General features: G+C 34.9%; 1 protein-coding gene across 1 annotated transcript; it reads right to left on the reverse strand.

The window, feature by feature from the left end:
* Positions 1 to 6,842: 6,842 nt before the first annotated feature.
* LOC136035513 (T-complex protein 1 subunit gamma-like) lies at positions 6,843 to 54,263 on the reverse strand. The gene is made up of 10 exons (XM_065717348.1): positions 54,132 to 54,263; positions 40,451 to 40,512; positions 34,936 to 35,112; positions 27,021 to 27,175; positions 24,182 to 24,368; positions 21,401 to 21,550; positions 16,253 to 16,555; positions 12,296 to 12,493; positions 10,279 to 10,548; positions 6,843 to 7,044 (listed from the first exon to the last, which is right to left on the reverse strand). The coding sequence occupies exons 1-10, from the start codon at positions 54,166 to 54,168 to the stop codon at positions 6,919 to 6,921; spliced, it is 1,665 nt and encodes a 554-aa protein (XP_065573420.1). The 5' UTR covers positions 54,169 to 54,263; the 3' UTR covers positions 6,843 to 6,918.
* Between the last annotated feature and the right edge of the window lie 6,685 nt (positions 54,264 to 60,948).

Consider the following 60,948-nt stretch of genomic DNA (forward strand, 5'->3'; position numbering starts at 1 on the left):
GTTGTATTCTTTTGTTTCCAATACATGAACAAAGTCATGCTGTTGTTCACTTAGCGGTTCATTTACAGAATGGTCAACGTGTTTATTTTTCGGAATCCAACGTGCAACAAAGAACCCTGAATCCACCGGATACAACGTTAACTGCTTTCTTCGCGTTATGTCAAAATGATTCTTTTGCGAAAAAACTGCTGTATTCTGAAATGCCTACGTATTACACGTGGCAGGCTAATAAAAATGGTTTGAATGTCGAAAACGGGGTGAGTCAGTCGACGGGCATTGTTTCGATAGCCAAGTTGAGAAAATCTTCTTCTTGGATGCGCCAGGAGGTACTGGTAAAACTTTTCTAATTAAATTGCTTCGGGCATCAATTCGATCTAAAAATGACATAGCGTTGGCCCTTGCGTCGTCCGGAATAGCCGCAACGTTGCTACCTGGTGGGAGCACTGCTCATTCTGCTTTGAAAATGTCTCTGAATATGCAATCTGCAGAAACTCCCACATGTGATATTTCCAAATCATCTGGGATGGGTAAAGTATTGCAGCAATGCAAACTTATTATTTGGGGCGAGTGCACAATGGCACACAAAAAATCGCTCGAGACTCGAGCGATCATTGTAAGATTTGCGAGGAAATTCTAAACCCTTTGGCAGCACATTAATATTGCTTGTGGGAGATTTCAGGCAAACATTACCTATTATTCCTAGATCGACACCTGCGGATGAAATAATGCTTGCCTGAAAAATTCTTAGTTATGGGCATTCGTAAATACATTAAAATTAACTTTAAATATGCGCGTCCGATTGCAAAACGAATACTCTGGTGGAAAATTTCCAGATGAAATGCTAACAGTTGGGAACGGAATGTTCCCAGTTGACTCAATTTCAGGACATATACAACTGACTCCTGAATTCTGTAATTTGGTGACGTCAAAAAATGATTTGGTTGAAAAAGTATTTCCAAATATTCTAACCAATTATAAAAATCATAAATGGCTAAGTGAACGAGCGATTCCGGCAGACGTCCACGAAATCAACAATATCATTCTGACCAAGATTTGAGACCAGGCAGCTTTTTACAAGTCAGTCGACACAGTTCTTGAATCAAATAAAGCGGTTAACGATCCGTCAGAATTTTTAAATTCCCTGGATCTCCCAGGGTTTCCACCACACGTGCTACAACTTGAAATAGGCGTACCAATAATACTGTTACGAAATATTAATCCACCAAAGCTTTGCAATGGCACGTGACTTGCCGTAAAAAAGTCACTCTGCTCTTATTCTTCGTATTCCCATGATTCCAAGAGATCTGCCTTTTCAATTTAAAAGATTACAATTCCCAATTCGATTAGCATTTGCAATCACCATCAACAAAGCTCAAGGGCTATCATTAGAAAAATGAGGTAAAGATCCTAATAGGGATTGTTTTTCCCATGGACAATTATATGTTTCATGTTCAAGAGTCGGTAAACCGGTATGTCCACAAGTTTTAAGTAATTAAAATTAGAACCTTGCGAACGTGTTGCTTTAGGGGGGGGGGGATTATGCTTGCAGCTCAGAGAGAAATTACCTAAAGAAAGTGTGTCGATGTATTATAAAAGCAACGCGAAACCTGGTTTGCAGCTGAACGAGAAAGTAAAAATAGAATGTGTGTCGAGGAATTACCAGAGGGTATCAGAGGAATTACCAGTTGTATATCCACAAGTTTTACAGCTACTCCTACTACTACTAATAACTCAGTGCAGCACCAAGCCGTTTGAGGCTGACACAGCTACGCACCTTCCTCCTCCAACTTAAGCCATTCAAGGCCTCCCTCTTTACACCCTCCCAGGAAGCTATGGGTGCTCCGAAAAGCAGATGAAAATTTACTTGATGTTTTCCAGAGAAATTGCCTACGGATTGTTCTGGGTACCCATCTGACTGACCGTATTTCAAACAGTAGGTTGTACGAAAAACCTGGTTCAATCCTGCTTTCTAGGGCTATAATGAAAGAAAGGTTGAGATGGCTAGGCCACGTTCTGCGGATTAAGGATGACAGATTGCCGAAGATTGTCCTCTTTGGCCAACTATCTGGGGCTACACAAAAACAGGTTGTCATTGTCTGGGTTGGGAGAATGTCATAAATAAAGATTACAAGGAAATGGGAATATGATGGTGTGATTTTTGTTAAAATTCTATGACTTTTAGGGGGTGTTTTTACCTATTTTCTAAAATAAGGCAAATTTTCTCAGGCTCGTAACTTTTGATGGGTAAGACTAACTTGATGAAACTTATATATTTAAAATCAGCGCTAAAGTTTGATTCTTTTGATGTAGCTATTGGCATCAAAATTCCGTTTAGAGTTTTGTTACTATTGAGCCGGGTTGCTCCTTACTACAGTTTGTTACCACGAACTGTTTGATTATTATGGACTGACCATGTCAGACATAAAGGTAACTCTGCAAAATAATATTCTGTTTGTATTCTAACGGTTGCCAAGAGTACTTGGAACCTGAATCCACATGCATTGTGGATGCTATATAAAGTTTTTTAGAGTTTTGTTACTATTGAGCCTGGTCGCTCCTTACTACAGTTTGTTACCACGAACTGTTTGATTATTATGGACTGACCATGTTAGACATAAGGGTAACTCTGCAAAATAATATTCTGTTTGTCTTCTAACGGTTGCCAAGAGTACTTGGAACCTGAATCCACATGCATTGTGGATGCTATATAAATTAGTAATCGAAACCCATATTTTATACACTTGGCCTATTTGGATCTCTGCACTGAGAAAAAAACATTTAGCGAATCCTACGATCGGCGCAAAGATCTTCTATGATTATAATTTCTAAATATTTTAACAAAGCTCAAACACATGTGGCAACCACTCTCGCAGGAGTGCTTACAATGAATTTCAGAGCATTGGAATTAAGTACATTAAGATACGGAAAAAATGGTCAACCTCAAAATTCACCGAGGATTTTGAGTCCTACCTTGAATGTAATTAGCTATTCAGCACATCATAGCCATTATACCAACCAAATTATTGCGAATTTTTTGGTCCTTCCTTTAATGACTAGTGCATCTCAGCCCTTTCATATAGACCGTAAATCTTTAAATGAGTTTTCGTACGCAAAAATAGAATTGGGAAAGCTGACTCTCCATTGTGCTTGTGCGTTCTAATCAAAACATGTAGTTATCTTCTATTTGATTGGCCTGTTTATTGTAGAACATAGTGATGGCATTCGAATTAAGTGAATTTAAAATAAGCGTGCCGTTTCCTTTATCGTTGATAATTAGAAATGATGGAGTTTGGACTATTGTAGTAGATGGGAACTTCATGAGATCTGGTGACAGTTGAAGTTCTAACCTGAGAGGTGTGAAAATAAAGTGTGCAAATCTGTTTTGGTCTGGGGTGGCTTAGTTGTTGTTATTGGTGATGGTATTTAGCCCTGTAACGTAATTACAACCTGTATAAATTATTTTATCTTTCACTGGTCACTAGTTCTTTCCTTTTCAGGGGGAGGGATTCTGATATTTTGTGGCATAATCTTCAATTTCTCTTCTTTCTGAATCATTTTGTGTTGATTCATAATTATCTCTTTTTTAAGTCTACAAATGTATAGTTAGATGGATTGTTTTCGTTTTTTTTGTGAACTCAACGATAATAAGTATATGCAGATTGAAAAAATAATAGACCATGGGTGATAGTTGACTTTTGTTCTTGGCCAACGACCTTGTAGGAAGAAACCCTATACAGTCATTGCCTTGCTGACCTCAGTCACCAAACCATGGGAGTTTTAATCATCAACAGCTATCAGATGAAGGATTGCCCCCCGGTTGGACTCCTCAAGTTGCAAGTAGTGGCATAATAACTGGGATTGATCCTCGAACAGGTGGTGCATTGTCCATTACCGAATTCTACAGAACAAAATAAAACCATTATAGATAATCTCAGACCTTTGCCACCTGGGTGGGAAGAGAGAGTTCATACTGATGGCAGAACCTTCTTTATTCATCATAGTAGGTGTTGCGTTTCCTGTTCTTCAGTTTCAATATAACCCTAGATACATCAAGTTTGAATAGATTACTATAGGCCTTAGCTTATTAGCTTGGGATTGGAAATGATTTCAGACTGGTATCTATTGTCCTAATTGTTAATAGCAATTTGGTGTCAGTTAGCACGCGGAAACAGTTGTCACCTAAGAAAAACTTGTGACTAATAATTCATGGAAGAATAATAACTTGGCCAAAACTTTAAAAATAGGACCTTCAAATCCATCCTAAGCTCACAAGCCTTGGTGAAAGAAAAAGTCGGTAACAAGAACACTTCTGATATCTAATTACTGCCGAAACTTGGTCATTTAAAAATATTACTTTTTACAAGCAACTATGTCTTAAGACCCTTTCGGAATGAGACCTAGCTAATATTGGAATTTAGCTACCGCTAATTTTAGTTAAATTTTTTAATTGACTGAAAAATTTTGATTAGTTCAAACTAGCACCAAATGTCGGTATTCTAAAGCTCATTACGAATAGCCCTTTCATAAAAGTAAAATCAAAAAGGATTAACTAGGGTGCCAGAACATTTTTTCTGGCACCCTCGCACCTGGGCGAGATTGGATCAGCTGCATTATTTCTAATAAGCAATTCATTGCAAAAAGACGACAATTGGTATTTCTATTCAGTCACTCTCCAACCCAAATAAGTTAGTGCAAATAATACAAAAAATGAGTCTTAATCTATAAATAATTCCTAGTTCAAAAGCTGGCGCAAAATTCGTCAGCTGTTTTTAGCTTCTTCTTTTTATCTTGATGTGCAAACTAAATGCGAATTGATTTTGATATTTTTGGTTTTACTTCATGCCATTTGGACTTGTATGATGTAATCGACATTGAGCCTTTTCAACCCACTACAGCAATGGGTATGATTACGTAATCTGTTTGGGCTGTTTTCAAAAATTTTAATTCAAAGATACTGCTGATATTTGGAAAATACTCTGAGTGGATAAAAAACAGAAAATAAAATAACAAACTTAAATTAAAAATACCGCAAAAACAAAGTCAAAAACGCGATGCATGTAAATTCTAGATTTAAAAAAAGTAATTTTGTCATGTTAAAAAATTTCAGCTTCTTTTGTTTTTACTAGGAGATCAAAATCATCCATTACTACCCCGGGTCTTTGATTCATCAATATTTTTCAAGGATGTATTACCAGTGCCTAGAGGGGAACCAAGCGGTGCTTCGACTATTCGATTTTTCTTATTTTTATTCCAATTTTCCATAAATTTTTTAAGGTCTAATTTCTCAGTATTTACCTCCTTAGAAATAAAAGTATATTTTTTTTCCCTGACTTCCACAGTATGTACCTGAAAAGCAAAGCGAAACGACATCTTACTTCAGATAATGATATCATATAAGATCTTTTCACTAGCGAAAATAAATATAAAAAACAGATAAGTTTTATCTCCAGAAACATCTTTTGGAAAAAGCATTTAATGATATAGGATATTTCTTTTCTTCCTAACTTACTTCTGTCTCAGTTTTTAAGTAACCTCCACTGGTAAGCCTAATAGGCTTTGTGCATTACCTTATTTAAGAAGAAATTTTCCAATAATCAATTATTTACTATATCAGTTTGATTGAATAATAAGAAAATAGTGTCCCATTTATCACTTCAAGCAAGGTTGTTGAGTGTGGAGGCGCTGGATGCATACAACCAGAGGTTCACACTATAGGTTTACCCCTTCTGTTAATTTGGTCTTGCATATTAGCAAGATTAACACAGGTCATTCTTACTTTTTGACTACTTCATTCGAAAAAAGCACATTTTCCCTGTATGTCCCTAAAAACCTTTAGTTTAACCTAGATTCCCCTAAATCCCTAGATAAAAATAAGTGCTCTTAAAAGAAGCAATTTCTCCTAAAAGAGGGAGAAAGCCCAGGAACCAAGTAAAAATTTGAAAACTTGTTTTTCCAGCGGTTTTCTACTAGAAAGCTAACCAAAGGGCATCAACAGATAAAATCTAGCCAATACTTCTTTTCTCATATAGCTACGCAGATAGCCTCTAAATTGAGGTGTAACTCTGTCAGTGGACGAATACAAAACCCAAAATAAGTCATTGAGTAGGAAGCTTGGGAAAAACACAAGCATTATCAAAATTAAAAGGAAGGGAAATATAGTAATAAATAATTTGAGGGAAATAGAAAAATGGAAAAAGATTCTTAGGATGTAATATTATGCCAGCTATCGAATCTATGGTATGTCAAGGGGCCAGATTCGCAAAAGCAACACCGCAAAAAATTTTAAACTGACTTTTATTGCTAATTGGCATTTTAATATAGTTTCCATTAGTCTGGCGGGTGCAGTTGCATAATTTCGTTGGTATTTGCTTCCATGCTTGATTATAAAGAAAATTCTTGAGCATATTTGAAACGCATGAATCAAAATACATAATCTAGAGCATGCTTAGATCAAGAAAGAATGGTTGATGCAAAAATACTCGCTTTCATGTAAAAATAATGATTAATTTTTTAAATAGTAAACATGGATAAAAATAAATATGAAGATAAAAAATCTTTTAAAGATAAAACAAAAATATATCGATGCTATGTATTTTGCATTAACTAATAATTATGATTCACTTACTTGAATATTTTCTAAACCCTGCTAATGTACATGAAACCGAGCAGATGTGTGCACTCTCCGTGTAAGCTCAAAAAATGGATAGAAACCTAACGACGTCTGCGAAAAAAAAAAATGCTGGATAAAGACTTATAACAACAAGCAGCTTATGAATATATATTGCAAACCCAACCTAACAAAATTAGTAGGTAATAAACCTACATTTTAAGAAAAGAGATACTTCTTCATAGGAAAGCAAGATGTTTTAATTAGTGTGTGTTGACATAGAGCCAGCAATGTGTACAAAATGTTCAAAATTACTCTCTCATAGATTCTTCAGTAGGTTCAGCAGGGGCAGTCTGGGTTTGGTTCGGTCCGTCAAGGTCAGATATCTTCTTTGTTCCTGAGACTATATCATCAATCCTTAGAAGAAGAATTGCAGTCTGAAATAATTACAAAAAAATTATTTACGCCTATACATACATAAAGGTGGTGGGGGATCACTTCAACCTAAAGGTCAGACTTTAAGCACCTATACTATTATTAATTTATCATCATTTTTCATAATGAATCTGGACAGTGGGAATGAACTTTCTTGTTTAAAATACAGTCACTTGAGCAAGTATATTCCAAACCAACTATTAAACACGTCCACTGGGTGAACGTGGTTAATAGTAAAACTCAATAGTTTAAATAATAGTTTAATAGTTAAATAGTTTAAAGCTTAGTAATCTTCCCCTGGATACGAACTGTGTCATCAATATACTTTATTTACTATCAATACTTTTCACCGAGGCTTTGATTTGGTATTTACATATGAGTATATAAAAACAAGATAAAGCCTTCAATTTTCCTTTTCTGGAGCCCAGCCAAGGGGGTACTATACTTTTAGAGCTATCATTCCCTATTAGTATTCTTTCTGCATTATTGTGAACATTGGTTTCGCTGCCAAAGATGTAGTTTTTGTGAAAAATTGCAACCTAATTTAATCCAAGTTTTTACGATCTGGTCGAGGACAGTTTTTATAAATGTAGCCCCTGAGCATAATTTCGATGAAAAGACAGAAAGCATTTGAAGAAAGCTTCAATAATTTTTTTTTACGTAGTAGATTAACACTTAGGTAGCATGTGGTTCCTTAAAATGCTTTTGAAATGCTCAGAAAAACTTAAAAAAGGCTGTATCTAGGATCTTTTTACAAGAGAGGAAAAGAAAAAGAAAGAGAAAAAGAAAGAGAGAAAGAGAGAGAGAGACAGAAAGAAAGAGAGAAAGAGAGAGAGAGAGAGAGAGAGAGAGAGAGAGAGAGAGAGAGAGAGAGAGAGAGAGAGAGAGAGAGAGAGAGAGAGAGAGAGAGAGAGAGAGAGAGAGAGAAATGTTTTTCCTTTATTTTTACGACCAATTTACAAGTTGGAGAAATATTCTGAGAATAGGAGTGGGTTCAAAACAAATAGTTCCACCCTCACCTATGGCCCTCCTTTTTAACACCGTGCGTGTACTCAATTATCATTATACCGGTTAATAAGTTTTTTTTTAATTAATCAAAACACAATCAGTTTTTCCTTGTCTTCCCCTTTGGACCAAGAACAAACATCGGTAAGAAATACAAATATTTCATGCAACACGTAATCTTTTTGTTTTAATATGATCTTTCAATTTTCCCTGAATTTACCTGAATTTTCTTTAATTAATTTCACAGAATTATTGCATTTTACATTTGTAATGTTGTATTTTTGTTCATGGACTTGTATGCACTTTGTTTTCTTGGCAAAGAGAATATAAATAAATAAAAAAAAAAGGTGTTCCAATGTAAATAGATTAATCTCGCATTAGTGAATAGTACCAGTGAACCGGGCTTCGCTCGGTGAATTGAATCAGTTGTTGCATTAGATTAACGACTCTTCTTGACTCCTAAGGCACGTCAGCCCAGTTATGTGTTGCAGCATCTGGGTTCAAACTCTGGGTCTCGTATTACCAAGCTGTGATCAAACCCACTGCGGCACCACAGGACATCTTCTTCGTTGACTTTGGACGTTTCAGAATTTCAAAATAATTTGCCAACAATACGCTACCTATCCTGTGGAAAAGCCAGCTTATCATTCTTACACATCCGTTCAAAAACGATAGAAACAATTTTTGGTTGGTCTAGGTCTTCAGTGTAAAAGCCCAGCTTTAAAACGGCTTACCTTCGGGTTAAAACTGGTTCAGCTGGGTTCAAATTCAGGGTCACACATTACCAAGCTGAGATCTAACCCACACCGCTTTTGAAATGAATAACATGACAAAGATAAGTTTGTCGGAGACCAATAATTTTTATAAGATGGGATTCAAACATTTTGCCATATACATTGGACTATACAACTAATTTTTTTTATAGGGAAATATTTTATTTCTACGTTCACTGTCCCGCCAAAGGATAATTTCTGATATATATCGTTGATCTCAAACTTAAACATTAAACCTAACATTTGCACACATAAAAGTGGGCAGTATAATACATTTGAATTTAACTAAATAAAAGTCAACAACAAAGAATAAAAAAAAAATACGGTCTGGTAAAGAAAAAAAAACAGCAAAGAAGTAAAAAAAAATTCCGTCTAGCAGAGAAAAAACAACAAAAAAGAAGTAAAAAACCGGTCTGGTAGAGAAAAAACAACAACACAAACAAAGGTGTAAAACCACGTCTCTAGCTGAGGTGAAATTCGACTTTCAAGAATTTTTCGCGACTTGTTTATAGTATGAAATTTGAAGATACTGTTTTTTTTTCTTTGGCAAGTGCTCAAAGGCAGAGTTTACAAACAATGATTCAAACAAAGATAACTCCTTGAAATAGTTCTAAAAGGGGAGAAAATTTCCTTATTACCTTAAAAAAGTTACCAAGAGGGTTAAGGTTTGAAAACGGTGTTTTTTTGTTTTTTTTTTTTTTTTTTTTGAAAAAATAATTTTCTCCAGATTTTACAAATTGATTTAAAGCGTTTCATTTTTCTTAAGTAGTAAATGAAAGTTATATAATTTCGAATATACAACAATTTAGCTGTTAATTATAGACGATTAGCTGTCTGCAATGACACTCCAATTCAATTTCGGCCGCGATAAAAGAATTAAGAAATGGGATATGTTTTTCCCTAATTTTTGGAAAAACTAGAGAAAAATACAACCAAAACCTTGATTACAAACCTACTATTTGATTATAAATCCATTTTGTTAAAATTTATATAATACACAATATTGATTATTCACGATCCAGAGGGATAAAAAAATTAGATTATGTTTACCATGGTTAATTTACACCGCTTTCGTAATAGAATATAAAAAGGCCTAACATGGCGAAATCGATTTCATTTTTTTCTTATCCAAACAGATCTTTAAAAATCAATTCCTTTGGATTACACAACTCTAACAAAACATAATTGTAATCAAATGGTAAGTTTATAACCAATATAATCCTTTTGTATAGTTATAAATAAATATAGAAAATACATATAATTTTACAAAGGTCTATAAAGGGCTTGAATTGAAATCCCGAGTAAAGCGATTATTATATTCGGAAAGAGCATAAAAAAAGTATTAAGTTCACCTAATTTGTAGGTCAGTAATGGAAAGATTTTCCCCTTTATCAGCCCAATTCAAAGGCCTTGCGCTGAAGTTAATTCTTTTTTCGTAAAAGGGATAACAAAACTTACTTCAACAGCTGTTTTGAAAACTTGAAGCTTGACAGCAAGAGGATCCCAAATTTTCAACTCATTCATATTAACGATTTCCCCCGTTTCGCCGTTGATACCCATCGATGTTTCGCCGTTGGCATGACGAGCTCTCAAAGCTGTGAGCACCCGAATTACCTGAGCCCCACAATTTTGAGCCAATGTGCAGGGAATGATCTCCAAGGCCTGAGCTACGGCACGATAAGGCCATTGCATAACACCTGCTACACTCTTAGACTTTTCTGTCAAAGCCTAAAATAAAACAACGAAAATAATAAAAGTCACACACATAAATCAAAATATTTTTCTTTTCGCTTCCTGGGCATACTTTACGTCATTTTACACCTGAAAACGGTGACTTTCCAGAACTTTTATTTTGATTGTTTCAAAACTAAGAAGTTTTTAAGACAGTGTCACATTTCTATCAGTGTTGTCACATTAAGTAGTGAACATATTTTAAATTGTTTTATTCATTCCAAGTAAAGTTTATATTCAAATTGAGTAAACTATCTCTCATTTACATTGAATCAAATAAAAGTATATTCGACGCCATATTTCTCGCCTTCAAATCAAACTCAGAAAGCAATTCACAAAAACAATACCGATTTCCAATTGGCTAATTAGGCCAATCACATTGGTATACTCAAGGTGTTAGATTTCAAATTTGACCTATATTGGTGGATTAGTTTTAACTGATCAGTCATTGGCCGTTGCTGTCTTACGTCAAATAAATTGCGTTACAGAATAAATAGCATTAATATAAGTAATAACAATATAATAATAATAATTATTATCGTTCAAGTGGATCATACCCAAGCTTCACTATGGCCACAAATAGCAATGGAAAAGCCAAGATCCTTAGATGTTCTTCGGTTACATCGATGCTCATTTCCATTAAGCATCATCTTGACTGAAATCATTCACCTTGCCAGCAGCATTTTTTGTAGATGGATCATTTTTGGATGGCCGTTACGATTGGACAGCCTTCAAAAATTTCGAAGGCTATGACTGGCTGCTCAGTCAAAGTCGGCTCTGCTACTGGCAGGGAGGATGATGTCAATTAAAGCGAAGCTTTACAGAAATGAAAAATTGAAATAAATATTTATTCACGAACACTTTCTAAATATTTATTTACAAAGAAATAGTGTTTTCTTTGTATTAGTTATCACACCAGCAGTTAAAATTGAATAAGACACATTGCATCAAGGTTTTCATCAAATTTTCCACTGCCACTGCAATGTTCATACTGCTACTCCGAAGGGTCGTATCATATTTCCAGTAATTATTTGCAAAGCAGCTCTCATAGGATTAATCAGGAGGATAAGGTAGATCCCAGGAACCACAGTATTATTAAACTTGCCTTACCCTTCTGATCCGCCCTTACAATACAGCTGAGCAAATGAGTTTCGGGAATTATTTTAGGAGCTTAAAAATGCCAAATACGAAATTTAGGCGCAACAATACGAATACGTGAAAAAGTAAAAAAAAAAACTCTAGCTCGCAGCCTATCATACATTACTTAAAAAAAAAGAAAAAAAAAACACATTGAAAACGTATTCTCCAGCTTTATACTATGATTGTGCAGGTTATGTCGTTTTTTTTAATCCTTTAAGACCAAATTCTTGCAAAAACTTCAATAAAACCAGATTTTCGATCTTCGGTAAAATAGTGAAAATACAAGAAACGCCCTTTCATTTTAACATGATACTATCACCCTTGCTTCGGACTCCATTGATGCACACAATTTGAAAAATTAATGACGGAGGTCACATGATTTCTTTTTAAACAGGAGACGTTCTAGTACTCCATGAGGCACTTGCACACAATTTTTCTTCTTTTTTTTCTTTGGGAGGAGGGGTAGGAGAGCGAAAGTTAAATAACCAAATATTTCCTGCATTGTTACGACTTAAACTATGGAAATTTTATTGGAAAATTTTTTAAAGCCAGCTCAGATGCCGATCTTTATATTTAAAGGTATTACAACATGGACATAACTCACCTGTGACAACGCCATCTCTGTTGCTCCCCCTCCAGGGCAAAGTCTTGGTTCCAGTAGAACATTTCTGGCTGAATTCATAGCATCTTGTAGATTCCTTTCAACTTCATTGATCAGATCTTTAGTAGGGCCTCGGAGCAGCACAGTACATGCTTTAGGATCCCTGCATTCAGTTATGTAAGCCCAATACTCATCACCAATCTGCAAGCAGAAGAAAAGAAGCATTAATGTTACATACATCCTTCTAAAGTAAAAGAAAAGACAACAAGGGCGCTAACAAAGAGAATGCAGGAAACAACATATCGTCGGTGTTAAGCTTAATAATGACACCTGACATTTCCACACCTCAGAGATAATTGCCAAAATTGTTTTGCTTTGTTTCTTCGAAAGAAATATTAACAGTTTAATCCAAATCAGGAGGATGATGACGACCAAGATCCTCCTAAACGACCAAGAAATCCAAGAGTGGCCAGCCCAAAATAAGCAATCCATTTCATTAAAGTATTACTTCCAAGTCAAAGAGTCGGGAGAAGGTCTACTTCAAACTTGGGTTGAATAAAGAATTTAAAGAATTTGTTGTTGACCAGGGAAATAGTTCGGATTTAGGAGAGAAAATATTATTTTTTTGAGAAAGTTTAAGAATTCGGACCGCCACAACTTTTGCTCGATGTGTGCAAGTATGAATGATAATCTTGTGCTGATGTGCGAGTATCGGTTAATTGCGCGGATGTCAGAGAGGAACGCGTGCGTTACTAAACAGTTGCGTAAGTTAAAGGCAACATGCTGAAAAAGGCTATTGTTTCTTCGTACATGGGTTAAACATAGGGAATTATGTTTGAGGAGAGAGTTTGCTAACGTTTCTTTAGAAGTCGAATTTTATGATGCTTGTATTTAAAAAATTTTAACTTTTTTTTTGGTTTGTAGTATACAGCCCATGTGCTTCTGCAATTAAATTTTGTCTTATTATACATTGCTCTACTGATCCTACCAGTGAAAACAGCATAACAAACCATTTTGTTTCAGAATTACAGAAAATGTCATTTACGAGCTTTAGGTATGGCAGTGCCGATATGATATGATGAAAAATACCCCAGTTCAGCATCTCTTGTTGTTTCTGGGTCCAACAAATGAACAAAAAGAGAAGTTGTATCCCGAATATACACAGTATATATAGAAAACAAACACGCTGAAAATAGGCATACACTCAGAAATTAATTTTTTTCTGGGAGGTTTGAATATTTTTTCAAGATAAACTGAAGTGCCCAGAGATTCGGAAAATTTTGTATTTTGAAATGGGCGACCTCCTTTCCGTATGCTCTTCATTAAAGACACTTATGTACCAACTGAACTATCAACTGAAATAGAAGAGAAGTAGAATTTATCTATTAACTATAATGGCTTTAAGCAAAAATTAACAATTCAAAAAAATAAATTAAATAATACAGAGCTATAAAAAAAAAAAAAAATCAAATGCAGCAGCTACTATTTCCAGGTCAAAACAATAAAATATTTCCTTAATTATCACAATAAACAAACACCATTGAGCTTTACAGAGACTTTGGTACTTTTATGACAGTACCGCCAGTGAAATAAAACAGCCAACAAAAGTAAAAAAAGACAATTTTTGTTGTAATAAGAATTAATTTTCGTAATATCTATTACCAGTGTTTTTTCAAGGCCAAATTTACTATTGCCAATTTATCATAGCATTCTTAAACCTTTCCTGAAAACTCAAGGGTGGGAAAACTGAATTAACTTTGTGAAGCTAAGTACGACTGTATTTATTCCAAACGACAGTATTTTTAGGCCAGAATTTGACCGGGAATGTTTCTAGATCAGCACTTATTTCGAGTATGTCACATTGACATATTTCACCTTGAGAGTTCGACTTAGTAACACCGAATCCTTTTTATACTGCAATAATTGAAAAACTGGCCTTAAAGTTTGAAGAGGTCCTCAGGACTTCCCCAAGATACTGGGATCTAAGTCCTGAGCATAAAATGTTCAGAGTAGTACATACCCTTAAAACTATGTTAAGAAGATAAATCATTATTTGTATACTTACTCTTGATGTGACCTACTAAATTTTCTGCTTCGAGTACCACTTCCAGATTTTTCTTTTTAGAATTTCCTTAACTTTTTATTAGATAAATTTGATTTTATTAGGTTCATTAGGTAAATTTAATATTATTATACCCAAATAACTCTACCTTTTCGTTTGGCATAGCCATCATGTCCTTCAAGCACCTACACTTTTGAATCGCAGGAACATAACGAAGACTGAGATGGCTGGGCCATCCCTTCAGAAAAATTTTTATTTTTCAAGTATTTGGTGTATACATCATTGACACTTCCGAGAAAGTTTTTTTTTTTTCACACAAATAGTAAGTTAGGTTGGTTTTGCTAAGTTTATAACTAATAAAAAAGTAAGTTGATTTTGTGACGTCAAAAGGCAATTTATGTTTGGGAAATCGTGAAAATCATAATTGTCTCCAAAAAAGACTAAAGACAATAAGTTCTCTCAAGCAAGACGATCAAGCCAAATTGCCGTCAATTCCGGGCCACATGCTTGATTGGAAGCAAAATTCTCTAAAGTATCCCAAGAAAATTCGTAATAAAAACTTTTAATTTCTGTCTAAAAACAAAGCCAAAATTGTTCATATTTTTTTTCTGTCAAATTTGATCCAAAACAGAAGCGAACCAAATATTCACCCATATGACCACCCTTTCAATGTGAAGTACGCCGGGGAAAATATACATAGAAGCCCTATCACTCACATGATTCTAGCAAATTTCTAACATAAGTAACATTCGTTAATGTTTGCAAAAGGATGTTTTCGTCGTCTAATGTCATCAACAATTTGGAGGGAATAGAGGATGTTTGAGTGAAAAAAAATAAGAAGAGGTTCTTATGGGAAGAGGAGATAAAAAAAAAACAAATATTTATTCAATTAATTTCATTAATTAATCTTTATTTAACTAATTTGTCAATTATTTAATAGTCTTTTTATTAAATAATTCTATGTAATTTATTTTATTGGTTGGTTTTGCTAAGTTTATAACTAATAAAAAAATCAGTTGATTTTGTGAAGTTGAAAGCAAATTTATGTTTGGGAAAGGGGACCAAATCGTAAAAATCATAGTTGTCTCCAAGAAAGACTAAAGACAATAAGTTCTCTCAAGCAAGACGATCAAGCCAAATTGCCGTCAATTCCGGGGCACATGCTTGATTGGAAGCAACATTCTCTAAAGTCTTCCTAGAAAATTCGTAATAAAAACTTTTAATTTCTATCTAAAAACAAAGCCAAAATTCTTTATGCTTTTTTTTCAAATCTGATCCAAAACAGAAGCGAACCAAATATTCACCCATATGAGCACCATTTTTTCGTCAAACGACGAGTCTTTTTGTCCAACTGTCAGGCGACAAAAATCCGATTCCTGTTAGAGCTACAACTTTATTTCAAGACACAGACGCATACAGAAAGAAAGATTAATTAAATGAATATCCCTTAGATACATTTTGATAAAAATTAATTACATAGATAAAATTATTTAATAAAAAGACTTAAATAATTAACAAATTCTTTAAATAAAGATAAATTAATTACATAAATGCATAATTTTTTTATCTCCTCTTTCCATAAGAATCTCTTCTTATTTTTTTTTCACTCAAACATCCTCCATTCCCTCCAAAATTGTTTATGACATTAGACGACGAAAACATCATTTTGCAAACATTAACGAATGTTACTTCTGTAACATTTCACCACTTTAAGAGTTGAAAGTGATTGGAATAAAGAAAAATGAAGTTTTCCACACACAAAAACAAACTATATTTTGGTGTCAGTTACCCAATATATATGATGTAATTACGTGTATATGAAGTAATTACATTCTGCTAATTCCTAGTAGAAATAGTAATTTGCTCTTTGATACATTGCAGCTACATAAAGAAAGTACCTTTTTAACTTCAAAGAGGCCGCAACCACTTCCAATATCTGATTCCTTTATTTCATCCGGTCTATTAACAATAGTTGCACCACAAGCCCTAGCTAGACGGTTATTATCCGACTTTTTGACACGTCGCATAGCAGTGATACCAGCCTTAAGGAGGTAATGAGAGGCCAAATCTGATATACCCTTTTCTGTGATGATAAGATCGGGCTTCATCCTAATTATATCGTCACATATTTTCTTGATATATTCTTCTTCAAGTTCAAGAATACGGGTAAAATCCATATCTTGACTAATTTCAATGTTTGTCTGAAAAAAAAAAAACAATAGTTATCAAAACTGAGCACAAAAATAGCCACATATGATTCTTCCTAACAATGTTGTAAGTTCTTTCCTTATTAGTATTCTCTAAGTGACTGTAGGTAATCTAAAGGTACATAGCATGAAAACATAGCAAACATTATAATTTTTCCCATATTTGTTTTTCCTATAACCCTATACAACTGGCTTTGGAATCACTAGGTCTCACAGGCTAGAAAAATTTTGTTTCTTTTTAATTGTTTTTGTTTCTTCTTATTGTGATAGAACTTGAAATCTAAAACCTTAAGACAATATAGATAAAACGTAACAAATTGTATCAGATTATGGAGGGTTTCTCCACGACCAAATTGATAGCAACAATCAATTGAATTTTGTTTTTCCTATAAGCCTATACAACTGGCTTTGGATTCACTAGGTCTCACAGGCAAGAAATTTTTTTTTTCTTTTTAATTGTTTTTGTTTCTTCTTATTGTGAAAGAACTTGAAATCTAAAACCTTAAGACAATATAGATAAAACGTAACAAATTGTATCAGATTATGGAGGGTTTCTCCACGACCAAATTGATAGCAACAATCAATTGAATTTTGCAATCCCTAGAGGAGGCAGGACTCAACCCAAATCAACATATATAATAGTGTATTCATTGTGGTTCCATCGTAGATCCCTGTAAATTCTATGCATTTACCAATCACAACATTTTTTCACTGTCATACTTAAACGTTGTTTCTAACATTTGTTATAGTTTTTATACTATTTGATAAGATGTTTTCAAAGGCAGAGTAAGTAGGACAATTCGCATTCACTCACAAGTTCATACTCCTGATCTACTCATACCCCACCTTAGCAGTAGTAAGAAAGAAAAACGATTCGTAGCTTCTCCTTGATGCTCTGGGTACTTCTAGAGAGCCTAACTGTTACAACTAACAGCAAAAAGGAGCACCACACTACCTGAGACCAACACACCTCCAAAGACTCATCTTAGATCTCATTCTATTCAAAGCGTCCTCCTTAACCCCCCCCCCCTCAAGAAGGTCCGATTTTCTTTACCCAAAACAATCCATTAATAATTCCTCGGGAAAGTATGGAATCAGTCCCCTTTGTCGTCCAAAATACCCACATTTCGGAGCCATACCTGACTACTGTTATTTCTGTAGCTTCCAATATTCTAATCTTGGTTCGCAAACTTGTCACTCACGTCACCCTGTCAATTTTTTTCAACTGTGAAAAACATCTTGAGACTCATCTATTCCACTTTTTACATCTTCACTTCATCCACCATCTTTACCTATAATACTGCCAAGGTAAGTGAAGCTGTCCACTTGATCAATCTTTTCGTTGCCCGACAACACCTTTTCACCTTCATTTGTTCCCAGTCTAAGCAACTGGATTTTGTTGCTTCTAATTTTAATTCAATGGGGATTTTTTTTTAATTAAAATGAATAGTTGTGGGCATCAAGTCATTGCTAATTGTAGAAAAAGTCAAGACAGATAGACAGATAAGTTCCCAGTCTAAACAACTTGGTCTTCTTAACACTAATTTTTAAATGATTTTTTTTTTTACCCTTAACTCTTCAAACCTACAAAAAATCTTTCACTGCTAACGTTGGTATCTAGGTTGGTCAAATTATCATTACAAAACATGTATAAGTCAGGCACGTACGCAGGATTTTTTTTCGGGGGGGGGGCCAAAACCTTCAAAACAGCAGATATAAAGAAGCACTTTTTTTTATTTAGTAATGCGAAAAGAACGTATATCGGAAAATACAGACTAACTTTAATATGTAGTATTGTAGCGGATGGGGGGGGGGAATAAGACTGAAGCCTCAAAAGTACGTTTTAGGCTCGGGTTATGTTCATAGCGATTTAGAAAAAGTGATTAATCTATTATATCCCACCGAAAGGGAAATTTTAGGGTTAACAGTGCAATATGGATGCTGTGGGGGCTAGTTCTTTTATTGCAAAAACGCAGATTTTAATTAAAAATGACAGTTTCCAAAATTGATCCATTAAAAGCTGTACTTTATCCTGAAGGGGGGGGGGGGGTAAAAGCACTAACATCAAGGATAATTCTATTTTGCTGTGGAAAGCAAACTCTCTTTACAAAAAAAAAATAACAGCACAATTGCTAATTACTTCAAAGAGGGTAAAAAGTTAGACAGAAAATGGGTTAATAATTGGACAGTGACTTGACCGGATAATGGCATGCTGTAAAATCCCCCAAAAAAGGCTTCACACATGTATCTAGATTCTTAATAAATGTCCTACTTTTGCCAGAAATCCCAAGAAACCATGGGGAAATTTAACATTTCAAAAAGTTTCGGGGGGGGGGGGCGGGCCCGAAGGCCCCCCCCCCCCTGCGTACGTGCCAGGTATAAGGTGATATAAGTAGAAGGTGAGTTTACAACCCCATTTGCTTTCAGGCTCTTCCGTAGGTTTTGCAGTGTTCCTTAAGACAAAATCCATCAGAGCGACCCATATAAATGGAAATAGAACACAACCCTATTTAATTTCGGGTTCAATACAAAACCAGCTACTCGAGGGACTAATGAGCCTCTGAAAACTAAGTTAGCTATAAATCATGATGATACGTAACAATACAAGTTCTCAATGACTTTATAATTAACAAATTCTGCCACAATTACTTACTTTCGCTTAAAACAATTATTATTTTCATTAAAGTAGAGCAACATAAGTGTACTTGACCTTGAATATTGCTTCATTGCGCTCAAATCCTTATATAAAAGCTTTGATCTAACAATTTATAATATGACCTTGGATTAAAGCATTTTATAGGCCAAAGAACATAAACATATACGATGTCATGACGTCATTTGCAAAAACCAAAATTAAGGCTCTTAACAAATTTTCTCATACTTCTAACCTATCCAGATCGTTTTATTATGAGAGAATGTTCCAAGATACAAATTTTCCCGAAAAAATATGGAGCCGTTTTCGATAGTATATATTCTCGGAACTTCCCTCGAATTCCCTGATCGTAAATTAGATTCTCCGAAATCTCAACGAAAATTAAAATTTGCTACTATTAAAGTACTAAACCTCGTCACTTCTCTTTTTTCGGGATTTTTACTTTATATTTTATTTCTATAATATTTTATTTTTTTGTCATATTCCATTATTTCTTATATGTTATTTTTTATATTTACATTTTTACATTGCTTTTTATACGGTCAATTTTATTTTATTATATTTTATATTATATTTAATTTTTTTGTTCTTTTTTAAGATTAAATTTTATATTATTGGTTAGTGAAATAGAGGAATCTCTATAAACCTTTCTAGTCAAATTTTACACAGATGAGTACCGTTTTCAGGTTAGAGAGAGGCCGAGATATTTTTCTCCGCCTAATTAGGCTACCAATAAGTGTGATTTTTTAACTTAATATAATATTTTTTAGCAATACAGATTTACTTTTATATGCTGGGTAGAATAAAGAGTGTTTTAGCAGCGAAAATAATAAAGGACGCAAGTGCAATTCCTGCAAAAAATTGATTTTCCTTGTCGTTCAAGCCAGGGGACTGTAAGTTTCCTGAGAACGGTTTTCGGCCATGGTGATTTCAATGGTGTACTTTTTGTTTCTATCCGAGAAAACTTTTTTAAGGATACTAGGATATTTTTCGAAATTCCCGTTAATTTGTTTCAAATAACATACGGGCAAAATATATTAAATCAGGAATGACCCATAGCAAGAGCTTTATGTAAAGGGGAGGGGGGTGTGGGTTTAAAGCATTTAATATGTTATTCATGTGTGCGATATTTTGTGTAATTTTGGGAATTAATTTTATGGTATCAAGTACTTTATTATGTTTTTTTATCTACCAATTGTTATGTTTTTTCATCGTTAATTGTAATGTACCATGTTTTGTGTATTATTGTCATGTGCTGTTATTTTGCGTCAATTTGAATTGTTTTTGTTTTTTTGCCCTGGCCTACAGCGACTTTTAGTTGCAATGAATCTATATCTGAAATACATCTATCTATGGACCAAGGGTCGTTCCAACACTGGGTTGTGGCTACCACTGCAACTGTAACTTACATAGTGTCGAAGGTTTGAGTTTGAATCTATGTCTACTTTCTACTTCTTAGACTGCTACGAAAAAAAACTCAAACAATCCAGATCATAGAAAAAACAATCCGCATTAATTATTTCTTGTGGTTCTAAACAACATAAGAAATTTCCAATTACTGCGAGCTAAGTCATTTAAATTATTACAGAAAGAGGAGGCATAAAAGTCCCTAAATCCCTTCATCTCGAGACCAGTACGCAGACAAAGAGCTCAAAAAAGTACTGTACTCGTTCACTGTTTTGGCCAAAGGAGTAAATACCATATTACTGGAAGCCAGGGTTCTTCAAATCAAGCCATTGATGGAGAGGGTAGGGAAGAAGAATTTAGCCTCTACTCTCCCGTCATTTGAATAATATATTTGGACTAAACATGCAATACGGGTGCTGACGGGGGTGATAACTAGCTCCATTCTGCAAAAATACTTTAACATACAAGATGACATTTATGAATTTGTTTGCAAAGTGATGGGATATGTGGGAGGTATTCTTTAAGAACAAGCTTTGTCCAAGAGCTATCCTGCCAATCAAAGGTCTATAAAGAAAATAGAAAATTAGGATCCGAAAACAGATTTTGTCACTGCCTATAAACCTAGGATGAGTTAAAAACAAACAGATCTTGGTAGCATCCCTGAGTTAAATGTGGTCTATAATACATTTTAATGTAAAATTGAATTATAAAACACCTATAACTGAACTGAAGCCTATGTAATTCTTAAGTTAAAATCGTAGCTTATGATGAAAAATTACCTGGCTTTCTCCTTTTTTATATTCAAGGTTGCAGTCAAGGAGAAGTATTCTAGGATTTTCAATTCTTCGTTTCATCTTATGATGGAGGACATCTTTGTTCAGCATAACTCCGCGTAAAACACGGCTCTCTTCAATTGCTCCACCTGGGACCTGAAAATAAAAACAAATATATAAACAAAGAAAAAAAGAAAATAAAAGCTAAATTTATGTTTTACCAGTGGGATGAACTAGCTGAAGAGCCGCCGAAGAACAGGCATCAAAAAGAAAAGAAAAAGGTATACTCTTTTGGAGGGACCTCTTGTGAAAGTAATTTGCCCCTCCCCCGAAAAAAATACAAGTCCCCCCCCACACGGAAAAAACTTCATCAATTCAGCTGCATTTACAAGCCATGAGATAAAACAGGGTACGCTTATCAGATTACTAATAAAATTCGTCCCATTTTAATGAGAAGCACTGACTGTTCAGTGCTTCAGGCATACAGAAAAGAAACAAAAAAAGAACGTAGTCAGACGGATTATTTGAAAAAAAAAGGTTTTGATGGCAAAAGCGCTCGAGAAATTTGGGCTTCAGGTATCTTGGGCTTGGGCTTCATATTATCATGCAATTCGATAAACAGATAGACAAGGTACCATGGAGGCGCAGTGGATTTGATCTCTGCTTAGCACTACAGAACCCAGAAATCGATCTCGGCTGAGTGATTTACCGTAAGACCCGAAATTTGACCCCAGAGATGAAATTATAAGAAAGTCTCCATAGCAACCCAAAGAAGAAGAGAAAGATATATAGATGGACATTGAACAACATATTTTAAAAATAAAAGCAAATACCTGATCGCAGGCTATGAGTTACGGATTCTTATAAATTAAATGAAGTAGGATGACATTTTATTTAATGTTATATAGCTTGTGAAAGCACACATGATATAGCGGTGCCTGAGAATTCTATGGAATAAGGTTAATACCCGGCTGTCAAAAGGCTTTCTTCCTCGAGATGACCTTACATGTTTGCAACATTAACTTAACGTAACCATTACTTAACAACGAGTAGTCTTAATACAAAGGTGCAAAAGGAGAAATCATTGTTAGAATACATCGGGTTAAAGAGAAATATTAGCAGGAATAAAAGTAACTCAGCAAAAAAAAGTAACTCATGTAACAAAAAAAGCATTGGTATTTGAGTAATATTTCATTTACAATTAGAATAATAGAAGATAAATTCATTAACTATAAACTTAACAAAACTTTGATTTTTTTAATTAGAAGAAAAGAAGATTGTATCATCTTTATTAGAAAATTTCCGCAATATTAAAGATATCAAGACAGTTAATGAACCTTCTAAGTCAACGGACCGGAGACTTGCTGTGAACCGGATGTTATTATTTTGTTCAGCATAAATAGTTTGTTTTAGTTTTAATACTTTAGTTTCTCCACTGATGATGATGATTGACTGCGTCACCGAAATACCTAGAGCTTTTGTATCTAATTGTTTCACTGTCTAATTTGGAACTCTTATTTGTTTCGTCAGAAAAGAAGCAGAAAAGAATTAGTACTAAGAAGAAAAAAAAAACGCCACAAAATTTATGTTGCGACGGGAAATTTTAGAAGGCTTTGGATATTTTAATTGATCGTCTGCGCACAAAAAGTTTTATGTATGTCAAATTATTTTTGTCTTTTAAGAAGATCAATCAGCCTATGCCTCATTTTTTTTCTCCAGCAATTGAGCAATGTATGTATTAGTTAAATGGGAATCAATTCAAAACATATCTAAGACACAATCAGTTCATCCAATATTATTCAAAGAGACTTTCAGTACTTTTTATTTGTATTTTCATCGGAACAATCGAATCCCCCTCACATATTGAAATACTCTTTCTTGTTTAATCATTTTCTTTTCTATTTAAAAATTCTTTATTAAAATGGGTTTGCTGGATCCTTGACCAGTAAAACCCCTCTGTCTCTATGATTTCAATGGTATTCTTGGATAGAATAATACTTTAAAATGCTGATAATAATGGAAGAATACATGATAATGTGATTAAATTTGTGATTAAGATTCAATTTCGAAGAGTAGCAAGAGAGAGCACAGATCATTGATTCGTAGTTTGTGGAACATATATATCTACAAAGCTTACTCATTTTATTTGTTCTTTTTTTATTCTTTCTTTCCTTTATTTATATACCCTATTTTAGGATTCTGAAAAAACAGTGTTTCTACTTAAAAGTGCGATTTCTTGACCTAGGTAGAAATTTTAAATTGTCTAATAGAGCTTTTCAATACTCTTAAGGGTCTTCTAAATCAAACTAGCCTATATAGTTAATGACTTTCTTACTCCTAGGAGAGAATTTTGTGTTTTGGGTGGTTTTGATGTTTTCAACAAGTTTTATTTTTTTTTAGAAATAGGAAAATATTTTCTCAAATAAACTACTTTTTCTATTGCTCTACTCAAGAAATAACACAAAACTATGATTTTTGGAATCATTTCGAACTTTACGGTGGCATCATCAAGATGAATTTATAAAAAAAAAAGAAGCAAGTATAAATGTACATTTTTTTTATACATGCTCTTAAAAAGCACTGCAATTTTCTAGCCTCTCGAGAAGACAACAAATTTGTCTAGCAAAAGTGACCAACTAATGTGACTGGGTCATCGATTTAAGACAAGTCTGAGTAAAAGAGATAGTTTCGGAAGTCACTAGGAAATTTGCTTATTCAAAAGGCAGGGATTTCATTTTGAATTCTGTATCAAAAGCGACCACTCTAGAGGCTAATATAATTAATTACCTTTTCAATACGAGCATAGCGCTTGAAATCTATCACTTTTTTTCCACCTTCTTCAGTAATAACAGTTCGTACAGCCTCCAACGCAATCTGTGGCAACAAATCTCCGTATTTTTTTGTCATTTTAGTTGCCAAACAGGATCGGAGGATGCTCAACAGCTCATTCTCATTGCTCATGTCAACAGGAATACTGAAACGAATAGCAATGATTAGCTGATGGAATTCCAATGTGCCATGGAAAAGGGGCGAAGAGGATGATTTCCCCCTCTACGGACTGTTTGGGGTCACTCTGGAGGATTTTTTCAAAAAGATCATCAAGGATTATTGAATTAAAGCAATTTATTTCGTGTCAGTCCCCAAAAAAACTTGGTTCCTTCCCTTGAATCTGGGCTGATTGTATCTTTGCCTAACTGTCCATGATAATTAAACCCCATACTTCAAAAGTAATTGGAAAAATTTAACCCTTCATCTAACAGATGAATTTACGAAACCATACACAAAAAAAAGAGATTCTCCTGAATCAGAAAAATTTTAATTTAATTGAAGCTTAGACCTCTTTACTGTAAAAAAGAGGATGTCTTTTTTTGTTTTTTTTTTCCATGCATGCTATATATTTAAACTCAAAGTTGCTGTCTGTTAAACAAAATTTACTCTTAAACGCCTAGGAGGGAGGGGGGGGGGATTGTATTTTTCCGATGTTTTTTCTTCAACGATAATACGAAAGAAATGGCATTTTCACTGAAAAAAAAAATAAAAATGGCACATGTCTCAAAACCTAAAAGGGAGAGGCAAACAAATACATGGGGAAAATAGCAGGGAGGTTATACATTCGGCAAAGCCCCAGAAAATTCAGGGACAGCGGAAAGCAATGCTTATAATATTCCTTCGTTTTGTTTTCCTTTGCTTTCATGGATTAAAAGCTTTACGGTCAAAGCAGAAAGTGGGCAGAGACATAAACATAAATTCTACAGCAGCGTGGAAAAAGTGTTTTATAGATCCTTGGTTGTAATTAACCTCATAGTGAGGTAATAAAGGTTGAGGTCCCTTTTCTCAAGTTTTCAACGATAAAAGTCAAACTAATTGGGAAAACTGAATAAAAATCAAGCGTTAAAAAACAAACTTCACAAAATAATGGTTTTATTCCTTGTTGAACTTGACAAAGGAGCAAAGAAAGAACAAGAGAAAATATGTAAAAGTCAAATTTACTTACTTAATTCATTAACTGACTGTTCGTTTTGATTGCCTGAGTTTCAAGTTTTTCACCATTCTTTATTGCAACATGAAATTTCCTTTTTCAGCATCAAAGTTTCATCTAAATGATGTTTTTTTTCACATTAAAGTTTCAAAGTTCAGCCTCCCCCTCCACATTCCCTAAAAATAGTCACAAATATATGTAGTAGCATTTGCAAGCAGCCGCAGTCAGAGTTGCAAGTTTCCCAACTTTGGAAGTGGTCACAACTAGTTTCATTTACAGCAGCAATAGTATCAGTAGTAGTAGTGGCCCTGAAAGTCTGAACTTATAAACCTTGCCTGTTCCTAAGATATTGCATATATGCCTTTTAGATAATATGCATACATACATTTTTTTTATTTCTTTTTTAGAGAGCATTTAAAAGGGAAAGAGGGGGGGGCTGTCTTTCCCTTTTTCAACATCATTCTCAATAGGCCTAATTTCTACTATATGCACTTAACCGTTGCTTAGATATTGCTATTTGCTTAGATTTGAAAAACCTCCTGCACATTGTCTGCCTTGATTTTGGTTGACATCTTACTCAACGTTTTCATAAATTTTACCTTAATATTCTTAGCGTTTTTGAAGATTCAGAAAAAAACATACCCCCTTTTCCAAATAACCAACTATTCCCAAATTGCGTAACTTACAGTAATTACCCTGGGGGCAGTGGGGGAAAGGAGCATTGCATACCCAGAGGTATAATTACAAGACATTTAAAAAAAACTATTTTTCGAAATTTTGATCTATGATGAGGGAAGGGAGCCTCTAAAAAGGGCAAGGGGGTGTTGAATGCCTCCAATAGCTCTTCAGAATCCCCTAAAATTTTCAAATTAAAGCCCTCAGCTGTCTTTTAGATATTGGCGATACGTCCTTCTGACAATCAGCCCGAGCACAGTGAGTTTTATTGTATTGTGGGGTTATGTCATCCCCAAAAGCTCAGTTATATGGGCTTTCGGCTATTTTGAACAAGATATCTATTCTAATTTTATTCCCTTTTGATTTAGCACAAAATACCCCTTGACATTTTTCGAACTTTCACTTTAATGCCTTTGGCCTTTTTGTATTCACCCAGAACCAAATACTTTCCCGTTCCTAATGATGAATCGTGCATGTAAACAATGAGAAAACTGTGTAATTTACAATCCTTGCCATGGGGATATGGGGAAATGGAATTCCCAGAAGCACAGCTATTAGGAATTTTGACTAGTGCTAACAAAATGACAATTCCAAATTTCAGTCAGTGTTGAGCAGAGGGAGCAACTAAAGAGGAAGGTGGGTTGATCGTCCTTAAATCTCTCTTCGACATCTCCTCAACATACCCTAAGATTTTCAACTTAATACCCTCAGCAGTTCTGTAGATATAGCTGTCATTCTTTTTTTAACTACAAACATCCTAAAAGTGTATTACTTTTTATTAAACAATCAGTGGTAATCAACGCACAAATATTTACTAGCTTTGTTAGCTTCACTAGGTTAATTTCCTCTATAATAGTACACATTTAACAATTGTACCCAGTTACTGTTGATGAGTGTCGCTAGATAACATCTTATTTTTCCTTTTTTCATTTCATTTACTTCCTTACTATATATAATCTTTACTAATAGTACCTGATTTTCTCTTTCAGAATTTCAACTGCATCTTCAAGAGCTTGGCGGTATGCATTAATGATAACAGTTGGATGAATTTTGTCGTCAATAAAACGTTGTGAGCCAAGAAGTATTTCTCCCGCTAAAATAATTACAGATGTAGTGCCATCTCCAACCTAAAAGAACAAGCAATGGATAAATATGCCTTAAAAGTATGGTAAATCTACAAGATCGGAGACAGGTGATAATGTCGAAATGAAACATCACAAATTTATTTGACAAAAACTGGGGCATATTTGTCTTTTCAGGTAAATTAAAATGCAACAGGGGAGGGGAGGTCAAGAAAGCAGAAATGTGTCCTTACTAGAACTACCATACAAAAGTTAGCCAGCTCACTTTCTGCAGTCTTAAGATTGACTTAAAGTAATTAGCGGAGATAGAAAATGTTGAATTACTACCACTTAAGAAGAAATTCCGGCCATAATCCTACATTTTAGATTAATCATGTCATTACCCAATTTTCTAGTTTTAAAATGAAGTCACCCAACTCTAGTCCATAAATGGGACTAGTAATTTTTACCTTTTATCGTCCCATACTAAATCCCTGCAGAACCAACTCTTATAGGCTTTGTATTCTCTTAATGCGTCCCATAGCTCACAAGCAGGGATGCTGTGTTGGTGTCCTAAATAAAACAAAATAAATTGATATATTTCTACATTGAAAAGTCAGCTTCGATCAACAATCGCGAATGGTATATCTAGTGCACTGTAGAGAATATCTATATGTTTATATCTCTCTACAGTGGTCAAGTTTCGTGTTTCGTCAAATTTTAAGTTACACAGAAATTTCTTTGGCATAAATAAACTTATCAACAGAATTTAAAAGGGGGAGTATTTATCAGTTTTTAGGGCAGATAAGAATTATCAGCTATGAGCTTTCTAAATATTCTCTATTTAAGCATTCTTCCTAAGAAGGTGATCATATTTTGAATGTTACTTCTGCTAATAACATACAGTGTTGAATTGAAGCAGGAATATCACATTTTACTAGGCACAGAACTTGGAAATATCTTTTACCTTTTATTTTGCTGTATACATCTCAAACACTCCTATTCGTTTAAAAAAAAAACTAAAAACTAAACATAAAAATAACATAAAATTTTGGTTCGGCAAAAAAAGAAAACAAAAATTAATTTTAAGCGTTCTTTTCTTTAATTTTCTTCATTGCGTTTTAAGCAGCAAAGACGTCAGGCTGTTCCTTTTAAGAATCTAGCTACCTAAACAGGAGGACATTTAAACTTCACAATACATTGACTTTCCCAGTAAATCGTTTCATCGGATACGTAGCTAGGTAGAGAGGGCTTAGAAATCGTGTTCTTCAAGCATTCAAGGGATCGTTCCCGGAAACAACTACCTTTGAGCAGCTACAAGACAAATTTCTTGGGACAATCTTTACAAGTTCAAGCTTAGTGGCCATAGCACTATTTCAATTTTGTGTAGATTATATATAGATGAGCCCCACTTTCAATTACGCTATTTAATTTTCTCGAAAAATACCTACAAAGAAGACAGACAACAACATAATTAGTTAAATTTAGATTACAATGCAACCATTTGGGTTATAGCTACTACGACTATGCGTACTGGAAAACCTAGTACACTTATGGATTCAAGGATACAGTTCTGGTGTCCTGAAAGAAACGCTCAAGGTTCCCACGATCCAAAGAAGAAAAACGTTACGACTGTAAAAACACTTAAAGCCTTCAATTCAACTATTCAAATTTCTTATTAATTCTTATAATTAAACTTTTTCTTAGAGCAGGCCTAAGTGAAGCAGTGTTTTAATTGAAATAAATTCATTTATAACCCGTTATAATACACATGAAAAACAGAATATAATGTGAATAAAAGAAAAGAGGAAAAAGAAAATGACTTAAAAAACTAAACGACACTTGATCTTACCTAAAAACAATTAAAACATACAAAAGCAAAAGCAAAACATTCATTGTATCAAAATAGCGCTCCATGGGTGCCGACCAATTCTACTATTAAAAGCTTCCATGCTTTTTCTGATAGAAGCATTCGGGTCTATGATGCGGGTCTATTCAATTAGTCTCAATTCTGAAGACCACCTCGATTTCTTAAGCTCATGGTTATTAGGCAGCCGTTATGAATTTCTCTTCCTTGTGATAGCCTTTCAAAACTAAATGTATTTTAGCCAATAATTACACTACCTTATATGGCAAATTAGCTTTTGATAACGCTTATTCTTTTGTAGCAACAATTTATATTCGGAAAGTATACTGACAATATCAGTGTGTAGTACACTAAAAGTGTGGCTTGCAGAGGTGCACAACTAACAAAAATAACAACAAATATGAAGTAAGAGCGTTTGACAGTGAAAGTGTGTACCAAGAAATCCTTAGATCAATATTTTAAGCACAATAAAACTACATAATATCCGAAGTAAAAATATTCCCAACTCAAATGTTAATTACAAACATTTTAACAAGTTTCTAATTAGAATTATTATGAAAAGAAGAAAATATTACTGGATGGACATGACATTTTTAGGTGCAGTTGTATTATAATATTTTCTTCCTTTATCTTTTAACAACAACAGTGCTTTTAACTACTACTACTAATAACTCACTTCGCACCCAAGCCACCCGAGACCGACACAGCTGCGCACTTTCCTCCACCATCCATAGATATGAAAGATTATATAGATACAAAGATATATAGATTGAAAGTTTCACTCTTCACTCCACCCATGAAGCTCTAATTTCCGTTAAATCCGTCCTTATGACCTATTTTCCATTTGGGGACAACCCACATCAAATGGCTCCTCTATTTCTACAACTTACATTTAGTTTCCCATGATTTTCAAATAATTTATTTGTTTTTACTTTTTCAACAAACCTGCCCTCCTCAAATACACACTAATGCGCACGTTAGTGTTTCTATTCATACAAATATATAAGAGTTTAAGCATTCCTTAGTTTAATAAATGCATATAATATCTTTTACATGCATATCGTAAGTAGATATGCATTACTGTAAATGCATTTTAAACACCAGCTTAATAAAATATAAAGCACGGACTGATTCTGAATGCAATCCAAATTTTTTGGCGACTCCGAAGTCACCATTCTGAATAGTAGCTATTAGAAATGTTACGATTACCAGTCACTCACTGACGAAAAGACTTGGTTCCTCTGAGACCCTCTATGCACTGTATTCACTCTTCAACAAAGACGATTCATTGGCGAGCTGAATCTCGTCTTCAGTTTCGTCTCGGCTTTGTATTCACTGATCTTCCATCGTGCACCCTCATCATCATTGTGTAAGATTTCTCCTAAGTCCCACTTCCAGAAAATTGGCAGGACACCATAGGCCAGCGATATCTCTGATGAGCCGTATTTGTCATAGTACCGAATTTTTATAATGTACCTTCTTTGATCAAATAGATAAACACAATTCAGAATTGCAAACATTTCAGAAGTTTTTTGCCACCTTAGATACCTTTTGCTTTGGAGTACCACAAAACAATTCATCACATATTACCGCAGCCAAAATGAAAGGGCATGTTTCCCTGTTTATTACAAGTAAGATTGAAGCAATAGAGCCCGATCTGACGAGGTAATTCCAGATTAGATCTGGTATTCCCGCCTCCTTTGATGTAAATACGCCTTTACAAATATAGCCAGTCGAATAACGACGCCTAAAAAGCACTTCAGATATTTTCATACTTCTGAGATAATTGCCGAAACCGACTTCCAAAACTGTTCTGAACGAGAAGATCAAAAGGACAATGCATGTTCCATCAAACTCTAACCCCCTCCCGATTCGATCTACACTCTTCTACAAATCTCCCCTTAGAAAAAAGCTTAGTCAGTGGTATTTGACAATTACCACAGTGACAAAAAATGTCAGATAAAACCTCTAGACATGACACAATGATAAGTTTGTGGCATGAAAACACGCTTCCATCAAGGGATTCTCCAGATGAGATGTAACCTTCTATGAATCTAACCTGTGTGAACATAACGTCACTTTCACATAAAGGTTTCACATACAAATAAAAGTTGTATCTAACATTTCCCACTTCTGAAATAATTGCCAAAAAATGGTTTGCTTAGCTGCATTCAAAGGAAGAAACAGTAGGGCAATCACAACTTCTATCCTCTTGATCTACACTATCCTGCTTATTGTTCCTTGGAGAAAAGCTTAGCAAACTTTTTCCGGCAATTACCTCAGATGTACAAAAATACAAGAGAAGACCTTTAGGCGTGATGGGGACGAATGGTAATATTCACACAAAAAAAATGCCTCATTCTCAAAGAGAAGGAAGGGAGGAAGGGCACCGTTTCATTTTGAACATGAAAGCCTATGCTCTTACAAAAATTGAAGAATGTAATGATTGCTAATTAGCAACATATTGGTTTTAATTTATTGTCATTAATAATTCGTTGTAAACCAAAAAAGATGGTGATATACCAGTTACTGACGCTTAAAAACACGGTTATAACTTAAAATAATATCAGTTGGACCTTTGCAAATAATAATAATGAAAATTTTTCAATTTCAGTCTCTATTTGATCAGTATTGTCACAAATGTTTAAATACCCCAAAGAAAATATTTTCGCTTAACCACCAACTGAAAACAACTAAAAATTTAAACTGCTAATAATTTATAGATAAGTGATACTAGTAAATGCCGAGGGTGGTGCTACTGGAATAATAGCTAGCCAGTAAAAGGTAACTTTACCTCCCATAATTTTGCAAAAAGAAAATCAAAATAGCTACATCATCAGCCAAAATTAGATGTTTCCACTAAATCACCTCCACGCCACCACTAAAAACCCAAAATATTGCAGATTATTGATGGCAATAAGTAAAGATTGATGGTAGTACTGGTGAAAAAGAAGCTACCCAGTAATAGCTACGTTACCTCATCTTCCACAATTTTGTGCCTAAGTCAGAGAGAGCCACATTATTCATTCAGCATCTGTCATTTTTATGGATTTCTCTTATTTATTTGAAAAACTACTATCGTAAAAGTTTTTCTACAATTTTTTTTTACTGTAGTTATAGAGGAAGAATAATAAAAACACGAGAAACGAGATAAAAATTACCTCATTTTTGAGGTAATGCTAACAACTTTTTATAAACCGTATTAATTTTATCATTTCAGATAATATATCATTCTCCTAGCTAAGAATTGATGGACAAATTCATAACATTTTATATAGCCAATTCTTAAGCCTATTAAATTCTTCTCCCGTATAGATTCCAGTAAAAATTTAGAAACAAAGAGCAATGTTGTCCTAAGGGTGGATATTTACCTTCTACCCAATGAAGAATACGACAGAGCTTTCACTGTCTATATGATTCTGATAGACCACATCCTGATTTAATGCCAAATTTGATATCGACAGGTCATGTAAATGTTACTTTCGTGAAATTCCGTGGTAATTTACTTCAACGTTTTATTGACTTTCGATAGGCGCAATTTTATGATTGATTGAGTGATGTAAAGGTAGCAGTCTTTTATGGGATGTTATGAAGAGTAAAATTTTATGCCATCATCTTCTGCAATTATTTAAATTGAAATAATGTTGGACTGGACGCTTGTTTGCCTGCGATTCCAGGCGTCTTAACGGTCATGTGTCAATTCTAAAAATTGGTCAACCTGGCTTAGACTCTAGGTGGGCGTGCCTCTTTAAGAGCTAATACACAAGTATTTGTCCAATGAGAATCATAGCTGCTCCTGCAATTTGCCCGTGCTGTTTACCAAAACATTTGGAAAACTATAGGTCTCTCCATTCGCCTGCGAGTCCACAGGACTTGAAGGCCATGTTGTCAATCCTAAAATACGGTAGCCCACATAAGACTCTAAGCGGGCAAGCTTACTAAGCTTAAGGTCACTTGTTCGTCTGTGAGTCCAAGCAAATTCAGCCCCCCTTTTGCACACAATACAGTCGACATTGTCCGTCATGAGTCAAACTAAAAATCTTGATCGTCCCTAAATTCTATGGCTAATCTACCTTAGTTCTGCCCTATGATGGATGAGTGGATGATAGACTATCTATCAACAAGTGAAAATGAAATCAGTTTTATACAATCCTTTGCCTCTCACTCAGACTATCTTTCTTGGCTTTGTCTCAAATTGGCCAGTGCTTGATGGCAACTTCGTTTTAATGCAAATTAATTCATCTTAATTCTTTGCAGTATTATCATCTATTAAACAAACAGTGCTCATAGAAGAAACAACGAAAATGTGGAATTTTCCTAGCTTTGATGTTAGGTAAATGAAACTCTTCGCGGCACAATTCATGGTCCTGTATGAGTTTTAAAAATGGAGTACCCTTCTACATTTTTTTGGTAGTCTGGCGGTTTGCTGTACTGGTCCAATTTCCTGTTTATCGGAAACCACGCAGGAGCACAATATCATATTTATCGGGGGAGAGGCAAATCGTAAAAACAATATACAGACAATAAGACATAGGTAATTAGGAGAAAATCGTAAAAACCTAAACGTTTAAGGGGAAGAACATTAAATACATTCGATTATAGCAAATATTAGTTCTATTTTAACACTATTAATAGCATTCGCCTTATTCACAATACTACCAGAAGAAGAAAGATTCTTATTACCGTTATTTGCCAATAAAAACTTAGCAGTAAGAATAACTATTCATTCTACTTTAGCGTTATTGGCATTATTTGCTTTACTCACAATAATGCTCAAAGATGAAGGGTTGTTATTCCCATTATTCGCCAATAAAATCTCCTATGAAAGAACATATAATCGTTCTACTTTAATATTATTAGCATTATCGACGTAAATTTATCTTCCTCAGACAGTTTATGATTGGACACTAGATGGTCGAAGAAGATTAGGTCGTCCAAAAACGCCTTACGGCAAACTTATTGAAAGACGTCACCACTGCAGCAAAGCTTCAGAACGATTGGAAAGGTTTCGTTCACGCCCTACGTGCCATCAACGCCTGAGGAAGGTCTAATGTCTAAGGCACACATCACTTTTGTCACATAAAATAAAGAGTTATCGTCCTACCAAATATAGAATCTACTGCCGACTAGAGGAAAGTCTGAGGAGAATGTTGAGATAGGAAATAGTGACTTTCCCCCAGGAGCGATCGATTTGAATATACACTATCCTTTCATATGATATAGACAGAAAGAAGGGAAGTAATTAAATAATTAGTTAGGTTAGTTAGGACAGTTAGGGCCCTTTTAAAAGGGCCTGACAATACTTAGAGAATAGGCGGCAGATAGTTTCGCCAGAAATACAAGAAGGCATGGGGAATAAGAACAGAGCTGTAGCAATGGTGACAGTGTTGTATAAATATTATCATTGGAAGGAAAAAAGGACCAAAGCTGCAAGGTAATGTTTTAGCAAAAATGTCGATAGTGTAATTTTCGTAAAGTAAAATTATCTTACTGGTTTCTGTAAGCTGAAAGGAAGGGTTCCACAGTTTTTTCCCAAAACAACTTTTGAGATCAATCCACAAAGTTCCATTCTGAAGCACAATAATTACTCTATGTCTTCTGTTTTTTATCAATATTAACCTTTACATTTAATTTCTCTAAGTTACTGGCTAGAACTTTTACTTCTTTCTTTCTAGGGGAATCAGTTAAATGGCTGCTATTTATCGTTATTTATTCATTAGCCATGGCTTGCTACTGCATAATTTCCCAGGCTAGAAGAAATCTATCTAAAAAATAAAAATCGAACCGTATGTTTGCTCAAGCAGACACCTTTTGTTCTGAGCATATAAGAACCAGCACCCAAAGCTTGATCTGACTCTTTCAGATTTATCCATAAAAACATACTTTAAAAGTCTTTTTCAACCTGATATAGCACTGTTCTGTTATATTCACCACCCAATTAAGAAACAATTAAAGGAACCTCTTCGTCTTGAGTCCTTGACGTCTCAATCATGAGTTTGGCAGAAGGGTGTTCTACAGTAATTTCTCGTAATATTGCATTGCCATCATTTGTCAAAACAATTCCTCCCATGGGGTCCATAAGCATCTTTAACATAGAGCGAGGTCCCAACGTTGTTCTGATTACATCAGCAACTGCCTGCAAAAAAGAAACCTATTCAAAAGCAGAAACAAACATTATTACACAATCGGCATATACCCGAGCTCATGCAAAAATTATCTCCTAGATTTTCCTAGAATATTGGTCGAGAACACCCCCACTCCCAAATGTATTCTTGAAGGACAAAGATATATTTCATAAAGAACAATGTATTTGGAACTGGAAAGGAACTCTGAAGGTGCTGAACACCTTCTGTCAGGGTTGGCTCCTGATTTCAGTCTAAATGACAATTGATAGCCCAGACATTCACTCTGTTGTTGGCTTTACCCTTCCCAGCACAAATCCTCAGTTATACCAATGCCCCGTTCGCACCAATTAAAGATTTGGACCTAGATGCACCTATGATGACAGTGCATCTAATTGAGTCTCATTGCGAATTCCCCCAAGGATTGATATTTTTTAAATCACATAAATTTTAAACCTAAATAGGTACTACTAGCACTGGCCAAAGTTCAGTTAAGTTGGCTGAATTAGGTTCTTTCAGCACACAACATTCTTACCAGTATACATAAACAACAGGGAATAATTTATCTGACCTTAATCCAATAGACACCTTACAAACTTTGAAATTATATTATCCCCTATCATAACAAATCTTATCTTGAGACAAAATGTGAGATAAATATTATGTGTAAGACCAAGAGTCTCTTTGTCTCCCAACTACAGATTTTGCCAGCAACTCAAAATTTGTTGAAGGTAGCCAAATCACGAAAATTGGTGGCCCACAAATATGCTTTTCCAGGACTTAAATCCATTTTATGATAACAAGTAGCTGCGTTTTTGATCCCCATTCAGTGAAGCGGTTGAAATGAACTGACAACGTTGGACGTTCAAGAGCTTAATTTTCGTTTTTACTTCATGGTGGACGTTTATGAAGCCGTTTGACGTTCTTCAGTAAAAAACAGGAATTAAGCATGGACGGCTAAAGTAGCGGGGGTTTTTCAAATTGTACTCAACAGGGGGGTAAAATTGTTGTTGTTTTTTCAAGAGAAATACCGACAAAGATATTATTCATAAAAAAAATCCCAGGAGAATTTACAGGTTCAAGGAGGATTTTAAAGGTTCAAGGAGGAGGGGATGTCCCCCCCTTAATTGATGACAATGTTGCACACTAGATCTAAACCTAAAATTTTATTTAGCAAGCCAAACTACTTTCCAAGATAGTAAAAAGACCATTATCCAGCATTCAAACCATCCTAGTCTAAATTCCTACCATAATAATTAAGCTGAAGGCCAGGAGTAATATTCCGACAAGTGATAGAATCAAGTTTGATCTATATTAGCTCAGAAACTAAAGCCCTAAAACTACTATTACTACTACTAACAACTCACCGCAGCACCAAGCCGCCTGAGTCCAACACAGCTATGTACGCTCTCCCTTCATCCCCATCTGTTCAAAGCCTCCCTTATTACAACCTCCCAGGAAGTTCCCAATTCCTTTGAATCTTTTTTTATGGCGTCCTCCCACCCCAGACGAGGACGACCTGCTTTCCGTTCAGCCCTAGACGGTTGGCCAAAAAGGACAATCTTTAGCAATTTGCCATCCTTCATCCACACAACGTGCTTTAGCCATCTCAACCTTTCTTTCATTACAGCCCTAGAAAGTGGGATTTAACGACACTTTTTGTACAGCCTACTGTTTGAAATATTGTCAGTCAGCCGGGTACCCAGAACAATCCATAGTCAATTTCTCTGGCAAACATTTAGCAAATCATCAACCTAAAACTGATGAGGATATTTAAGGAAAATTAAACTAATGCAGCCGAAATTTAATTGATTACAAAGTTAATCCATTTGCGTACTGAACCTTTTATTATGCTAATTATGCAATGTCCTACTTTCATTTTTGAGCAGAAACTTAAGTCATTTTATACAAAAGGTTAATTTATAATCAGCCTATAGGCTTATCAACTAGACGCCATTAACTCTCCTTACAAGTCAAGGGTCAATCCTTTTTTGGCCTGTACCTAATACTTTTCATGCTGAAAAGTATCTTCAAACCTTCACCTTTTACTTGAAAGTAGCCATTTGCATAGAGTACGACTTCTAGCTCATGTTTGCACATTTTATTGTCTAAATTCTATCCAGGCGGATTCCAAAGTGAACTTCCAATGTCCTTCTAATCAAAGTTCGACGTTCTATTGCTTGTCGCAGTGGACGTTTGACATCACTGGTCACCGTTCAGTTTTACTCGAGCAAAAATGGAAATAAGAACAATGGTGAACTTGCCGGCCATCGAAACAGATTTTAATCAAAAAGGGCGATCAAAATGGTGCTCAAAAACGCAGCTAGTGCAATTAGAAACTAAATCTATAATTAGATTTAAAATAATATCGGTTAATTTGGTAAAATAGCATACAGCTATTACAATAATATCACAATCACAGGTACAAAACATTTAAAGAAAGTTAAAAGCACAAAAGTCTGATAGACTAAATAAAAAGATAAATCTGCGTCAAAGCAATAAGTGAGTAAAACGAGGAATTAAAAAATATTGGGATGAAAGATTATTCTCTGAGTAAAAAATTAAAGACCTGCTGAATATTATCTCTCTCTATAATATCAACATTGCTTGTCTTTAATCAGGAGTCGGCCATATCAATACTCCCAAAAAAGAGGTTTTAGTTATTTCACAGCTAAAAAAGTCACTACCAAGGGGCACTCAGAGCACAGGCAGATGAAGTCCCAGTTACTGCCTTATGGTCATCATTGCCCTCTAAAAGTCCGTGAGGTTACGGGAGTGAAGGTTGGAGATTGTCCAACCTTCCGTTAGCTCACTAAGATTGTTGGAAAAAAAACTGTTTGATCCTTGGTTAACTAGCCTTATTTCATAAAATGATCTTTTACTTCCAAGGCCAAAATCAAATCCTTTAGGCACAGTAGCTTCCACAAGAAAAATATAATACTCCTAGTGAAACCATTTTCAGCTTATGTCTATTGAGAGAAAAGGTGGTGGTGTGGCAATGCTGGTAAATCTCCTCCTCCTATGGTCATTACAAATTGAAGGACAATGTCAAAGTTGCTAAATAGCAACGTTGTTCATGATGCTAAAATAATGTTTTTATTGGTGGTTCAAAAATGGGAAAATACATATCATAAATTTATTATCACATGTTTCAGCATCAAGAGACAAAGGGTCTTTGCCACCAAGCAAAGATATCGCATGAGCTCTTAACAACCCACTCATAGACAATAGGACACAACAAGGAGGGATAATCGAAACTAAAGCCCACAGCCGACACAAAATAGAAACAGCAGAAAAAAAAATCATGTTACATGGAAAAAGAGAAAACAGTGACATTTTTCGGTTATTATTTAAATACCAAGTAGATCAAGATAAAAACATTTTTTTTACCTTTGTGTGTTCTATTTATATCTGAAAATCAAACTTTCTAAAGCTTGTTCTTTTGGTGGTTTCAAAAATATGAAGTTTTAATGCAGCACACATTTCCGTCAATGTTGCAACCCTGAACCACGAAAATAAATAAGCAAAACTAATTAGTTAAATTTCGAGTATGAACTATTCAAACATCAATCGCATGTTTATTTCCAAAGACAACTATAACTTGAAAGAAAGCTATAATTTGCTTAATCTGTTTGAAACCATTTATTTTTACCTCATTTTTTTCTCCTCAATATTTCCATTGATTAGGTTAGAATCTACTACTACAGAAACTGCAAATGGAAGTCTTTCATTAAAAACTAAATTTCTCATTTTTTTTACCAATTTTTAAAGATATTTATGGTTGTGTAAGATCCTACTTGTCAATTCAATATTTGGATTTTATTTCCACTCTTACCTCACAGTCCACACAACTGGGTAAGACTAATGATTGAGTCTCTCATTGCTTGGTAAGCCTTGCAGAGGGCTGGGATAAGATTAGAAGAATGGAGAAGAGGTGGATAAAAATCTTGGGAAAGTGTTAAGTCTAAACTTTATTTTGTCAGAAGACTTTTCATTTCAAGCAAAGTAAAGCTCATTCTGGACAAAAATTCACGTATAGAGTAAGTAGATTCAATTATAATTATACCAGGTAATTTCTTTATATTTGAACATTTTAAAAGTGATCTTTTATGGGCCTTGGATGCCACACAGGAAAAACATTCTCAAGACAAAGTTGTAAGTTATAGACGTAGCCTACTAGATTAATTTTAGATTTTGAATTCATATTTAAATCTTTCAAGTTGGAAATGATCAGTAATGAGGTATGAGCTTTCTGCTTGAGAGCATTATCAAGCATAAGCCAGTAAGTTTAACCATATCTAATTTCCCTGAAACTAAGTTCCTCTTGGAAAAGGAGGAGAGGGGGAGGGGGGCTCAAAAGGAAAAAGAGCAAAATTCCTTTTTGCATGCCTCAAATAAACATGACATGTTAGTATTATTTTTAAGATTTACCATAAATGAATTCATAGTTTAGTCAGGATATATAGGGACTTGAAAAAGGTTAGCCCAGGTTTGACAGAAATACGATATTTAACTTCAAGTAATGATCAACATCTGATGAAAACTTTAATAAACAGCCTTTTAAAAATCAACTAGCCCTAGTACTTAGGTTGGATGAAAAAAAAAAAGTTACACATCCTTATCAGAGAGCTAAACAGTGGTCATATCTAGACAGAAACCAAACAAGTAAATTCATGACATAATTTTGGGCAACTAATGTTTTTGCTTCATTTACAACTGCTTAGTCATCTAAATTATCAAATGTTGATACCTTAAAGAAGAGAAATATTTTTTAGTTATGATCAAAGCATCAAAAAGTCAATTAAAAGGAGATCATTTATGTATAGATTTTGATTGTGCAGAAGAGAGCAGGAGTGAGGAGGAAGAGTTATATTGGTACCAGCCAGCCTAGTGGCCTTAAACTGCTGGGGACAGGTAGCTCAGGTACTCACACTTTCCATAATCAATAACAGTGTATTATTGTATATAATAGCATGGACTCATTGTTTGCTGACTGGAGGAGAATAGAGCTTCCAGTGGCTAGTTTTTCTGAAGGAGTCAAAGAGGTGAAAGGACTTGTTGTTAGTCCATATGGACTAACTGCAATTTTTGGAACTGGAGCATATCAATAAAAATGGCAAACTAGAATCTTTTATGTTTTAAAACTACTATATATCTAATCTATATGCTTGACACTGGGTTGAACCAATGACCAGTTCTTAAAATCAAACAAGTTGGGCATTGCTATCAGCAGAAGAAAATTTTAATATGAAACTTTTAAATCTTTTATAGTTACATATTGCAGTTTTTTAAATATCTGTTTGCTTTTACATTGACAAAAAAAAACCATAAGTGAATCAATCAGAAGATTACCTTTGCAGCTGAAATATTGTCCTGCTGGACTTTTCTTCCATTCTCTCGCTTTGTATTCTGATCTAGAAATAACAGAATTGAACAGAGTCTTGGAAAAGTTCACAACAAAAATTGAACTCAAACCTGCTTCCAGTTATAAGTCTTCTTTCTAAACCTATTCATTCATCGTATTTACTGTTTTTTTAAGTATTTATAAGGACAGCTTCTGAATTTTTCCCAAGCCGAGCTCTGCTTTATTTTTGATGATGATGCAAGGTCTGCTCTTGGCTTCTCCTACTTTCACCATTGCTCCCATGCCAATTTTTTGGCAGAAAGGTAGGCATGTTGCACATTCTTGGAAAAGGAAAAGAACCAACATAAACCTTCACCCCCCCCCCCCAACACTGCTGCATATCATCAGTAGAGTGGTAAGAATAAATGTAAAAAAAAGGTAACATACTAGTTTTTATCTTACATTTTTCCAAAACCAACATTATAATTAAATTCCAGTCTTGAACACCAGTTAAAACCCCAAAAAAATCAAATAAAAAGACAAAATAGAATTTTCAGCCATTACCCATAAACAGCTTTTTACTATAAAGTGAAAATATTTAATTTCTCTGAAGATGTTAAGAATATTGCACTAACAAACTATATACGTTGTTTGACCCCCCCCCCTCCCCCGTCCTACAGGTACAGTAACTTAAAAAAAAAATATTTGCAGTCCCAAGCTTGAAATAGCAAACCTTATTTTTCAGTTTCTTGCTTGATAGGGTTCTTAATGGAACCCAAATTAATATTTTACCAAATCAGAGAATAGATCTTTTTGATGGACACATATTTTTCTGAGGACAAAAAGAAAACTGAAAGAAAATGTTGACACATATAACCTATAACACAAGCATGGGGTATGCAAGAATGGGGGGATGTAGTACCCTTCCAATTTTTTTTTATATACAGCCTACAACTCTATCAGAACTATTGGAGATGTTCCAAAATCTGTCAACAGCTGATCAGTACAGCCTCCAGGGAATACAGAGAAATCTAGGCTTAAAAATCAAACTTCATAACATCTACCAAATATGAGGTAGTTGAGGATCAGTTGATAATGGTATGCATTAGACTTTTGAGTATGTTTTTGTGACCAGTTTTTCATAAGGAAATTTGAAAACAGCAAACTATTGATTACCTAATCTTGCACCAGAAACACATCTAATTCTGACTTGATATGGTAATTTGGATGCCTAGTCTAGTAAAATATTATCAATGCTATATAAAAAGATAGACAAGATTAGATTTAGTGCTTGACTTCTCAAGAAACACAATATGAAACTAAGAAAACTAACCTATACTATCTCTAAGTGTATTATTTTATTTTACCACTCTCTCTCCCCTAATGTGAATGTATATAGCCCAAATCATATATACTCCAAAGATTTTCCATGACATGTTGCCATTGTTGCTGCTTGTACACAATTGATTAATTTGAAGAAGAGTTGGCCTACAAAAAATTTATGGAGTCAATTATCTTCGCAAATTGGGGGAGGGAGTAAAGTTAAGTGGCGTACTTTTTGGAATGATATGTAAGTGTTCTATTTTATTTTTGTGTTTTCAGCATTTTATAGTCTTTCCTTCTATAGGGGCCAACATATTTGTAGGACTAAATAGTACAAACAAATATACTTAGACTTGAGAGCCATATTGAAATTAAGACACCAGTAAAAAACTTGAAACAATTTTGGCATAACAAATGGTAGAACCCTAGATGACTAGCTTTTTACTAGCTTATCTTAAAAAGTAGTTTTTAATTAAATATTCAGGAATAAATAAAGAGCCTAGATTGCACAAAGAAGGTGTTTTTACGTTCTTATCACTACTCCTTACTTATATATAATAGAAGAGAGACCTGTAGCCTACCTATCTTCATTGTGGAAAAAATTCTTAGTTTTGGCTGAAGCCTCTGAACTATTACTTGGGTTTTGTGAAATACAATTTCTGATGATTTGGCTAGGACTTGAAGTCACATTATCCTAGCCTTTTCAATGCAAGACTTTTTTACACATTTTAGGACACAAATTACTTCTTTCTGGACCTATCTTTCTGGAAACATGATTCTGCTAAGAGTCCTAGCCACCACACATTCAAGACCTTTTATATTATGGCGTGACCTATTCAACAAACAGTTCATGGTAACAAACTGTAAGCAAGGAGGATCCCAGCTCAATAGTGACCAAAACTATAACAAGAGCTAATAGCTCATATGGCACTTGTGACAAGGCAAGAAGAGCTAAGAGCCAAGAGCTCATATAGTATGAGTTCTAACAAAATTCTACGAATCAATAGATTGATTTAAAAGAAAGATTAGAGGCTTAATGCCGGTCCAGATTTAAAATAAAAGCTCTGAGTCACGATGTCCTTCTAAATATCAAAATTCATTAAGATCCGATCACCCACTCGTAAGTTATAAATACCTAATTTTTTCTAATTTTTCCTCTCCCTTTAGCTCCCCAGATGGTCGAATCTGGGAAAACAACTTTATCAAGTCAATTTGTGCAGCTCCCTGATATGCCTACCAATTTTCATTGTCCTAGCGCGTCCAGAAGCACCAAACTTGCCAAATCACTGAACCCCTCTCCCCAACTCCCCCAAAGAGAGCGAATCCAGTACGGTTACGTCAATCACGTATCAAGGACATTTGCTTATTCTATCCACCAAGCTTCATCCCAATTCCTCCACTCCAAGTGTTTTCCAAAATTTCCAATATCCCCCTCCAACTCCGCCCAATGTCAACAGATCTGGTCGGGATTTGAAATCAGAGCTCTGAGAGATGAAATCCCTCTAAATATCAAATTTCATTAAGATCCGGTCACCCATTCTTAAGTTAAAAACACCTCAATTTTTCTAATTTTTCCAAATTAACCCCCCCCCCCCAGCTCCTCCAAAGAGAAAGGATCCGTTCCAATTATGTCAATCACGTATCTAGAGCTCGTGCTTATTCTTCCCATCAAGTTTTATCCCGATCTTTCCACTCTAAGCGTTTTCCAAGATTTCTGTTTCCCTCCTCCAATCCCCTATGTCCCCGGATCCAATTCGAGTCAAAAATGGAGCACCTGAGACATAAGATCCTTCTATATATATCAAGTTTCATTAAGATCCAATCACCTATTTGTAAGATAAAAATACCCCTATTTTCACGTTTTCCAAGAATTCCGGTTTCCCCCTCCAACTCCCCCCAATGTCACAGGATCTGGTCGTGGTTTAAAATTAGAGCTTTAAAGCACAAGATCCTTCTAAATATCAAATTTCATTAAGATCTGGTCTCCCGTTTGTAAGTTACAAATACCCCTTTTTTCCGAATTACCCCCCCCCCCCCAACTCCACCAAAGAGAGCAGATCTGGTCCGGTTATGTCAGTCATGTATCTTAGACAGGTTTTTATTTTTCCCATCCAGTTTCATCCTGATCTCTCCACTTTAAGTATTTTCTAAGATTTCCGGTCCCCCCCCAACTGCCCCCCCCCCCCCCAATGACGCTGGATCCGGTCGAGATTTAAAACAAGAGATCTGAGTCACGAGGTCCTTCTAAATATAAAGTTTCATGAAGATCCAATCACTCTTTTGTAAGTTAAAAATACGTCATTTTTTCTAATATTTCAGAATTACCCCCCCCCCCCCCAATAGAGCAGATCAGTTCCAATTATGTAAATCACGTATCTGACTTCTACTTATTTTTTCCACCAAGTTTCATCCCGATCCCTCCAATCTAAGCATTTTTCATGATTTTAGGTTCCCCCCCACAATTCTCCCCAAAAATGTCACCAGATCTGGTCGGGATTTAAAATAAAAGCTTTGAGACACAATATCCTTCTATAATATCAAATTTCATTGAGATCCAATCACTCAATCGTAAGTTACAAATACCTAATTTTTTCTAATTTTTCAGTATTAACCCCCCCCCCAACTACTCCAAAGAAAGCAGATCCATTCTGGTTATGTCAATCATGTATCTAGGACTTGTGCTTATTTTTCCCACCAAGTTTCATCCCGATCCCTCCACTTTAAGTGTTTTTCAAGATTTTAGGTTTTCCCCTCCCAACTCCCCTCCAATATCACCAGATCCGGTCGGGATTTAAAATGACAGCTCTGAGACACGATATCCTTCCAAACATCAAATTTCATTAGGATCTGATCAACCGTTTGTAAGTTAAAAATACTTCATTTTTTTAACTTAACCGGCCCCCCAATCCCCCCCAGATGGTCAAATCGGGAAAACGACTATTTCTAATTTAATCTGGTCTGGTCCCTGATACGCCTGCCAAATTTCATCGTCCTAGCTTACCTGGAAGTGCCTAAAGTAGCAAAACCGGGACCAACAGATTGACAGAATTTGCAATTGCTATGTCACTTGCTTAATACCAAGTGCCATAAAAAACAGAATTTTTATACTAATAGATACATCAAAAGAATTGGATTTTTAAGCTAATTTCAAATATATAAGTTTAATTTAATTTAGTCTAATGAATCAAAAGTTAAAAGCCTGAAAAGGTTTGCCTGATATTAAAAAAAAGGAGAAACAACCCCAAAAGTCATAGAATTCAGCATATAATAGACCCATTTTGTAGAAGTCTCAAGCTCCTATCTGCAAAAATGCAGGATTTTGTATTTTGTCAGAAAAAGATCACAGATGTGTATTTATTTGTTGTTGTTTTTTCAGGGCTGATTGTATTAACCCAAAGGTCCTTAAATATTGCAAGAGGGCTCATTTAAATAGAAATTAAAAGTTCTACCGCCCTTTTTAAGAGAACAAGTTTCAAGCTCCTATCTGCAAAAATGCAGAATTTTGTATTTTGTCAGAAAAAGATCACAGATGTGTATTTATTTGTTGTTTTTTTCAGGGCTGATTGTATTAACCCAAAGTTCCTTAAATATTGCAAGAGGGCTCATTTAAATAGAAATTAAAAGTTCTACTGCCCTTTTTAAGAGACCATAAAATTGGAGGGCAGCTAGGCCCCCTCCCATGCTCATTTTTCCCCAGTCACCCAATCAAAATTTTGAGATAGCCACAACCCCCCTCATCTGAATAATAATTTCTTTTTTTTTAAGTTTTAATGTTGCTCCTTACTTTCAATTGAAAAGAAAAATTATTAAATTATCAATAGAAAAGGCTAACACATTGAATCCTCTTTTTGGTTCACCTTCCACCGATCAATGCATCTGTCCCTGCAGTAGCATCATATCCTATAACTAATCCAATGCCTGAATTGTTGATGAATGAACTAAAGGTTCTTGCTGGACTTGATAAACTTGATGTCAGCATAGCTAAAAGATCAGACAGGATCCCAAGCTTTTCAGTGAACGTCAAAATGTCCTCATCTCCCTCCTATACATCCTCTCTAAAAGGGACAACTACATTATATTTCAAAAGTTTTATGCATCATTCTGATCTACAAAAACGGGACCTAAAGACTACACCAAAACCGCTCCACTATATGACGTAACCATACCATTCCATCAGTATAACTTTTGCTGTTGTCAAAGTTATTGAAAAGTTTGTGAATAAAGCTTTAATGCAGAACCTTGAGGCCAACATGGCTTCCTTCAAAAAATGGCTTCAGATCTGGCATATTCATTGATACAAGCCTTCTACTGACATTATGTCACAACATTGCTTTAGAAAGGTTTTCCTGTAGATAATCCTCCTAAACCCAGCATAAATTTTGATAAAGTTTGCTGGAAGTTTCTTATCACAAAGTTGAAAGCTGTAGCTACAGACCTTTCTGTTATACAATGGATACAAAACATTCTGTCAGATAGAACCCAAGCTATCAGGATTTTTAGTTCTGGAGGTATTCTTCATTTCTCCTCTTTTACAAACTTTTCAATTGGTGTCCCTCAGGGTACTATTGTAAGCCCAAGCCTCTTCAACTGCTACATAAATGATGCACTAATCTATGAAACATTCTCAATCTTTATGAGATGATTCTAAATAAGTAGGCAAGGCTGCCACAGCTTCTGATTTACAATCAATCCAGATTAATCTTGGAAATTATTTTGATACATGGCTTCTTGCCTTCAATATAGGTAAAAATCATGCAATTCCTTTTGGCAAACAAAATAAACACTAGCACTATTTTCTCCTAGGAATTCTCCTTTCTGCAATTTCTGAAGAAATAGATTCTAGTCATTCATGATGACATATTGGACTTCAGCAGCCATGCCAGAACTGTATCATTAACTGCCTTTCCATGCCTTGCCATTATCAAAAATCTTGACAGTCTTGAGCTGGTACCCTGGAGTGTTCAGTAAATTATATAAGGCACTGGTTCAACTCTGATTGGAGACATGAATTTCTTTGGCATTTCTTTTCATTTTTAAGGACAAATAAGTCCTCAAAAAAGTGTAGCACAAAGCAATTAAGATGACCAGTAGATTTTACCACCTCATGCATCACATGACAAACGATATTAAAATACAGAATTGACAAAGAGTGGCTACATCAAGAGTTCCTTTACAACTGGGAGGTAGTCAAATCTTATACCAGGAATTAAAAAGCAACTGGACACGAAAATCATTCCAATAGACGTCACCATGGAGCATTACAAGGAATGAAATCCTTACCTTGCTCTAATCTGCAATTTAAGGCAAGGTTTTTTAAGGTAATAACATAAAGCAATTCAAAATTTTTCTAATATCAATACTCTTTGGAAGAAGAAGAGGTGGATGTGATATTTCCCTTTCAGTATATACATATATATATATATATATATATATATATATATATATATATATATATATATATATATATATATATATATATATACTAGCTGTTGGGGTGGCACTTTGTGCCACCCCAACACCTAGTTGGAGGGGCGCTTCGCGCCCCCCCCCAAGCCCCCCCCCCGCGCGTAAGTCGTTACGCGCCATATTAGTTATGCGCCATTGTAGTTGTGTCCCTGTGTCCCACCTGTGAATAGAGATAGATAGATATATATATATATATATATATATATATATATATATATATATATATGTTTTTAACTACGTAACACATGCAAATATACAACATTCTTTGCTGTCCCATTGTCTATGCATATAAATAGATTGTCAGGTTTACTGACTCTTGAACATGCAACATATAATTGTCCATGGGAAAAACAATCCGTATTCAGATATATACCTCATTATTCTAATGATGTGTCCCTGTGTCCCAGTCGTCATTTATATTCACCGTGTCCCGGTCGTCATTTGTGTCCCGGTGTCCCAGTTTGTAATTTCTCTTTGAGTGTCCAGGTCGTCATTTATATTCCCTGTGTCCCAGTGTCCCGGTCGTCATTTGTGTCCCAGTCTGTAATTTCTATTTGAACAATTGTCACCCAGTCGTCATTTATATATCCCACCTGTGCCCCCGGCGTCCCCGTTGTAGTTGTGTCCCAGTTGTCATTTATATTCCCTGTGTCCCAGTTGTGATTTGTGTCCGGGTGTCCCAGTCTGTAATTTCTCTTTGAGGTTCCTGGTCGTCATTTATATTCCCTGTGTCCCAGTCGTCATTTGTGTCCTGGTGTCCCGGTATGTAATTTCATCAGTTGACAAACATGATGTCAGTTGACAAACAACTTCATGACGCATACAGCTCAATCCTTAAAATGACATCAGTCGACAAACATGACATCAGTCAACACAGAAACATCACATCACCCAACACACACACAGACAACTTATTTTTATATATATAGATATATATATATATATATATATATATATAAATAAGTTGTCTGTGTGTATATATATATATATATATATATATATATATATATATATATATATATATATCCATTAGGGAGGACTACAAATTGCTCACAACCAGACAAAAAACTAGCTATCATATGTAAAACAAAATCTCTGACACCTGACACCCTTGCATTATCAATAACTCTAATGGTCTGATGATCCAATATCAGCAAAAAAAGCATCAACATAGGGACTATTTAACTCAAGATGTTTGAAAACAGCATCAAGTATATAAATTAAGCAATGCATGGAGCTATGATTTGACCTAAACCCAAACTGATTTGGGTTTTGACCTGGCATCAAGCATTATGTTCACTTTATTTGTAGGTCAACTTTGTGAACTGCTCTATATTTACCATTTTCAATTCATAATAACAGCAATTGCATTAGTGTGCAAACGTGTCAATTGTCAAAACATCTAAAGCCAACAAATTTTACTGAATGGTTGGAACATCAGTAACATTATGGTAGGGTAAAGGTACTGATGATTTGACAGTTTTTGTACAAAACCACTTTTTCTACTCCAAAAAGCTTAATTTAAAGATTTTTGGTTTGGAAAGGGTTTCAGTACGCAAGAAAAATATCTACAAATTTAACTATTTGATTATAAGTCTGAAGTTTTTATCAGAAAAGGGAACAAAATTCTGATTTTCTTAAATTAGAGCATTTTCACCAACAAATTCAACAGAACAAAGTTAACTGTTTTAAGTCAAAACCCAATTTGACATTTGTTAAAAACACTTGAGAATACTAGGGGGCAGATCCTGGTGCATTCATCATGGCTCTTCTTTTTACTTATTTCTCTTCAACTTTTTTCAATATGTAAATGCATAAAACACTACTCAGATAGTGGAAGCAAAAAACAGAAAAATTGCCTCAAGTATAGGAACAAAATTGGATAATCATTTGGAATTTAATTGTGTGACCTAGGTCTATATAACATAATTAAATAAAAAAATAAGTTTTTTTAACTGAAAGTAAGGAGCAACATTAAAACTTAAAACAAACAGAAATTACTCTGTATATGAAAGGGGCTGTTCCCTCCTCAATGCTCCATTCTTTATACTAAAGTTTGACTCTTTCTCTCAACTCTACTTTTTAAAAGAGTAAAAAATTTAGCATAAAGAGTGGGGCATTGAGGAGGGAACAGCCCCTTTCATGTATGGAGTAATTTCTGTTCATTTTAAGAAGTAATGTTGCTCCTTACTTTCAGTTAAAAAAACTATTTTTTTTTTAATTTCTAAACATTTTGAATCAATGCATATTTAAATTTTGGCTCTCCACACATAAATAATTAAAATGAAATTTGCATATTAATGTATTTTTTTGGCTACATGGCTTTCTCATAGTTTTGATCAGACAATTTTTAGAAAAAAGGAGCAGGGGAGGAGGCCTAGTTACCCTCTGATTTTTGGTTACTTAAAAAGGCAACTAGAACTTTAATTTTTTACAAGTGTTTTTATTAGTAAAAATATACATAACTTACAAATTAACTTATGTAATCTACTTCTATATTTGTATGTTCTTACTATGTATATGAGAGGGTTCACCCCCTAGTCAATACCTTGCTCTTTACACAAAAGCTTAAATTTTCTCCCAATTCCTTAAGAATGACCCCTGAATCATAAAGGCCATAGAATAAATAGTTGAATTACTAAAAATACTTTAGTGTAAAGAGCAAGGTATTAGAAGGAGGTGAACCCCTCATATGCGTAATAATTTCCGTTTGTTTAAGTTTTAATGCTGCTACTTACTTTCAGTTGAAAAAAAACTTTTTCAGATTTATTTTTTCTTTTTTTTTAATGCTAGAAAATCCTGGGGGAAGAGAATGGAAATACTCTTCCCCCATGACAAATTCCTCCATGAAAAGTTCCCCCACTTAGCCCCCTCATCAAACCAAAAAAATTGTCTGTTACACTACACAATTGTTAAAACGTCTGTATACTTCACATAACCATTATTATATGTAAACACTGGTCAAAGTTTGTAACTTGCAGCCCCTCCCATGGGGACTATGGGGGAGTAAGTCATCCCCAAAGACATAGTTATTAAGTTTTTTGACTATGCTGAATAAAATGGCTAACTCAAAATGTTGATCTGGTGAAATGTTGAATTGAGTACGGGAGGGGGCCTAGGTGCCCTTCAATATTTCTGGTCACTTAAAAAGGACACTAGAACTTATAGTCTTGGTCAGAATGAGCCTTCTTGTGACATTCTAGGACCACTGGGTTTCCCTGTATTTTCTAAAATAAGACAAATATTCTCAGGCTTGTAACTTTTGATGGGTAATACTAAACTTGATGAAAATTATATATTTTAAATCAGCATTAAAATGCAATTCTTTTGATGTAACTATTGGTAACAAAATTCAATTTTTTAGAGTTTCAATTACTATTGATCCAGGTTGCTCCTTACTACAGTTTGTAAACTGTTAGATATGTGATATAAGTCTCTCTATAAATGCTATCTGGGATGCCTCACTTCCTCTCAGCTTTAATGGTCAGTCCAGCAAAGATTTCTTTTTTGTTCAAAGTGAAAGTGTTGCCAACATTTGGTCATTTCAAAGTTAACCTACCACTTTTTAGAAATTTTAGTTTTGACTGTCCTTTGTTTGGAAAGTCCAGAATTCATGGAATATGCATGTCCTACCTATGATTATCAGAAGGTTGTGACACCAAGGAGTTGAATATGTTTCATTAGCATATTGGCTCTGATAGGGTCTAAGAAAATGGGAGTTGATTTCAAGAATTTTAAGAAGTTTGTTGTCATTATATTTGACTTAGTGGAATTTACTTTCATGTGTAAATTCTTAGCTTTCTCCAAAACAAAGATAGGATTTTGGTGGGATCATTTTTGATATTTATATAACATATATCAAGAATCAGTAGGTCACCTACAAATTAAAACATTTCAGGGAATCTTACCAATTTCATACTACATGTACATATAAAATACATATAATCACAAGCACATATAATCAATACTATTAAAGAGTGGTCCTAACAGTGGTGCTAATTAGAGAGGGGTTCAGAGAGAATATTTTGTATTCTACAGCTTGGGATCTATTTGAAAGAAAACATATATAAAATTTACTAAGAGAGGATCTACTTCAAATTTATTCTGTGATAAATGGATTAGGGTGTTGGTATCAACCAAGTCAAATGCTTAAAAATATGAACATAGTATGAAGCCATCCAGCAGTTCCTCAGATGATGGAAAAATCTAGCATCTAGCATCAAATCAGTAAAACTAAAATGAAAAAAAAAATTTCAAGCAAAATATTATTATAAATAATAATCATGAAAATTTCTTGTTGTTGAGAAAGTACCCATAAATTTGACAAATATGTTTTCATTAGAGGACCCTTGAATTTTGAAACTAATTGTTTCTTAACTGTTTTATGTGTTCTCAGTGAAGTTTTGACAGTCACCTATATTTTGATAGGACCTGTTGCTGTCTGTCAAAAATGTTGACAAGATTACTACAAGATATTCTAAAAAAAAATGAATCTCATAATGGAAGGCAATATTTACACTTGAATTTAGGTGAAGGAACATTTTTAGTTGGTCTGGTATTCTACTGCATCAGACAAGAATTTTCAACACTTGGAACATAATTTCATCAATAAAATATTACCTGTTATCTAAACTTAATTTCATCAAGAAAAAGCCAATTTGGCTCATTTTAGAGAAGATCAGATGTGTCTTGATGCATAGGTGCTCATCCTGACTTTTATTACAAAAAAAAGTAATGACAGTAGAAACATCAATAAAAATTGTCAGGAGCTCATTTTGTGTTGAAAACAGGAAACTGATTGAATTGAAGGTAAAATTCTAGTTGAGTGACTTTTTGCTATCTTAGAAAGGGGTTAGGCTAGGAAAATGAAACTTTCAGGGATAGGTCTACAGGCTAAAGTATGTCCCAGGGAGGTATTTTGAAGTACCTACCTCCACTCCTTCTCACTCTAGAGGGCCCTGACCTTTGATGACCTTCAAAAATATGTGTTATAAAAGTGATACCTTGCAAAATAGGTCTTCTGCTTAATTGAAGTACAAAAAAATTGTTTCCAGCTTCATAACTTTGCTCAAAATTCTACTCAAATAACAGGAATTGCATTTTTCATTACTAAAGATAGAGAAAAAGGAACTGGTAATTGAAAATTAAGGTAAACTTTGTTTTGTCAAAATTTCAATCCTGTCATGTTGGCAAATTTCAGGGCTCTCTAGAGGGAGAAGGAGTGGAAGTGGGTACTTTAAAATACCTTCCCTTCCCAGTATATACTTTAGCCTGTAGACCCATCCCTGAAAGTTTCATTTTCCTAGCCTAACCCCTTTCTGAGATAGCAAAAAGTAACTCAACAAGAATTTTACCAAATTGAATACTCTTCTCTTATCTGCATGTATTGGATATAGTGTCAAAATTTTACTTTTTCAAAATATAACAACAGTTTCAAGAGATGGTGTTTTAAGTCATGACTAAGCAGTTATCCTATTTTGAAGGAAAATTTCAACAGTAGTTACAAAGTTATACTCTCAAATCATTGGTGCCTTTACCCTATTTCATACAATTAATTCAAGAGCCTAACTTTCTCTATTGACTGGACAAACCAATTGGGGGACATCTATATAGCCTATACCATATCTTGGGTATAACTTTAAGATCATGAATCCAAAACTGTGCAGTATTTTTTTAAATCTTCTGATTAACAAGCCTAGATATTAACATAGAAAAGAAATAGGAAAATTCTAGTTAATTGACTTCTTGCTATCTCAGAAAGGGTTAAGGTTAGGAAAATGAAACTTTCAGGGATGAATCTACAGACTAAAGTATGTCACGGTAAGGTATTTTGAAGCAACTACCTCAACTCCTTCTCTATCTGGAGGGCCCTGAAATTTGCCTACATGACAGGTCTATATGTATTGAAATTTTGACAAAACAACATTGTACCTTAATTTTCAGTTACTAGTTGCTTTTTCTCTGCCTTTAGTTTTGAAAATGCAATTCCTGTTAATTGAGTAGAATTTTGAGCCACATCAATGTTTTTTTCATAATTTAGGAAATGTATTTGTATATCTTTAAAACCATATAAATGGAATTGAGCAAAGTTATGAAGCTGAAAACGATTTTGTTGTACTTCAATTAAGCAGAAGATCTATTTTGCAAGGTTTCACTTTTATAACACACATATTTTTAAAGGTCAGGGCCCTCTAGAGGGAAAAGGAGTGGAGATAGTTGCTTCAAAATACCTTCATGGGACATACTTTAGTCTGTAGATTCATCCCTGAAAGTTTCATTTTCCTAACCAAAACACTTTCTCAGATAGCAAGAAGTCAATTAACTAGAATTTTGCCAAGAAATATGCTATAGCCTACTATACATATCTTTACAGTAAGAATTTCATCTTGAATCTCAATATAACATTTATGTAGGCTAAATTAAAAATAAACTTTGGTCCATCCCTCAACAACCTAATGGTTGAATTTATAGCCTTAATTGTACAACCTATAGCTTATGAACTGTATTTTTCTATTGTTCTGATGAACCATTGAATTGATCCAAAGATACAAATGACACACATTTAGAATATATATTTTTAACTATTATGGGGGTGGCCTTACTGTATTTTCCAAGTTTTAGCTCAAGACAAGGCCTAAAATGTGTCAATGATTAGGCACTAGTCTACTAGCCTATTCCCTGTCAGTGTATTTGAAATAATTAGCATTACATATATGTAGAATATTAAAGCTGGTCACATACTTAGACTTATTAAGGATTTTACAGTAATTTAATGGTGAAACAGTAAAAATTATAGGTGGTAGGCTATGTGAGCCATGAGATTTAACATAGGTTTAACTGGTATATTTTAAAGCCCTTGACGTAAGAAAACAGAAATAATAACAGTAAAACTCAACTAACTCAGAATAATAACAGGCTGACCACCGGGACGCATCATTGTTTATATTTTATAAATTTCAAGCTAATTTATCAATAAGAACTGGGTGCCGGCTTTTTGTTGATGGTGTGAAGGAAAATTTGGGTTGCTGTTCGACAATTTTTAAACAAAAGCATTTTCTCATTTGGCATTTGTTTAGGCGACCTCCGTCGCAAACCTTTCCACAAATTCTCGAATACCATTGAAACTTAGAAGAAGCATAATTTGCTAAGCTCTAATTTAATTCAAGACTAGCTTATATTATTTCAATATTGTGACTGCTATTATTCCAAGAAGAAATTCCATATCAATTGAAATTTATAAGTATTTTGCTTGTTAAGTTTTACTGTAATTTTTTAAAGAAACTAGTTTCAATCTAATATTTTTGTAAATGTCTATGTGGAGCAGAGTTATAAAAAAAATAATCAACGGCAAACATATTGCTGAAGCAAACCAAAATATACTACTCTCAACGCTTCGCGTCACTCGCTGTGCTATCTTTCGACGATATACGTATTGCCAATGCTGTATTTTTTTTTCTTTCGAAACATGCAAGATTCTGCATGCTGCGGGATACCGGGTGCAAGAAATTTTTCTAAGCATCCAGCGTCACCTTCGCTGCAAACTCATATTTGACCAGGAAATATGAAAATAAAAATTGAAACGTATTCATTATTTTGACACCGCATCTGTGTGGACCAAAAGTAGCCACTTAACCATAAAAACGGTCTGCCTTGTGAAACAAGAATGTCGTATCTGACACCCCCAGTCAAAATTATGATACAAATCACATCAAAGCTATTTTTCACAAGCTGTCTAATATTATAGTTCTTTTGCTTTTGTTCAGTACCTATTGGCTGACTTAATCCATAATTCAACTTTATTGTAAATGCCTGTTTTCATTTTTATGAAAGCGTGAATTGTCGTAACTAACCGGAAGATAAACTTTGGATATTCTGTCATAACTGTACAACCTTTATCACAGATATCTTAGAAAAAGAAGAAGAGAGAATGATTAGAGCGCAAATATGAATAATATGAAGAACATGTCAAAAAAGGACTGCATTTGTTGAGGCACTCAGCTGTTTCGACTCTTTGAGGTTAGTGCAATGTTAGAAACCAGAAGATGGTAATAATCCTGATGCAGAGATGAAAACATATATTAGCATACGAAATGAACTTTAGACTGAAACCTAAATACAGAAGAAAAAGAAAGTGTAAAAGCAAAAGCTGACCTGTCACAGTGGGTTCGAAACATTAGGCAAAAGGCTATAAGAAACGGAAAGACATTTGTTGATCCACAATCGAAGAAAGTTTTTGGTAGAAAAAGGAAAGTTTGTATAGCAGCTCGAAGAATTTCTAATATAAATTCCTGATCAGCCATAATGTGAGAAAAAAAAATTTCGAGGACTTCTGGAAACTCAATACACAAGAGAAAAAAATGGTCTAACTGGAAACAGTGAAGTTTGATAAAAAAGAAAGGGAACACAAAAGTACAAACTCGAAGAAAAGTTTCGGGGTGATACTATTTAACAGGATCGGGAGTTGACGGGATGGAAATAACAAGAATTGACAATTCTTGATATTTCCAAACAACGAATATACAAGTCTCAGAGGGATAGTAGGACAACTTGTAAAGGCACAAATCGACGAAATGTAGTTAAGACCCACTGTAACAAAACAAAGGAACAAGACGCTAACACAGTGAAGAGGCATATATAATCCTTTCCAAAAAGGGAGTCTCACTACCGCAGGTCAGACTCAATGAAAGAATATTTATATGCAGCTTTGAATCCTTCCAAAATGTACGAACTTTATTTAGAAGTCTGTACTGATGAAGCAAATATTCCAATATCTTCTAGAATTGAAAGAAATATTTTCAACCGAAATTAAAATCTGAGTTTCCATAAGCCCAAAAGGACATATGTGACACATAAATAGAGAAACGTGTTACAAAAAAATATGGAACTGAGGTGCCAGGACCGAAAAAGAAGAGTGTTGAACGACATACCATGAGTAAACCTGATACTAAAGAGGAGAGAAAGAAGGATTGGGCTAATAGTTCCTCACCTGTTCTATACTTTGACCTTGAAATTGTATCTGCGCTTTCTCGTGGTAATGCTCCATCAATTTTCTACAAATGGAAAATTACAATATATAACATGATGGATGTATTCTCATATCAGCAGACTTTGGAAATACATAGAAGTAAGTGTACGTGTAATGTGGCCTGAAACGGTTGCAGGCCGTGGAGCAGACGAAATAGCAAGTGGTATCGCCCTAAAGGTGGAAAGAATTGTATCGAGCTATCCTGACGTTTTATAGATTATTACTTGGTTGAATCTATGTTTGCCACAGAGTCGAAATTCGGTCGTGAGCTACGCTATGCATGATGTTCTTCGCCAATACCCTAGACTGTTGAAGGTACAAACGAAATACTGTGAATCAGGTCACTCGAATACATAGGAAGTACATACAGTCCATAGTCAAGCAGCCCAAAAAAGTATACATAATTACTCAAATGAACAAAGTTCTAGTTTTTTTTTTAGCAAGCCTCCAAGATTAAAAGTACGCTAGTGTTCCGTGTTCCATAGTTAAACAACTTTAATTTATACAAAGCTGCTCGAAAAGAGTCGGTTACAAACTGTCTTTCTCTGATAAATCAATCTCTGAAATAAATATTGCTTTGGAGGTTACACTTAAGGCAAGGAAAGCCACTTTTTCCACAGAAGTACTTGAGTTTCTTGTAGTCCCAAAGCTGTTGGATTTCAAACCTGTTATTCCTATTGAAAAAATCAAAGATGTGCAGTCAGTCTACAGGTTTGTGTCTCCTCCAAATGTGGAGTACTACATGTGTGTTTTTGCAACCATGGATGCTGACAACAAACACCCACCCACTCCAGTACAGTACAGATAGCATGCTCAGAAGAAGAAGAAGAAGCTGTAACCCCCTTACCTCCATTGAAAAAGCATACAAGGGGGAAAGACAATCAGTCAACACATAATCGTTTATATTCCCTTTTTGAAATTTTTTTTTAACCAAGTAGTTGAAATTTCTGAAGTTGTGTTATAATTACTCTGTATTCACTTATTAAATTCAATTAAAACGGTCAAAGTAGTACAAAAAGATAGAATGCCACGTCTGAGCTCGAAGATAATTCTTGGCTATTTCCGAGAAAATCTTGATGAAAACTGTCGTAACAAAATGAAAAAGAACTCAAGCACTGTTCTAAACTTTTGTCTTAAGTACCGTAAAATAAATAAGCATGGTCAAAAATGTCGCAACCGCTTTTCTTTTGACCTAGTAAACGTCATCCAAGAGAACCAAATTCTATCAACAGGTCTCTTTTACTATGGCCTTTAAATTTACGTTTCATTCATTCTTCTATCTGCCATACATTCAGCTACGCAAAATCCGATTTTTGATTTCCGTTTTTCTTTAAAAAGTGCAGTTAAGATATTCTTATTTTCACAAGACGAGTTCTACTCTTTAATTTCTCTTATAAAACGTTCATTTATTTTTTCGTTGGTCATTAGATTTTGCTGAACGATAAAATGAGTTCGCAGCTCAGTTTATCAACGTTGTTTGCTGTTTAGCTCTTTTTCTCTGGATCGGAATAGGAAATCCGCTCGAAATTCCTCAAAGTGGTACAAAACGCTTTTAAGTCCGATTTATCTAAGAGATTTTGTGCTGAACTAAGGAAAGCAAATTTTCAATAGTCATTAAACAACAATCCACAGAACAATTCAAACGATGAAAACAAGTGCAGCCGAGTAACCAACTTTCATTACAATAAAGTAATCAACCCAGGATCCGTAATAAATTATACATTTCGGTTATGTGATTTTGGAGCAGTGATCTCCTCTACATATACATATCATGTACTCTATATTTCTTTACGAATATTTTTGAATCTGTTCTGAATCTTTCGTGAGTCACGTGTGACTCAGGTCTTCACTATTTCTGAAATTCGTAAATGAAACCGCATTTTGTACGATGGACTTTTTACGTCCCTTGAGCGTTTTCTTTCTTTGCCTCCAGTTAACACGTTGAGTTTGAAATTTGATTTAATTCAAAATGATTGTTTCGTGAATTTTGTTTCTTGAATTGTCTTTAAATTTAGCTTCTTGAAATTTGAGAAAATCAAATGGAGAACTTCAAACCAATTTTTTTTTATGATTCCTGGAAAGATACGAAAAACATATTATAGGCAGCATAATAGCGCTACCTAAGTAAAGAGCGACGAGGGTACATTGTATTATTTATTTATTTTTGTCTTAAGCCAGGGCACTTCGCATCGAAGGACTTGTCTTAGAAACATCAAAAGGGTTCATTCGAGTGGGAACTGAAACGGCTAGTGCCCTTTCCAATAGTCGGAAGTGATTGTAGGTCAACTAACCGTTCACCCAAACACATCGAATCAAAATTTTGAGAGAGCCATTTTGTTCAACTTAATTGAAAGGTCCAGAAATTATGTATTTGAAGATGACACCCCCGCAAAGCCCTCTGGAAAAGGGTTGTAAGTAATGCCCTTGGGACGTATAAAATTTATAGAAAAAACGTTTATCGTATAAGCTTGGGAGGGGGCTTATTGGATTGCTCATCAGAAATTTTAGTGCCTTCTTTGAGATTCAGAATGATCGGAGGGTAAATACCCTGTCCTCAAACCTCTTATTTTTTCCGAAAAATATATGTGATAGAAATTTTTAGATGGCCATTTGCTGTTGTAGTTGGTACGAAAAGAGCTCATTCAATTGGAAATCGAGAGGACTAGTGCCCTTTTTAGTAGTCGAAAGGGATTAGAGGGCAACCAACCCCCTCCCATGCCAACCATTTTCCCAAACACATCAAATCAAAATTTTGAGATAGCCATTTTGTGCAACGTAAATGAAAGGCCAGGAAATTACATCTTTGAGGATGCCCCCCCCCCAGAACCCACAGGGCAAGACCTTACCTTAGATCCTCCTGTGCATTGAGAGGCGCCCAGGGCGTCCAAGAAGAGTCTCTAGTCGTCTCTGAAACTTGCGGCTGCGACGATGTCTTCCCACTCTGGCTGTATTGAAGTGCGAAGGTACAGCAGGTCGTTGTTGTAGGTACGACGGAGTGTGTTTTTGGGTCTTCCTCTGTGGCGGGTGCCTTCGGGTAACCAGAAAAAAGTAGACTTGGGAATTCTGGAATCGTTCATGCGCAGCACATGTCCGAGGTAGCTCCACCTGCGCCTTCGTATGGTCTCGATGAGGGACGGTTGACCTGTGATGTTTCTAATGTGCTCATTCGTTACTTTGTGGGTCCAATAGATGCCGAGAAGTCTGCGTAGGCACATGTTTTCAAAAAACTGAATTCTCCTGTCTTGTTCTTGATTGAGATGCCATGTTTCAGATGCATAGAGGAGGACGGGCAGGACGTTGCTGTTGAACAGGCCGGGCTTAAGCCGGAGAAAAAAGGTACTCGATCTCCAACCTTTTTGAGTCTGTTGAAGGTGCTGCTAGCTTGTTGAATTCGGGCGATGACTTCTTTGGCTGTGGATCCCGTGCTCTCAGGGCAAGAGTTGCACTTTATGTCCAGGGGTCAAATAAGGTATATATAGAAAGGGAGATTGTATAAACTTCGGCTTCGGGCTCATTGGACTGGTAATCAAAAGTTTTAGTGCCCTTTTTAAGATTCGGAGTGATAAGAGGGCGGATATCCCCCACCCCCACACATATACCTCGTATTTCCCAGAACTGCATCTGATAGACATTTTGAGATGGCCATTTGTTGTCTTGGAAAGTTTGAAAAGAGCTCCTTCAACTGGAAATTGAAAGGGGTAGCGCCCTTTTTAAAATTCGAAAGTGATTGTAGGGCAAGTAACCTCCCCCCACGCCCACAATTTTCCCAAATACATCAAATCCAAATTTTTAGATAGCCATTTTATTCAACTTAATGAAAAGGTCCAGAAATTATGGCTTTGAGGATGACAACACTCTCCCCACAACCCTCCGGGCAAGGGTTGTAAGTTATGACCCTGGGGAACATAAGGTTTGCAAAGGAAGGGTGATTGCATGAACTTCGGAAGGGCTCATTGGATTGGTAGTCAGAAGTTCTAGTTCCCTTTTTCTGATTCAGAGTGTTCAAACTGAAAACAAAGTGATTTGAGGTTTACTGAAAACAAAAAACATTTGGAATGTTTTTATCTTTCTTACTTTCATAAATAAAATACTATCATAATGGTTAAGGAAGAAATATCAGTATGTGTCAATTAAACTGACAATCTATGGTCATTTTTTTTTTTTTTAGTAGAACACAAATTGTATTCTAGTCTTGAGAAGGCATGGAGGTTATCAGCCCTATTTATTTTAAATTTTGCTCGTTTTGTTGGACTTGGCTATTTAATGTAAATTCTGTTCGTTTCATTTATTGATTGTGATTTGTGAGCTCTTTAATTTTCTTTGAAAAACTTGTTTCGCGGGAAAAGTTTTTAAAATTAATTAAACAAAAGAACAATTCAGGGAATCGATAAAAAACATGAAAACCTAATATCACATACCGAAGATTATAGCAAAATTAGAACTTGAAAAAAGAATAAGATTTGTTAAAATAGACAGTTAAAAAGAAATTACACGAACAATCAAACACGAAACATTTCAACTTCAGAATTGAAATGCTTTATCAGCGGAGGGAGGGGGACTTGTCTTGAACCAGCTTATAAAAAAAGCTGAGAAAAATATGGAACAACAAAGCAAATGGGAGCTATACAAGAATAACCTGACCACTTAAAGAAAAACTCAGAATTACTCAATTGGTGTCGATTTAAGAAAATG

This window comes from Artemia franciscana, chromosome 14, assembly GCF_032884065.1.
Source record: "Artemia franciscana chromosome 14, ASM3288406v1, whole genome shotgun sequence".
Lineage (NCBI taxonomy): Eukaryota > Metazoa > Arthropoda > Branchiopoda > Anostraca > Artemiidae > Artemia > Artemia franciscana.

What these genes read in the sequence shown, in the direction of transcription:
- LOC136035513 (XM_065717348.1), bottom strand. Translation starts at nt 54,168, where the DNA reads ATGATGCGTCCCGGTGGTCAGCCTGTTATTATTCTGA. An exon ending in ATTCTGAAAGAGAAAATCAG is followed by an intron (nt 24,369 to 27,020) that starts GTACTATTAGTA and finishes TATTCGTTTCAG; the next exon opens with TATTCCTGTTGACATGAGCA. An exon ending in CAGAGATGGCGTTGTCACAG is followed by an intron (nt 10,549 to 12,295) that starts GTGAGTTATGTC and finishes GTTTTATTTTAG; the next exon opens with GCTTTGACAGAAAAGTCTAA.